The sequence below is a fragment of the Heteronotia binoei genome, chromosome 1 (assembly GCF_032191835.1).
Source record: "Heteronotia binoei isolate CCM8104 ecotype False Entrance Well chromosome 1, APGP_CSIRO_Hbin_v1, whole genome shotgun sequence".
NCBI classification, from domain to species: Eukaryota; Metazoa; Chordata; class Lepidosauria; order Squamata; family Gekkonidae; genus Heteronotia; species Heteronotia binoei.
In genome coordinates, this window is record NC_083223.1 from 88811284 (window position 1) to 88883372 (window position 72089).

General features: G+C 43.1%; 1 protein-coding gene across 1 annotated transcript; it reads right to left on the reverse strand.

Moving 5' to 3' along the window:
• Positions 1-16298: 16298 nt before the first annotated feature.
• GPR63 (G protein-coupled receptor 63) lies at positions 16299-47759 on the reverse strand. The gene is made up of 2 exons (XM_060237373.1): positions 47521-47759; positions 16299-18069 (listed from the first exon to the last, which is right to left on the reverse strand). The coding sequence occupies exon 2, from the start codon at positions 17913-17915 to the stop codon at positions 16653-16655; it is 1263 nt and encodes a 420-aa protein (XP_060093356.1). The 5' UTR covers positions 17916-18069; positions 47521-47759; the 3' UTR covers positions 16299-16652.
• Positions 47760-72089: the final 24330 nt, after the last annotated feature.

Below are 72089 nucleotides of genomic sequence, written 5' to 3' on the forward strand. Positions count from 1 at the left end.
TTTCCACACTTCAAAAAACAAGACCAAATAGGTATGGAGCTTTTCCAGAAATCAGACTTAAAGCATTTAAAATACAAGATTAAATAATGTTAAATTAATGAATAAAATATTACACATGCACAGATGATCCAATCATTCCAGGCTGAGCAAAGGAACAAAGAAAAAGCAAATGAAAAATTCGCATTCCTCTTTTCCTACACTAGGCACTTCCTAAAAGATGTTTATGTAGGACAGGCTAGTTTTACTTGAAGTTGAAGCAGTTTAAAGTTCAACATTACTAAATTATCTTGTTGGATCTTCTCTTCCTTGTCCCTTGCCATATGGACAAGATCTAGGTAAAAGCTTAGTCTACCAAGGTTCACGCTCCCAGGATGTAAGAAGAGAACTTCTTCCTGGTGTACTGAGTTTAAATAACCTGTCTTTCTCACTCCACCTTTAGAGATTATCTCATTGCCTTTTCCTGTCCCAAAGGAAGAGTTAACTTCCTATTCCAGAGATTTTGAACTCATTTGTTATGAGGGCTGGATCTGACATAAACGAGACCTTCAAGCCGGACTATTTGGGTCATAAAATGCAATGTCAGGTAGCAGAGATATAACGGGCGCAGACAAACACAATTTAATATTTAACAAAATTTAAAATATGCTTAAAAGAGTAGCACACTTGCAATTTTTTGTATATTTAACAGTCTCTGGTAACTGACACATCTTGCTCTGAATTTTTGCATCAAAATCTGGAGACAATGTCTGTGCTGTAGCAATCCTGTATACTGTTCAGGTGTTGTTCAGGTGTGTATCCGTAAAGCGCAAACCTACTTTTCATTCGTCGACATTTGTTACAGAAATCTCATGGTCACTGCTTTGAGCCTAAGACCCAGAGGAAAACATGACATGGCTGGGCATTGTGAGCTTTTGTATATAAGCTGCTTCATGTGCTGGTCAGCCGATGGAGAAAACAGAAGCTTTGCTCTGTAGCTCCCGTGCAATTGAGCAGGCCTGGCAAAGCAAGCTGTGACACACAAGGAAGCAAGAGAGAGGGAGAAGGAAGCAGATGACAGCCTGATAAGAGCTCCAAGGGCTTGATATGGCCCTCAGGCCACACATTTGACACCCCTGTTCTAGCCATTTGTTGCTAAGCGGTCTCTGTCTCATTTGGGTATGAGCAGGCAGCAGGGTGTGAGCCATGAAGCCATTGTTCTGCTTTGGCCAGACACATTCTCATAACCAAAAGCTTGAGTGTTCTGTGCTAGGACCTTGATGGCTCTCTATATCCCCTTTTTTCTGCCACCTACTAGTCTGCAGATGAACAGACAACAGTCGCAATAACTGAAACCTTAGACTGAATTCTTGGATGGAGGGCATTTCTCTGCATCCAGCACCATGCAACCTGATTTAGATTGTGCTGGGTTTGCTATCATGCTTCAAAAATCAGTGCTGCGTTGAGTGATCCTGAATTCTTGTGCCTCATAGGGAGGCCCTCATATACAGGCAAGTTTTCTTATACACAACACTGGGAAGGAAGAGCATGTACTCTTATGAGGAAGGAAGGAAGCAAGTAGATAAGGGCTGCAGATAATAATATGGAATGTTAAATGGACATAGGTTGCTAGAGCTGTTTCTATATGAAGATTTTTCTTGAAACAGCACACAGCATGTGTATTTTGGAGGGAACTTCTACACAATAGTCTTGGACTCTTGGGGCTTTCCTTTTAATCCAGAGCAAAGAAAAACATCCTTTGCCCTGATTTAAAGGGGAAATAGTGTGATGGTAGGCTGAGCCTCCATAGGACAACTCAAAGCCATTCTGAAGGATGTTGGAGATGCTGAACAATACACTTTTGAAGCCATTTTCAATGTACTTCATTGATTGTATGCAAGTGGATTTTGTTGTTTCACGTTGCAAAGTGCACTGGAAGTGCATTATTCAGCATGTATAAAAGCACCCTTAGAGCCACCTTTAAAATGATGACATTCAGCTCCAATATTCCCTCCCTCTCTTTAGCCCTTTAACATGGCCTTTTTAAAGCAACTGAGTCATAGCTAAGCTGTTGAGGGAGGGGAATTGCAGGGCAATGGGTAGGAGTTTCATCCAGTTGGTACGTCTGAGCAGAAAACATGTGGGAGAGAGGTCCTGCCAGCCACAAACACACACAGAAATGATATGGGTGCTGGTTTCATGTGCCTGCATCCTGCGCACTACTCTTTACACAGGAGTAGCTTTTCTTGCCCTTGTGTGGATGCATCTGCACTGATCTTTTAAGCTCTGAAAAGAAAATTCTGCCTGTTGTGGCTTCTACTTTTACTGTTGTGGCTTCTACTTTTACTACCTAAAGGGGTCAGAACAGACAAAAATGTGTTTAGGGGCTAAATTTCACTCATAATGGATTTAAAGTGATGGTATCACTCTTAGTGCTGATAAAATTATGTAGTGCTGCATCATGGTCCAAACACTGTATTTCAAGAAGAGTCTTGCCAAATGGCATGGATTTTTGCCTCCTTTAGATGTGGAAGGTAGAGTGTACCATTTCAGATTGCTGTGGGAGGGTTTATATTTTTCAGAGTTTCTGTATATTAATTATTCCCTTTAAGTGGAAAAAAAGCACAATATGCAAAGAGGTAGCTAGCTAATGTGCTATTTTTTATTTGCAGAGAGTTTTTACATGAGGGAACACTGAAAATAATCTGATTAAAATCTATAATGGTACAACCCATTGAACCACCCATTCTGTGCCATACCCAGACCAAAGATAGAAGATATGAGAGTTCTTCAGAATGAAAAGGCACTAGAAGAAGTGCCTTTTAATCAATATCAGATTTTTTTATGCTTTATTCTTTTAAAAATCCATTCCATTACAAGGAATCTCTCCCCATTAAATTCTAAGAAGCCCATTCACTTAATGTGGTTTGTTGGCCTTCATCATCACCACACATGAACCCAGAACATGTCCAATGTAATCAACAGCAGCTGGGCACTTCATGGAAAATGAATTATTGAAACCATATGAATTGGCTGTCCATTAGAGCAGGGGTCTCCAACCACTGGGCTGCGGATCACTACCAGTCTGTGGCCTGCTAGCAACTGGGCCATGGAGCGAGGCAGAGCAGCCCCACCACCCCTTTCACCTGCCTGGGACCCAGGCAGCCAAAAGAGGCAGCATAACCTCGCTCTGAGGCAGGGAGGCAGCCTCAGAATGAGGCAGAACAGCCTTGCCTCCCATTCTGCCTGCCTGGGACCCAGGCAGATGAAAGAGGCAGTATGGCCTCACTCCAAAGTATGGCCTCACTGCAGGGGAGGCAGCCTTGGAACGAGACCACATTGCCTCTTTTGTCCACCTGGGTCCTGGGCCGGTGGAAGGGGCAGTGCTGCTGCGACCTTAGCTTATCCATCATTTATAGATCCCCACCCATCAGCTGATCGGTGGGGATCTTTAAATAGGACGGGGAGGCAGATTGGCCTTCTGCTTCCTGGCCACCTAATGGAGGGGGCAGAAACAGCCTCAGTCTTCCCCCCATTTAAAGACCCCCATGGGGGCAGGGACAGGGGGCATCCTGGGTCTACAAAAACCCCAGCACCGCTCCCCTACTGGTCCGTGGAAAAATTGCCTTTCATGAAACCAGTCCCTGGTGCCAAAAAGGTTGGGGGCCACTGATTTAGAAAATGCCAGTCTTTATCTTCTCATTAAGTAATCCAATACGTTTTCAAGGATCCTGATGGTTCACTAGAACAAAATTGGAAAATGTGACCCTAGATAAAAAGATTGCTTACAATGTCAAGAAAGGGAAGTAAATTTTCATTATGTATTCTGAAAATTAAAAATATTATTTACATTATCAGACCTATTTCACATTAGGAAAGAATTTCTAAGATATACAATCAGCAGTGGATTAAGTTGCCTAGGAGTTTATAGATGGTTGTCCCTCCAGGCTTTTCATGAAGGAGATAGGCAAGTGTCTGTCACTCTTACATTAGGGCCAATTCTGCACTAGATCTTTAATTCTGGTTCAGTCCTGTCCCCAAACTGACATTTTATACTTGAATCATGGAATCATAGAAACCAACTCTATGACTTTATTATTCTAGTGTAGAAAATCAGTTTGGGGACAGGGCTGAACCAGGATTAAAGGTCTAGTGCGGAATTTGCCTAGGTATTTTGTGCTATGCATGAATTTGTTACAGATGACCTTCCCTGCTCAAGTAGCTTGTTTAATGCTGATTGGCTGAAAGAATGTGTGACAGGGAGCTCTTAAAGAAATGTTTACCTGTTAAAAATTGACTGTAAATTCAACCTAACTGATGATCCAATTCGATAAACGTTCCCCATCTCATAGATCTCTTAAGGTTAAGACATGAGACTCTGGATACCAGTTGATGGTCTTGTGCTAATGGTTCAACTACTATGAGCAAGGCAAAGATCAGATACTGGATGGTCCCACTATGCAGCGTTACTACTGACTGTCAGTAAGAACCAAATATTGTATGTTGGATTTGGGGGCAGATTGCAATGGTAGAAGAAAATTTTGATAATTAAGGGAATAATTGTGTTTAAAAACAAATTAAAGTCCTAAAAGACATGTTGATATGAAAACCTTAATTGAATGTATTATCATTGTTAAGTTTGAGCTGCTTTGAAATTGTAGATGAGGTGGACTTTTATGTATCTATGTCTTTTATTGTTTCTTAATTTATTCTTCCCTCCTTTTCATTTCTGTATCCTATAAAACAAATAAAAATATTTGACAAAGTAACATCAACAAAAAAGGCACATGGAACTAAATATAAAAGAACTGGAGTTGGTGATTTCCTAACTCTCATTGATCCATATACGATTTCCTATTTCATGAGTAGGCATGACTGTTTTGACTGCCATAACTAATGTTGATAATATATGATTAAGTTATGTATCTTCTTAAACCTGCTTTACTGGAACTTAACCAACTTTCAGTGGGTTGTAGTTTCAGGTGACTCTGCAGTAAAAGAACTAGATGTCCAGTAGCATCTTAGAGACCAACAAGATTTCCATGATATAAGCTTTCAAGAAAGTCTGAGTTCACTTTATCAAGGCTTATACCCTGGAAATCCTGATGGTTTACAAGGTGCTACTGGACTCAAATCTAGCTTTTCAGTGGGGCATGAAATCTCCTTGATAGGGATGGGCACAAACCAGGAAAACAGTGGTTCATTTCATGTTTCATTTGATTTCACAAACCAAACGAGCAACGAACCAACAAAACCACAATTTTCCAGAACAATTTGTGGTTTGGGGATTTGTGATTCATTATGGTTCGGGGAGGGAAGGGATTTAAATGCCACCTCCTCCCTTCTCCGGCCCAAGAACTGTCAATTGTATCCTATGGGCCCATGGGATACAATTGAGAGATCTCTCCCTGATCTTCTGAAGAAAGATTGGAGTGAACTCTCCCTATGGGTTTAACTTGGGCTCTGCTGGGCTGGTTGGTTTCTACAAGGCAGCGCAGCAGAGCTTGTAGAACACTCGGTTCTGTGGGGAGAGGTCTCCCTGCAGGATTGGCTGTTTTTTAGGCTCTGCTGGGGAACCCAGTTGAAACCAGGCAGCCCAGCAGAGCCTGTAGAACAGCTGAGCCTGTGGGGAGAGATTTCCCTGCAGGATTGGCTGTTTTGCTACCTGGTTGAAATCAGCTGCCCAGTTGAAATTGAGCAGTGTAGCAGAGCCTGTAGAACAGCTGGTCCTGCAGTGAGAGATCTCTGTCCACAAGGTCAGCTGTTTTTAGGCTCCGCTGGGGTGCCTGGTTGAAACCAGACAGTGCAGCAGAGCCTTAGAACAGCTGATCCTGTGGGAAGACCTCTCCCCACAGGATCAGCTGCTTTGCCAGCTCTTCCGGGGTGAGTTGTTAAAACTGGGCAGTTCAGCAGAGCTGGCAAAACAGCTGATCCTGTGGAGAGACTCTCCCCACAGGCTCAGTTGGAGCTTGCAGGGAAGGCAGTTTAACCTGTATGCACTCGGCTTCCTTAGGCACCCTGCAGCCGTTTGGTGCCTGGGGAACCCAAGAGGGCAGCAACTGTCCCAAACCATCTGAACCTCCCATGGGAGGTTCAAGAATGGGGGCAGTTCATGCAAAGCATAATTCCAAACTGAACCAGAAACTGGCCTGATTTGTGCAAGAATTGTGGTTTGTGGTACTCCTTGATTCTGTAAGGGACTGTGGTGCAGTTTAGCTTTGACTGATTTTGAAATTGGCACAGAATACCTGGAGGAGGTGGTAGATAAAGAAACGTTCAGAGCCTTTCCAATGTCCACATCCATTTATTTTGATTTATAATCCAGGGCTAATCGGATTGTTGAGTGTTCAAGCTCCAATAAATCAGGCTGTTGAGACTGTCAATTAATGCCAGTTGTGATGACAGCTTGTTACATTTTCTAAAGGTCACCTAGACATTCATCTTTCATGGCACCCTGTAGGAATCAGTTAGATATAAATAATACTTCACAGAGATTTGTCAGTATTGCTTCCACCTTATTTAGCACAGTGCTAGGTACAAATAGCTCTGATTTCAGAATATTTCAGGCTCACGGTGTTCTGAAGCATAGACTATATTTAGCATCCTTATACACAATGGCTGACTGCAGAAGGTTCATTCATCCGGTCAACAAACTGCATGAACAATTCTCTACATGACTGATTTCAGAGTTAAAAAGAAACCATCAAGAGGAAATTACTAGTGATCATAATCTGAAACATGAAAACAAACATGGTTGGTGTTTCAGTATAGCTATTTGATTTTCTGAAGCAATATGCATTTGCTAAGGACTTTTTCTATGTCTTAGAGATGTAAAGTATGTGGACTATACCAGGAATATTCTGTAAGATGAACCAGTGATTCATTTGCCCAATGCTTAAGCATGGAAGTACCATGGCTGCTCCATGCAGGTTAGGGTTTGGATACAGAGTGTTGGGATGAGTGCAACACCATTATATTTATTTATTTCCTGTGTGCTTCGGTAAGTCACAACAAAGATTAAAACAATGCAAACAAGATTAAAATTACAGCAAAAACAAGATTAAGATTACAATACAGACAGTTAAAATACCAATTTAAAACTCTGCTCTAGTAACTACAGTAATATGCCATTTCCAGTTGGATTTTGCAAATCCGTTGATGTCTCATCCAACTCTCTTCTTGGTGGAATGGGTAGGTTCTGCTCCTAGAAGCGGGGGGCGGAGGGATGGCACAATATGGTGGGTGGTAATACATGTGTTTGATGGTGCATGCTGTAAACTTAGTAGTGCATGCTTAATTAATGATATGTCTATGGCAATAGGTGAAGGCTTTCTGGGCACTGTATTCATGCAAGGTAATGACATTTATTCTGCATGTATTACCCCTTTGTCAAATCCGTCTTGTTACCATGCACAAAAACATTTCATACATGGTACAGCATATCTGTGTATAAAAACCCAGAACATAGTAACTGTATGTTTTATTGTGTGTTCTTAGTGCAATTTCATTTTGCTAATTAAGCTTTGGAAATTTTTTTTAACTTCTTTGTCTTTCTTTTAACGTTTTACAACCTCCGTTCGCCCTAGTCACAAGTTCATGTTATCACCATACAGTGGGCTGGCCAAGTACATTCTGGATTGATGCCTCCATTGGTTCCTATAGACTAGAAACAGTATAGAAATTTGGTTCTGGACTTTGTTCTGGGCTTTTTGGCCAAAACCCCACCAGTGGAAAACAGGCTAAAACAAATAAAATGAATTTTAACAGGGATAAATGTAAAGTTCTGTATTTAGATAGAAAAAGTCAAATTCATCATTATAGCATTGCGGAAACATGCCTTGGCAGTAGTAAGTACAAAAAGGATCTAGGGGTCATAATGGACCATACACTGCACATGAGTCAGTGGTGTGATGTGGTAGCTAAAAAGGCAAATTCAATTTTGGGCTGCATCAACAGAAGTGTAGTGTTCAGATCACACACACTAATGGTATTGCTTTACTCTGCTCTGGTTAGACCTCACCTAGAGTAGTGTTCAGTTTGGGGCACCACAATTTAAGAAGGATATAGACAAACTGGAACATGTCCAGAGGAGGTCAACAAAGATAGTGAGGGGTCTGGAGACCAAGTCCTATGAGAAAAGGTCGAAGGAGCTGTGTATGTATAGCCTGGAGAGAAGATGACTGAGAGGTGATCTGATAACCATCTTCAAGTACTTGAAGGGCTGTGATGCAGAGAATGGTGCAGAATTGTTTTCTGTTGTCTCAGAAGGCTGGACCAGAACCAACGGGTTGAAATTAAATCAAGAGTTTCCACCAAAACATTTCTGGCAGAGTGGTTCCTCAGTAGAACAGGCTTACTTCTGAGGTGGTGTGCTCTCCTGCTTTGGAGGATTTTAAACAGAGGCCATCTGACAAAAATGCTGATTCTGTGAATTAGGTAGATTGTGAGAAGGCAGGCAGGAAGGGTTGCATCAGTGCTTAGTTCTTTTGGCCCTTTCTCATTTGCCCAGGGAAATGTTGATTGCCACTTTGGGGTCAGTCAGCATTTTTTTCCAGGCTACTTTGGCAAGGAATCCTGGAGGTTTTTGCCATCTTCTGGGCATGAAGCGGGGGTCACTGAGGTTGTATATGGGGAAGGTATCTGTGAAGTTCCTGCATTCTGCAGGGGGTTGGACTAGATCATCCTGGAGGTCCCTTCCAACTCTTATGATTCTATGAGTGTGTGTAAGGGTCTTGGTCCTGCAGTCCAGGAACATTCCTTGTGCTTTCTAAGAGCGTACACTCTATCAGGTATTGAGACTTTTACATGGTATTATTACTTGTGAATGGTTTTAAAGAGTTAATAAACAGTTTGAGTTTTGAGCTATCGTTCTCGCTGGTCCTTTTCCTCTGGAGGCCTGAGTCCCCTAGCCTGTCTCCATCTATCCATTGAAAAGAACCCCATGGGGTTTGGAATATTCCTCAACAGTACTCATGCAAGGTAATATCACTTATTCCTCATGTATTACCCCTTTGTCAAATCTGTCTTGTTGCCATGCACAAAAACATTTCATACATCGTACAGTATATCTGCATATAAAAACCCAGAACATATGAACTGCATGCTTTATTGTGTGTTCTTAGTGCAATTTCATTGCTAATTAAACTTTGGAAATTTCTCTAACTTGTTCGTCTTTCTTTTAACTTTTTGCAACCTCCACTGCTCCTTCCTTCAGGTTCTTTCTTCTCACTCTTACTATTTGGCTCTTATTCAGTTCTTTGCCTGCAGGTTGTCTTTTCAGGTTCCTGTGGCTCACAGACCCAGTTTTTTTCAGTATTCTATTACCTACTTCCTTTTTTTCAACGGTATCCAGCTCCACTTGCCCCTTGGCTCATTGTGGACTTGTCCTCAGCCAAACCAAATTCACAAAATTTGTACTTCACAGAAACTGTATTTCTATTGCAATAATTTTGCTTATTGTGCCCACTCAATCAATAGCTAGGTTATTTGTGAATAGTCCATGGTACCACAGCTGCTACACCAGGGGCAATTTCATACCCAAGACAACTCTATAGTGTGAATCTCTCTTTTGTGTTAGTGACAGTTTCATAAGCAAGAAGAGATCTGTTTTTTAAGCTGTGACATGGTAGCAAACTCATAGCAAACTTTTGCTGATAATGAAGAAAGAAGTAAAACATCTGACAGTAGCATGCTTTCAAGGAAAGATATCTTTCATAACTTTCTCCTTAGCTGTGTTTCATATTAGGTAGGTATTTTAGCCTTTGCCCTCCAGAGACACCAAACAGTATCTGTTGCTTAGTGATGATGGTCTTCATGGAAATCAGTTGGAAGTTCAAAAGCACAAAACATCTCTTATTAGGCACGGGTTTCAAAATAATGAATTCCTCAGAGGGTGCTTATTGGAATCAGTGTAGCATCAACCTTCCATAACCAACAGCAACAACAGTGGCCTCCGCCTCTGTGATGCAAAGTAAATGAATATGGTTGTCTCCATTTACGACAATGCAAAGATTGTAGTTTTTTTAAAAAAAAAATAAAAGATTGTAGCTATTTTAACTTGTGCTGAGACAAAAACTAGGGGTTAAAGGCCTGGATGTAGTCCAGATGTTACACATCAGTAAATCTTAAGGCAACTTGCCACACAGCAGCTGCCCAAACTATTGGTCCTGGCATAACCAGTGCTTTAGCAAAGAAGCGACTGTATGGAATTCAGACAAAGAAATTGGGGCGGGGGGGGGAGTGGAGTGCAGTGGTTGGTTTAGCACAGGCTATAAAGTTGTGTGAGAGAGCGAGAGGCACTGTGAGCAGAAGACAGACCAGACTTTCCAAGCCTAATCTGACGTTTTTACCACTATATCACATGGGTGACATGCATCTATGAGGAAAGTCTAATATCTATAGAAGTGTCTACAGAAGAACATGGAGGGAGAAATGTATGAAGGATTACTGGGATTCAATTTTTCTGTAGAAAGGTTTGGAAGAAAAACTTACTAAAATATTGTTTTTAAGAGCATAAGAAGAGCCCTGCTGGATCAGACCAATGGTGCATCTAGCCCACCATCATGTCTGACACAGTGGCCAACTAGTTCCTCTGAATGGGCAACAAGGCACAGAGGCCAGGTTCTTCCCCTGGTGTTGCCTTCTGGCTCTGGGATTCAGATGATAAGATACTACAGCTAGTGTGTATTCAAAATCCTAGGGGGACCTAGAAGAATCAAGCAATTAACAATCCCAATTATTCTATAAAGAAATCAAGGATTCAATTTAAAGTTTCTCCATATCACTTGTTCTCTGACAAAAAATGTGAGTGATTAGCCTCTTTGACATTCAGTGAACGATGAGTGGTACATTACTTACTATATCACTTACACTATAAAGCATGTGAAGCTCTATGGCTTACTCACTTGTTATATTTTGTAGATTTACCCTAAGGTAGCATTTATCCTTTTTCCAATCAAGCTGGCTTATCCCCCAGTGTAATCTTTCTTATCTCTAGCAAATTATTTCAAGCCGAACCATGATAACATCATTTTTTTCTTTCATCTCCATCCTCCCCCCTTCCCCCAGTACTAAGGAGAAAAGTGTATCACTTATAAAGTTGAGTGAATCATAAAGGTCAGTGTCTTGTGGGAAAATGAATCATTCCACATGTACCAGTGCTTCTGGCGTATGTTCTGTTTACTTCAAACTCCTCTATAGAAACACATCTATTTTAGTTGAAAAGTTTTTTCTACTTTGAGCACAGTCCAAAGGTCTATGAAACATAATGGTGGTTTAGTGTGGCACAGCTCAGTAGATGCAGCAGTTTGTTCTAAGTAATATATAAAGCATTATGGCCATGCTGTAAGATTACCAATTTCTGAACACCCAGCTCACTCAGCTTTTTAAAAGTGCCCTCCCCACTTCAACCAAGTATCTGATGGCAAGCTACCTGTAACATTAGGGATCCACAACTGGTTCTCTAGATGTGAAGCTGGATCCACACTAAACTTTCCATCAGTGGAATTCAAGTGTCCTGCCTTCACACTCCAACTGCCGTTCACTGATCACTTCTGGAGGCTAGGGGACTCCCTGAGGAATAGCATGACAGCGTCTGCAATGGGAAAGCGAAATTGGTCAAAATCACCAGTTTAAAACTGATCAAGCCTCTGTAGTTAAACTGCAAAATGTAGCTGGAGGGACATTCAGATCACAATTCCACAGAAGGGGTTTAATGTTTTGGCTCCAAACCCTTTTCGTGACTTAGGCTGAACAGTAAACCATGCTGGTGGGTGGGGGGGAATACAGACACAAAAGATGTACCTGAGACCTACTGCAGTGATCAGTGTCTGACTAGGACTGGGGAATTCCATGAAGTTCAACAGTTCACCTTAGAATGATCATTCACTGTCTCAGCCTAACCTACCTGTCAAGATTTTTGTGAAGATACAGTAATGGAGGAGTGAACCATGGACACCACCCAGAGCTCTTTGGAGTAAGAGCATAGATAAACTGGTCTTTTTTCCTCTTGAGAGCTTGAAGCCTGAGAGATTAACATGTAAGACTGCTGAGAAGTGGTGCTTGCCAATGAGATGTCCTTGTTTGTAAATTGGTTCTTCCACTAATTAACAAGACTGTATAGAATAGTTTTAAGTGTGTGTGAAATGGTCCATAATGCTGTGAACAACTGACTCCATTCTAAACATCTGGGGAACACCAAATGGATACTGTCATGACATCCCCACAACCATAGCACTTCCTGTAAAAAAGAGGCATTTGTCTTTCTTCTCTTGAAGTTATATGTAAACTTCCTCTTTTGCACCCCATTCACCAAATAAGTCTAAAGCATTTAATTGCTAAATTTAAAGATTGATTTTGCACACACTACACAACTGAAATTATTATGAAAACATTTTAATAGATCAGGTTTTCAAGTATAGACATAATTTGTTAACGGTAGCAGACTTCTTCTGGACTGCTAAATAGTTTTCTCCCCATTGTTTCCTCAGTTTCCCCCCCATTGAAATGATATCTACATCGCAAACCATTCAACTTGGTTAAAACTATACAATTGAGATGTTTCCATGTACTGTTCTTATGTAAAAAAGAAAAGCAAAAACATTTCCTATCAGCAAATATTAGTTCTAAAATACATTGGAAATTGTGAGCATTTCACCTGCAACAAATGCTGGTGTTTTATTTTCATATAACAAAAATAAACACACACATTTTTATGAATGGGCGGCAGGGTATGAACTGCTGTTGGCAAGCATCAGCAACAGAAAGGATACACAACTCTGCCCGTTACTTAAGCATAAACCAAGGGGTTTTTTTAGTTGGAGGAAAGCTCAATATAAACAAAAATGTACAAAAAATAGTAAACCCCCTCAAGGCATGTACAATGTCCCTCAAGAATTCCCAGTGAAAACTGCTTCTAGCAACATATTTGTAGAACCATCATTGCCTAACCTGTTTCAGTAACCTCAGATATAAAAACACACATTCAATTTGATCTTCCATACAGCAAAGCTTTTTGTTTCTCCCAAAAGTAAAGAGGTAACACACATCATACAATTTCAAGCAAAATATATGTGAAAAAGAAACAAATTCAGCTAGTCAACTAATAGATTGATTTACTTTCAGCTTTTAAATCTCAAAGTGATCATTATCTTCAGAGGTACATACAATTTATTTCTGTAAAAATGGATGCAAACTTTATTGAGGAGTATATGTTTGCCTGTGTGTGGGGCACAACCAAGTGAAGAACTCCCTGGTCCAATAGGATATAGATGTTCATCCCAAAACAAGGCACAGTCCTAAAATGACATATTAAAAAGCAACACAGATAATGTACATGGGTTAAAATTGTCTAAAATATAAAAGTAAACATGCCCACTTTTCTGTAGCTCACAGCCTTCTGTTAATTGCTTTGCTGATGCACAAGCAGTGCAATCCTAAAGAGATTTAGGCCTATGGATTTAAAAGGATATACCTCTGCATAGGGCTGCACTGAAAGGGTATCTACATTTACCTCTTCCAAAATCAACATAATGTAGGAAAACTATAGTTAGGGAATAATTAACTATGAAGAGCAGACCAAACATCTGACTACCAGAAGCTCTGTCTAGCTCTCTTCCCCAACCACTCCTTCACCAGATTCTATCATGCCTTCCAAGCCCTTAACTGGGGATGGAGTGGGGGACTGAACTTTTGAAATTGTCACCTTTTGCACCATATACCAGATTCTTCCTCTTGCCACACAAATGCAACCCCGCATTGGGCAAGGAAATGCTCACTGAATACAGACTGCTTTGTTCCCAATATATTAAGAGTACTCTAGGCATATGCAGTCTATCTAAACACTGTATGCTTAAAAAAAAAACTTTCTGAGGGAAGTAGTTTCATTCAAAAATAATGCAGGAAGTTTAGGAAGAGATCTACTGCTCTTAGAAATGATGCCAAGGCCCATGCCTTCAAGTTCCTTAGGCTCAACTTGGTAACAGGATTTAAACTCAGTGGCATATGGTATATTAAACCATTATTTGGTCAAATACCTTTTCAAAATTATTTTCATTTTTTCCACGAACCAAGGGAATGGACAGTCTTTGGGCCCAAAGCCCCAAGCCAACATTATGTATCTTTTTGTTTTCCTACTCAGAATATTATACGTTATTGCATCCATGCGGTATTCCTCTGGAAGACAGAACAATAATATTGTTGCTGGCAGCAATGGCAGATTACTCAGCCTGAAACTGATATCTGTTAATAGCATCCACCTATTTGTCAGAAAGAAAAACAAACCCTATTTCCCCCCAAGAAATGGACTTCTGCGAGGATAAATAATTTATCATGATTTAAAACAAACAAAAAAACCCAAAACATATCCTGCTCTTCTGACCACACAATAGTTCTTTATGTTATTATGGTTCTACTGAAGAACTCAAAAGAATATTTTAAAAGAAATTATTATCTAGCCCTATTATGAACTGAAACACACTTACTACAAGCCTTTATTATGGCTTGTTTTTTGCCACATTGCTATAATTCATTTATCAGAATGAAGGTACACATTTCAAAACATTTCTGAATTCCCTCAGATAGGAACAGATGTTTTCAGGGCAATCATCAAACCAAACAAAGCAGGTGAGTCATGTACCCCGCCCCCCCCCCCCGGCAGTGTCTTTGAAGAAAGGGGTAAAAGTCAATCTGGTCCATGACAGAAGTGAAATACCAATTAATCTCTTGGGAATATAAAAATAGGTGGAAACTTCTATTTATTCTCACTGTACAAAACTTCTCAGCCCAATGCCTTCTTCCAAAAAAAAATTCTTATAGAAGAAATTTACACATTAATCAATTTATTATAAATTCCAACAAGTTTATACTTGTGCTTTGTAGGAATGTGACCGCTTTGTAAATAAAAATTAATCATACTTCTCTCCTCTTAGATCCAAAATACCACGATTAGTTCCACAAAAGCTAGATTTAAGTTATTTAAAATAACTGACATTTCCTGGCCACAAAGAAACCTCTCTTGAATGTGGGAGAGTGTTTCAAAAAGAGATTGAGACCAGTGTTCCCTCTAAGCTGATTTAGTGTGAGCTAGCTCACAGTTTTTTAGCCTCCAGCTCACACTTTTTTTTGTTTTGACTCAGGAAGTATGCCCCCAGAGCAGACTACTCATGCAGTAGCCGAATCGCTCACTCACAACTTTAATGCCAGTAGCTCACAAAGTAGAATTTTTGCTCACAAGACTCCACAGCTTAGAGGAACATTGGCTGAGACAGGAAAGAAGGTCTGGGATTAAGGGGGAAAGTAAATTTAAAAAAAAATCCACTGGGTGTGGCCAGGCCTTGGATGCACCTTAAATAGATCTTTGGACCCTGGTTTGTATACTTAAAAATAAATCTAGCATCAATTCTCATTGGCCTATGTCCTAGAATAGGTACAATTCACAGAAATTTAAGCCATGCTTATGTCTCATTTAAAGTATCAAGACACAAATCAAAGTGTGAAACACTTAAATCTAATGGAAATTCATAGCATTTACCTATGAGCTAACCCTTGGAATTTCCATAGGATCTGCACATTCTTGATATACTGCCGATTGCACAGAATGTCCATATATAAACCCTCATGTACAGCGACATGCACAAGATACACCTGAAATTCAAGTAAACTCCATAGCCCCAACAGAGATTATAAATCTGCTCTCCTGAAAATAACATTTGTTATCAGGTCTAAACACAAAAACATTACAAAAGTTGAAAACAAACTCACCCTCTAAATCCTTACCCCACCCCCAAATATTTAATTTAAAGTGCACAAATATAGTTAAATCTATTTTAACATGACTAAAACTTTTGAAAACAATGTTAAAATTAAACAGTTTTTGGCTCTACTACATTGGCATAAAGCAGTGAAGTTAATTTTTAAGAACCCAAATGTTCAGCGAAATGTACCGTAAAATAGCAGCATTAAAAACTTTTACAATTAAATGGATCTGCAGTCTATAGCATAAACCTGACAAATATTCAAAATGGGTTTTTCCTGCCCCAGCACAAAACCCTGGAGGTAGTGGCCACAATCTACAGAAAGCTTCACATGACTGCACAGGGGAGAATTATATAGGGTTGTATCCAAACCAAATGTTCTGCTAATGGAAGGCACTTCCATCAATAGCAGAGAACTCTGCCCCCCCCCCTCCTGCTGCAGCCTGCTTATCTCCCTGAAATGATGCTCCTAGAAGGACAGGGGACCCTCAGGAATGGCAATAAGGGGAAATGGGGGAGGGGAATTGTCTGCAGCAGTAAGAATTGGTGGAAATGGCACTTCCGTTTCACTAGCAATTTATTTGAGGATTTCACTGTAGCAGGTACAACAGAGGAAGAGGCAAGCTTTTTTTTTTTTAACTAAACTGTAGCTTGCTTCTTCAGCAGCAGGAACTGCTACAACAAACTCTTCAAAAGAAAGTAAGATCTTGCTGCATACATATTCTTCCCCAGGCACATGTAGTTTCTTTGGCTTGTGGCCAACAACTGTTTAGTTACACTCCGGTAGCAACTGTGATCACTTTCTTGAAATTGCACATGAAACTGGAATACATAGTAAGGTTATTAATATGGCAGCTGACAATGCCATATATATATTTTTAAAACCATATATTAGAAAACAACAATGTCTAATTGCTGTAAATTCTATACTACAGACCGGTGCTCCCCGCACACATAGATGGCACTTGGCCGTATGCGTCTTCTGGTGTGACCAGGTAGCTGCGGCAAAAATTTAAAGTACTTAGGCATCAAATCCAAGCATGCATCGTGAAATTTTTTAATCCTCCAGTAGTAAATCAGTGGATTCAGGGCAGACTTGAGGTAGCAGAGCCAAAGGAGCCAAGTGCTTATCTCAAAAAAGTTGTGCTTGTGATAGAAGTGGCTGTTGAATGTGGCAATAAGGCTGTAGGTGGTGAAGGGTGCCCAGCAGATTATGAAGACAACGAACAAAATCAATATGGTTGTGAAGGCACGAGTTTTAAAGCTCATATCAATGTTCATCTGAAAGGGTCTCTGGAGGCTCATGAGGCCAAGTTTGCTGGCTTGACTGAGGCATATGCTATCCGGGTGGCTATGGATACGAACTGCGTTGTGCCGTAAAGTGTTGAGGATGCCCATAAAAGAATACAACATCACCAAAAATGGAATGAAAAAGGAAATCAATACTACTAATATCACATAGGCACGATAGCTAGGGTTTGTGGAATAGCCAAAAACGCACTGTGGAGCCTTAGAAGGTATCTGCAGGTTGGGGTTTCCCACAGAGAGTGGGAAAGCCACTACAAAGGCTGTAGCCCATGAGACAGCAATGAGGATCTTTGCGCGGTATGGATTCAGCTTATCCTGCCTCTGAACTATTATAAGGAACCTGTCAATACTAATAATGAGCAGAATGCCTACTCCTTCTATGACGAATAGCCAGAAGAACATGGCAGAGACTCTGCAGAAAATGTCCCCAAAAATCCACTGAGTGGTGATGATGGTTATCAGAGCAAAAGGCATGTTTAGCACAGCAAGCAGCATGTCTGCACAAGCTAAGCTTGCTAGGAGAATGTTAATAGCAGATCGCATTGCAGTCTTTTGATAGACCATGAGGCAGACAACAAAGTTACCAAGGAAAGAAAGCAAGAGTATAAATATCATGGCAGCAGAGAGAATGATCTGAAGTGGCAGGCTCAAGCTCTTGAAGTCTGGTTGTTGTACTGTAGGGGCAGCTGTACCATTGACTGTCAAAGTAGTTACCTCAGTGGTAACCATGGCACCCAGAAGGTATTTCAGTGGCTGTGTCGTGCCACTGCGAACCAAGAAAAAAGGAGTGGTGATATTTATGTGGGCATTTTCGTAGACAATAAAAGTTGCATTTAACGTCCCCGAATGAGCTGACCTCAGCATTGCAGAAAAAACCATTGTTTCAGCAGGAGTGAACACAAAGAGATAAATAGGTTTCAAGGCATTTTAGTATTTAAGGGCAGTGTCACAGTTCATGGCTGTGGACCAAACTTCAGTTTACACATCTGTGAGGGGGAAAGGAAGTCTTCAGCCTTCATGGTAGTGCTTTGGTCTGAAAAAGAAAACAGGAATAAAAAAACTTAAATTAAGCAGATCACCACAGGGATTGTTGATATTGGAAAGGGATATTCCTACTAAGTGAGGAAGGGGAAAAAATCCTGTACACCTAGTGAATTCAGAACAGTGCCAAATAAAAGTACACCCTCATCAGGCAGATCAAGGAACAAAGAGGAATCTCATGATGATAACACTGGCACAGAAGTACACAACAGAGGAGAGTACAATGCAACATGTTGCCAGGAGATAATCAGCAATATTCCAATACAGGAAGACACACCTCTGTGTACCTGGCAATCATTCTCATCATATCATGTTCTGAGAACTCTGTGGCCAGCTTTCCAGTCACTAGGATTTCATATTTAGCAGTGAGACCTTCCACACCACCCAGCAGTTTTCTCTTGAAAGAGTTATGTCCAGGCCCTTAGCCAGAAAATTTTGGTGGGGGGGCCGTGGGGCCAGATGGCCCTGTTTCATGGAGGGCTTCCCTTGAGGCGCCCTTCACGCAAACTCCACAAGTTTCCCTGCCTCCTCTGCCTACCTGCCGTCAAACCCGCCTTTCCCTTCTCTTAAGAACATAAGAACATAAGCGAAGCCATGTTAGATCAGGCCAATGGCCCATCCAGTCCAACACTCTGTGTCACACAGTGGCAAAAAAAAAAATTATATATATATATACACACACATACACACACACACATACTAATAGCCACTGATGGACCTCTGCTCCATATTTTTATCTAAACCCCTCTTGAAGGTGGCTATGCTTGTGGCCGCCACCACCTCCTGTGGCAGTGAATTCCACATGTTAATCACCCTTCGGGTGAAGAAGTACTTCCTTTTATCCGTTTTAACCTGTCTGCTCAGCAATTTCATCGAATGCCCACAAGTTCTTGTATTGTGAGAAAGGGAGAAAAGTACTTCTTTCTCTACTTTCTCCATCCCATGCACTATCTTGTAAACATCTATCATGTCACCCCGCAGTCGACGTTTCTCCAAATTAAAGAGCCCCAAGCGTTTCAACCTTTCTTCAAGGGAAAGTGTTCCAGCCCTTTAATCATTCTAGTTGCCCTTTTCTGGACTTTCTCCAATGCTATAATATCCTTTTTGAGGTGCGGCGACCAGAACTACACACAGTACTCCAAATGAGACCGCACTATCGATTTATACAGGGGCATTATGATACTGGCTGATTTGTTTTCAATTCCCTTCCTAATAATTTCCAGCATGGCGTTGGCCTTTTTTATTGCAAACGCACACTGTCTTGACATTTTCAGTGAGTTATCTACCATGACCCCAAGATCTCTCTCTTGGTCAGTCTCTGCCAGTTCACACCCCATCAACTTGTATTTGTAGCTGGGATTCTTGGCCCCAATGTGCATTACTTTGCACTTGGCCACACTGAACCGCATCTGCCACATTGACGCCCATTCACCCAGCCTCAATAGATCCCTTTGGAGTTCCTCACAATCCTCTTTGGTTCTCACCACCCTGAACAATTTAGTGTCATCCGCAAACTTGGCCACTTCACTGCTCACTCCCAACTCTAAATCATTTATGAACAAGTTAAAGAGCATGGGACCCAGTACTGAGCTCTGCGGCACCCCACTGCTTACCGTCCTCCACTGCGAAGACTGCCCATTTATACTCACTCTCTGCTTCCTATTACTCAGCCAGTTTTTGATCCACAAGAGGACCTGTCCTTTTACTCCATGACTCTCAAGCTAAGGAGCCTTTGATGAGGAACTTTATCAAAAGCTTTCTGGAAGTCAAGGTAAACAACATCTATCGGGTCTCCTTTGTCCACATGTTTGTTCACCCCCTCAAAGAAATGTAACAGGTTAGTGAGGCAAGATCTTCCCCTACAGAACCCATGCTGAGTCTTCCTCAATAACCCATGTTCATCAATGTGCCTACTCATTCTGTCCTTGATAATGGTTTCTACCAACTTTCCCGGTATTGAAGTCAGACTGACTGGCCTGTAATTTCCCGGATCTCCTCTGGAACCCTTTTTAAAGATGGGGGTGACATTTGCTACCTTCCAGTCCTCAGGAACAGAGGCAGATTTCAATGAAAGATTACAGATTTTTGTCAGAAGATCCACAAGTTCAACTTTGAGTTCTTTCACAACTCTCAGATGTATGCCATCCGGAACTGGTGACTTCATGAATGAGATCATGAATGAGATCATTCATGAATGAGATCATTCATGAATGAGATCATCTGTAGCTTCAGAAATGAGCATCGACAGTACTAAGAATTCCCGGTCATATACTTTTACGAAGAAGCTACCAGAGGTGGCAATCATTTGCTACCTACCAGTCCTCAGGAACGGAGGCAGACTTCAGTGAAAGATTACAGATTTTTGTTAGAAGATCCACAAGTTCAACTTTGAGTTATTTCAGAACTCTCTGATGTATGCCATCCGGACCCGGTGACTTATTAGTTTTTAATTCGTCCATCAGTTGTAGGACCTCCTCTTTTGTCACCTCAATCTGACTCAGGTCTTTCAACACCCCTTCCAAAATTAGTGGTTCTGGAGCGGGCAAAAAGTTCTCATCTTCCACAGTGAAGACGGAGGCAAAAAATGCATTCAGCTTCTCAGCCATTTTCCTATCCTCCTTCAGTAATCCTTTTACCCCATGGTCATCCAAGGGCCCCACTGCCTCTCTGGCTGGTTTCCTGCTTGTAATATATTTGAAGAAATTTTTATTGTTGGTCTTTATGTTTTTTGCAATATGCTCCTCATAGTCCCTTTTAGCCTGCCTGATCACAGTCTTGCATTTGATTTGCCACAGCCTGTGTTCCCTTTTAGTAATCTCTCTTGGACTGGTTTTCAACCGCTTAAAGGTGTCCTTCTTACCTTTTACAGCTTCCACTACTTTGTTTGTTAACCATGCAGGCCTTTTCTTATACCTGTTTGTGCCTTTCCTAACTTGTGGTATGTATTTTATCTGAGCTTCTAGGATTATAGTTTTAAATAGTCTCCAAGCTTCCCCAAGGGTTTTGACCGTATTTACCTTTCCTTTCAGTTTCCTCCTCACATGCCTCCTCATCTCAGAGAATTTACCCCTTTTAAAGTTAAACGTGGTTGTGGCGGTCTTTTTGGACAACTCCCTATTTATACAAACAGTGAAATCAATAACATTATGGTCACTGCTCCCAAGTGGCGCAATCACTTTTACATCTCTCACCAAGTCTTGGGCATTACTTAGGACCAAATCCAGGATCGCCCCACCCCTGGTAGGTTCTGAGACCATCTGCTCCACAGCACAGTCATTGAGAGCATCAAGAAACTCAATCTCTTTCTCTCGACCAGAACACATATTGACCCAATCAATCAATCATATTGATCCAATCCCTTCCCCCCTCCGCACCACCCGCTCGCCTGCCGCCAGTGCCTCCTCTGCTGGTCCACCACCACCCACACCTTCCCTTTCCATTGCAAACTGCCCCCATCGCATCACCTGCTGTGGCAGCCTGTGCCTCCTCTGGCAGCCCACCACCGCCCACCCCTTCCCTTTGCACCCCCCCATCATGCTGCCTGCCCTCCTGCTCCGGCAGCCTGTGCCTCCTTCGCCGGCTCGCCATGGCCACTATTGCCGCCCGCCCCATCCTTTCCCATTGCCTCCTGTCCCCCCCCCACACGATCACATGGCCCTGATCATGTGGGGGGGAGGCAACAGGAAGGGATGGGAAAGGAGGGACGAGCAGCAGTAGTGGCCACAGCGAGCTGGCAAAGGAGGCACAGGCCGCTGCAGCGGGCAAGTGGGCGGCACGATAGGAGGGGGGTTGTGAAGGGAAGGGGTGGGCGGTATCAGTGGGCCAGCAGAGAAGGAACAGGCCACTGCAGCGGACGACACAATGGGGGGGTTGCAATGGGAAGGGAAGAGGTGGGCAGTGGCGGGGCGGTGATGGAGGCACTGGATGGAGGGGCCCTACAGGGGGGAGAGAGAGTTAATGGAGGGGCTGTGCCCGCCCCCCCCCCGTGCCCAAGGGCCTGGTTATGTCCTCTCCTCATTTCAACAACATTGCTCAGCTTTTAAAATTGGCCATATGCTGCAACTGTAGGCATCTCCAAACAGAAAGAGGGACACAAATTCCAGGGGAAAACATAAAGTAAACCTCACCATGAACAAATAACCCAAAAGCTACAGATCCAGGGTTACCAGAATTTCACACTCCTTGGCCAAGTGCCAGAACATTCTGCTGCACACTGTTGGCTGTGTGTACTCTCACAAAACAATACATCACATGGTGTGGTAGTCATATCTAGGAAGGTGCTTCTGGCAAAAGAAACAAATGCCGGACTCCTGGTAAACCTAGAGAAGAGCCCAAGCATCCCCTTCTCGGTTGAACAACTCATCTGTCATCTCATCCCCAGACCATTTTCAGGCAGCACTGCATCTGGTGGACAGGCTGAAAGAAAGACATTGGACCAGATTCCTTAACCTACAGACAGGTGAGAAAGGAAACACTTCCTTTTAAAACAATATCACTCACTATGTGCCTCAGAGGCACTCAGACCTACATGCCAGAATATTTGTAAACACAAAGTCACAAGCGTTCAGGAGGAAGGACTGCCACTGAGACAACAATGTGTGGTAGGGAAAAATGGATCTTCTGTATGACTGGGGATGTTGCTGTAAAGAAGACATTAGACAACAGTTCCTACAATCATCACAGTTCTCTGGGGGTTTTTTGGAGGGGGGGGGAAATAATTAAACATATTGTTTTAAAGATCAATATTTTGATCATTGGACAATACCTGACCAAATTGTTATTGCTCAGGTTTTTTGACCATTCAAATGCAAATCTTAAATTCAAATCTCCCTCGTATCAAACTACACGTCTCAAAGAGACACTCTTCAGAACTGGACAATTGTAGAGCTAGTACAATAAACTTACTTACAAAGTTATTTAATTATAAACATTTTGCATTGCTTCTCTGGAGATTTCCTACATGTAAGCATGTTGGCAAAGTAGGGAAACACATGCCTGGCTCCATGACTCCTCAAATATGCACAAAGGGCTACCAGTGTAGAAACTTGAATCTGTGTGCACATTCACTCATGCAGCTTCCTGTACTCTCAAGTGTACTTGTATTGAAATGAAATGTTAATAGCAGTGATAGTCCTACAGGGTGCATACAAATAACACATATTAAATGCCTTCAACAGTCTGTGGACACCTTTTCATTAGTCATATTCAGGCTGTGATCAGACATGCAGTTTGATTCAGTGTGGCCCCACTTTTAATTGATCCCAGGGCTTTTTCTGAAACAGAGAGGTCTGATCAGACTTACCCTCTTAACCTGCTTCAATGCGCTTTCACCTTCATTGATCAGACGCAGGAGCCAGGGAGTGGGGCAGTGGGCTTTCCCCCCTCATTTGTCTTTTGTGCATGTGCATAAGTACTTATGGGAAGCAGCATTTCCAACTCCTGACAGAATGGTGGTAGCTGGTGATCAATGGAGTTGCTGGAGGCGGCTGCTGGGATCTGTTGTCCACGGTGAGGGAAGTGTTTTTTTTTAAACTATGTGTTTGAAAACTTTAATGTTTTAAACATTCCAAAGCCAAGGCAAGAGAATAGAGAAGCCTCATCCTGTTCCTGTGTGTTGATGTTGTTTTTATTTTAAAACTTGGAGCAAAGCCAGAGTCACAGGCATCATCCTCAGACTGCCCCCTCTCTCCCTCTCAGGAAAAAAAAAACTTATCTATTTTCAAGTACCCCCCCCTTCCCACCCTTTGTGTTGCAAAGCACAGGAAAAAGCTGTAATACACAGATATCTTTCTTTGGAAATTTTTTAAAAAAGAAAACAAGCTTGTGTGTGTGAGAGGGAGAAAAAGAATGGTGTGCAACTATGCAGTTATATGCACATTGCTAACTAGTAACAAAAAATGGTGGGTGTTAAGTGGAAGCTACAGGCCAAAGTGGAAGCTAAAGCAGCTTTCAGACCAGGAACGAGTTCAGACTGCAAACTGGCTTGACATTGTGGCAGGACAGTTGACAGCAAAAGCTGTGGGGTGAAACCAGATGACTGGGAAAACACCAGAATGGATCAGGTTTCAAAATAACCCATCTTGAAGAGGGATTATAGAGGGACCACAACGACTCGGGAATGGGAGGCAGATGTTGCTGTCTGATTGTGCACTTTAAATCTGGTAGTGAACAGCAATGACAACCAACTAAACTGCACATCTGATCACCACCACAGGGTACCTTTTTCCACCCTTCCAATATATACTTATGTGTGAAATGAAAACTGTAACTCACAGTGGTGGCTATGAAAAGTAGCTAGATTTGCTATGTTTGCTGACCACAAGGATTTGATCTTGAACACGTGGACCTAGAATATATAATGCAGTTTCGTTATCGCTGCTGACACTACAGACAATCAATCTGACTACCTAATGATTGTTTTTTTATTTACAAGGAGTGTGCTATTCTATGGATGAAAAGACAAGAAGTACAGTTGGTTTTAGTGAAACTCATTTCCAGTTTAAGTGACTGGCAACTCTGATTAATCTGTTTAACACACACACCACTTTTCTCCACTTCATTTTAATTTTATATTAGTGCTATTTCAGAAGGCACTGATGTTAATAATTAACTGGGGTACAAACAGTAGGCCAACAGCAAGGAAATGGTTCAAAACATATGAGAACAAAGCTACCAGTTTTAGATATATTTCAATCAAAATCTCACCCCCTCAAAAAAAATGGTAATATGCAATCCATGCCCTGCAAAGTAAATGAATTTTTATCAGCTCTTTCAGTTGTAACAAGGAATAATTGAGCCTCAAAATGCCTGACAGGGAGACCAACAAAGGCTATGACAAATAATGCAGAGAGAGTAGCAGCATTAGCCCACAAGGGAGCAATGTGAAAGAAAGCATTTCAGGAACAAATAATTCAAGGTGAAGAATGGCAGGTAACAGAAAACAAGGGAGAGCCTGACATTCACACACTTCAACTCTCTGTGCAGTATATATGGGCAATAAATCAGTCAATACATCAAAATAACTAAATTACTGACATATTACAAAACAACCTCTCTCTCTCTCTCTCAAGTTGCAGCTGAGTTGCAGCAACCCCACAGGGGTTTTTTTAAGGCAAGAGCTGAACAGAGGTAGTTTCCCACTGATTGCCTCTGTAGAAAGTTTGGACTTCCTTGGTGGTTTCCCACCCAGTAGTAGCCAGGGCTGATCTTGCTTAGTTTCTGAGATTTGATGAGATTCGGCTACCCTGGGCTACCTTTAGTACAGCTTAATTTTAAATTATAGGTTCAACTCAGTTTGTTCAGTTGAAAACAGGAATAAAACTAGACACCAGGGAGGTGAGGGTGTCTAGAAATGTGTCTTAAAATCAAGAGTTCTGAGTCTTTGAAGGAAAATGTTTTGGTAGTTTGATAACTTTTTCTACCAGTGGATAGAGATTGTTGTCTCCATTAATTATTCATTTTGCACAGGGTGGGCAGCAAGGACAGTTTTCGCCTACCAGATGCACATCCCACTGTGGCATTCATCTTCTGGCAAACTGTACTGCATATGTGAGGGAAGGAATAGGACAAACTTTAGGATTAGCATGCAAATCCTGTCCCTGTAACCAAAAGAAAGGATTCAAGAATCTGGCTTTCATGGAAGGAATTTCCTGTGCTACTGCACTGAAAGCTGTAGTGTACAAACATGACCTTAAAAAACAGGACCCCTCTCGGCAAAGTACAGAACATGAACCTTCAGTAAATTATTAGCCCTTCCAAAGATGAAACAAGAGGTGAAAGTGCACCAATGTTTTTAACGCTTGATGATGGAAGTCTGTAATCATAGTGCCATAGCTAATTTCACTAAGGGGAGTGAATAATTCAAACTTGTTTTAACCGAGTTTGTTCAGTCACCAGATTACAACTTGTTTACAAACTGGGACCAGGACCCTTTGACCTTAAAAAAAAAATAGGATTGCTGGGTCCTACCTTGCTCTTGGGAAGATCCTGGAGCCTCTCCTGGAGTCTTCTACCACATGCGAGGTGCGATGACATCACCCAGAAGTGATGTCATTGCATTGCCAACATTATGTGCTCTAGGTTTTTTAGCTACAAAACCAGAGTTTGCCCAAAAACCAGACTGCCGTTGCATGACATCCCCAGCATGATAACATCACTTCCAAGTGACATCATCACATCAGGGGTGTCATACAACAATGTCCCTGTTGGGCCAGGGTTTCCCCCACCAGCCAGTTTTGGGGCAGTGTATTGGAGCTCCGCAGACCAGGAAATTCCCTGGCTGGACTGGGCCTGGCAACCCCCGCCCCCCTCCAATAGTCTGTTACTTTTTTGCTTTGGATGTTTTAATATGGATCAAACTGCTCTTACCATTGCTCATCATTCACTTTTGTTACATGTTCAAAAATTCAATTTACAAAGAAAAACATTCCAATCTGGAGCAGTACAGCAACAGTCTTCCCTTTCTTCTGGCCTACAGTTTTCACTGGACCTGAATCATAAATACTTTGCACATATGTACTGGCTAATGTCATTTTCAACAGGTCCATACACTGTCATGATTGCCCCCCTCCGTTTCACTGAGATATTTGTCCAACACAACAGATTTATTTAAAAATAAATCTTATTTTTCCTTTGTGCCCCTCCTTTGTTGTCTCAATTCTGCATTAGGAAAACTGCATGGCACACTTCTCCAGAGTTCCCGCCTTGCCTCCTCGCCCATTTCACAAAGCAGAATGCAGTTGTTTGTATCAAACAGATGTACATGTTCTAGCAATGCCAAACTGAATTTCAAACCAGTCATTTCTGATTATGCTCCTGCATGATAAATGCAGCCAACTATGGAGGCACAAATCAACTGAGGTATATAATTTTAAATGGTGCACAAGGTGTAAGTAAGCCTGTGAACAGTAAAAATGCAGCAGCTCTGCCAGCCACTATCCTGAATTCAGCCAAATGCAAGCCAGTTAATGAGAAAACCAAGTGAACTATTTTACACACAAAACAGGCACTGGAATAAGGTAAATCTGAATGGCGATTGCGTGTTCTGTGAGCTTCTCATCATCCCTTGCTTCAACTCACTTTCCATAACTTTTACATGGTCTGCTTCAGCCAGTTTACAGAATATTTTTCACCTAATTCAAAAATGAGTCTGTTGCTTTGGTGTGGTGGTTAAGTGTGCGGACTCTGATCTGGGAGAACCAAGTTTGATTCCCCACTCCTCCACATGCAGCCACTGAGTCAGCCACAAGTTCTCAGCAGAGCTGTTCTCTCAAGAACAGCTCTCTGAGAGCTCTCTCAGTCCTACCTATCTCACAGGGTGTCTGCTGTGGGGAGAGGAAGGGAAAGGAGATTGTAAACCACATTGAGACTCTTAATGAAGGGCAGGATATAAATCCAATCTCCTCCTCCTTCTCGAAAAATTACATTAAAGGATTGTCATAGCATTCCACACCAATTCTTCCATTGTCATTATTTTTTTCACCATTAAACTTAGGATATCTGAATGCTCAGGAAGCCTGTTATTTTGACTCCAGTATTAACCATCTTAGTGCTTAGTGCTTCCATCCAGTTCCTACTGATCTCAGTAAATTTCTTACAGACAGAAGCACAAATGCATACCAATACACGTACAATTTAACAAAAACAATGAACCACAACAATTTAATGGAGGGAGGAAATATTTTGATTCTTAAGGAATATAATCACTACTTGACTACCTCCCCCCCCACCCCAAGAACTTATTGTTATAGACAGCTGTTTCAGGGAAATTCATTTCTTTGACATTAAGAGCAATAAAAGCAACAGATTTAATTAATTAAAATTTCTAGGCAGGCAGACTGATCACTTCTTTGATCTAAAATGAATGTATTACAGGCTGGTTGATAATTTCTCTCATCAGTATAATAAATTTCTTATTCTCTTGTACCAGAAACAAACAAAAAAAGCTGTATAATAATGTCTATTTATCACTACATGAATTTTATTTTAGAACTGATCTGTGGAGCAACATGGCTACTTGAAATCTAAAACCAAAAACAATACCATAACCATTAGAACTCCTAATCTTCACTGCCTAATATACGCCATCTGTAATAAACAGGATTTCCAGGAAGCATTCAGTTCTGAAAGAAACCTGGGAGAATCTACTGCTTATGCAACCTTCCTGAGGTTCCAAACTTCTCAATCAATTCATCCTCAGTAACTTTTAATATCATTTTCTTCTTCCTTCTCTCATAGTAGCTTCTCAATATCACTATCCTCTACCTAAGGTCCAGGCCCATTGGTTAGTATATCCTTTATAATAAAACCCCTTTTGTCTTGGCAAATCCAAGTTCCCTCATTGGTTGGGACTAGATGGGACTGTGGTGCATCAACCTTTGGCATATCAAACTATTAATCAAGAGTACTTGTGCGCATGCCACTGGTTGAATTCACTCCTCTTTCCCACTTGAGTGGCAATACTTTAGTTCTGGTAGTTACTGGCTCTCCCTACTCTCCCACTGGCTGAGCCACCTGTCAAACAGATTCACAGAGGAGAGACAGAAACCCTTCCCTCAGTTAGCTGAGGGAGAGAGGAGGAGGGAAACAGCCAGATAAAGGCTTCCCTTGATTGACTGAGAACTCCTCCCTGTCCTCCTCTGAAAAGTGGAAAAATGGTGTTCATTGGCAACAGACCAGATACAGAGAGAGATAGAAGGAGGGAAAGTGAGACAAACAGAGAGACTGAAGTTCTGTGTTTGGAACCTTTATTGTGAACATATTTATAATAATAAATGGTATTGGCCTAATAAGAGCTCTCCCATTGACCTGCGCTCCATAAACCATTGGTCCATCATGTGTCAGTCACCACTTCTGGGTTCCCACTGGCTGGCTTCCCTGTCCCCGCCCCTACTTCAGGCCCAGGAATGCTGAACAAACCACCAAAACAGTCTTACCTCAGAGACAGACATATCTCCAATGCTTCTCTGGGACCTCTCCATCAACTGGCCTCAGAAAGAGCTGCCATTCTACTGTGGCCTCACAAAGCATTTCCTCAGAGGTCAAGGCAGCCACCTCTTTCCTGTCACTCCCTCTCTCCCTTCTCCCCTCAGCCTCACCCCAGAACTGACAAGGATTGAGCCATTGGGGAAGCTGCTAGCCAAAGGTTGCTGCTAGGCAGTAAAGGGAGAGCCCTCAGCTGAAAATAACGCCACAGAGTCCACCCTCCAAAGCAGTTATTTTCTCCAAGGGGAGAGAGCTCTGTTATCTGGAATTCAGTTGTGATCACAGGAGATCTTCTGGCTCTACACAGGTCTGGCAGCACCCTCTGGATAACTTGATGTTACCTGAGTGGCATGACTTAACTAGGCCTGGGTGCTTGCTCCTGTTCAGCAGAAGCTCCCCTATAACAGCCAATGTGACACAGCAGTGGCCAACTCCAGGTTGGCAAATCCCTGGAGATTTGAGGGGTGGAGTCTGGAGAGGTTAGGGTCTGAGGAGGGGTGGGACCTCAGAAAGGTACAATGCCATAGACTCTACTCTCCAAATCAACCATCTCCTCTTGGGGAACCACTGTTACCAATTTCCAAACAAGGACTGGAGAGCACTGAGAATTACAACTGCTCTCCAGATGGCAGAAATCATCTCCCCTTTAGGTGGGAGGGGAGTAAATGGGGGGGGGGCAGGCAGGGGGAAAAGACCTCAAGAGTGGGAGGGGGGCATTTGCCAGAGCTTGCTTCTAGAGCTCATTGCATTTTTCTCCACAATGGGACCTATTCCCAGTAGTAAAATACTACTCAAGCTACAATCCAATGCTTTATTTTCCTCCAGCTCAAATAACATTGCTTATAATGATCCAAGTCCAATCCCACTATAGCCAAATACTGTGGCTGCACAAGCATGGTGGTTTGCATTCATAACTTTTCTGATTGAGGATGATATTCTTCTAACTTCCTCGGGAGAAAGCCTGATTGCACTCAGTGGGACTCAGTTCTGAATAGACATGCATAGGACTGAGCAGTAATCAGATGAAATACATTTTGCATTAATTCACCATGTACAAGATCTGGCAGGAATATATAGCCCATATGCTCCAGAGCAGTCCTATCAGATTCAAGTGGTCTTTAGCTTCAGCCTCTATGCTTATATTGAGCCTTATTACTGATATAACTCTCAGTGTGAACCAAAGAGTTACGTCCACACACAGCAACCCTGCAGGAGGGTAGGCAAAGTACATAGCTATTTATTATCAATATGCAATTAGAAAAAGCCAAAAAAGAACACCCAAAATTGTTTTCACTTTGAGTTAATGCAGGGACTTTTGATCAATGTCATTTTTTAAAATTTGCATTACACTAAAAAGGGTCTTTTGACCAAAGTTCAGTCTCAAAGGAAGAACAGCATAAGGCTGGCCAGTTGACAGACCAAAATTGTTAAAGACTGCTCAAGTATGTTTAAAGCATTAATTAATTTTAAAGGCATAGATTAAAACAAAACTGATAGTCATCAGTAGGTCTAATGCTAATACTAATTACAAAAACAAATTAGTTAACCAATCTTAATTCAAACAATACAATAACTTTTTTTTTAAAATGCAATGACTAATATATTTAAGAATGTTCAGTGAGATTAATTTAATTCAGTGAATGATTAATTTAACATTTCTTCTTTGCTTTTCCCCATGGAATATCAAGTTTCTTTTTTAATTACAGTATTTAAAAACAAGTCAGTTTTTAAAGTAGTAGTAAGGAATGAGACCATTATGAAGTAAAAAGACAAGATGCCACCTACATAGTAATAATTTTGGCTTTATAGAATATTTGAATCAAGATCAAGTAATGGGTTGCCAATTGACAACATTTATCCACCATGTTATTAACTATCCAGCTTGGTTGACCAAACAAGCTATTGGCTCCAAAATACATACAAGAAATGCAGAAGACTATAATGGACATATCCCTTAACCTCCAGTTCAGTGCATACCAAGAAGCCATAGGAATAAAAATTCAATCCTCATGGAAATGAATTCCACTAAATAATGGGGCTTGCGGTTTGGTAAGCATGCTCACTTTATGACAAAATTAAATACATTATAGAAAAAATACTCAGATCCCCCTCTTTAATGTTTCCTTCAATGTCTTTTGTCTTGTTCAATATCGCTAACTTTATTAGTTATTTTATTAGTTATGTTCGTGACACTACAGATTTTCTGAGGAAAATACAATCTTTGAACAACCTTCCAGAGAATACTATCTTAGCCACCATGGATGTGGAATCTTTGTATACTAACAGCCCACACCGAGATAGATTACAAGCTGTAAGTAATATAATCTCTGATAAAAAACATAGCTGACTTTGCTACCAAACTGTGCCATTTTGTTCTCACCCGTAACTACTTCAGATTTGGCAATGAACTTTTCCTACAGATCAATGGTACAGCCATGGGCACCCACATGGCCCCACAATATGCTAGCATCTTTATGGCTGACTTGGAACAGCGCTTCCTAGACTCCCACCCACTCATACCTACCTTATACCTTCGTTACAATGACGACATCTTTATGGTCTGGACACATGGTAAAGAAGCCCTGGATGCATTTCATCAGGCTTTCAATGACTTTCACCCTACCATCAACATGACAATGAACCAGTCTATGCAAGAAATACATTTTCTGGACACCACTGTAAAACTAAACAATGGACGCATTGACACCACTTTATACCGGAAACCTACTGACCGACAAACATACCTGCATGCCTCCAGCTACCACCCCAAACACACCAAACAATCCATTGTATACAGCCAGGCTCTACGCTACAGCCGCATTTGCTCCATTCCTACTGACAGAGATTCTCACCTGAGAGATCTACAACAAACCTTTTTGGAACTAAAGTACCCACCTGATGAAGTCAGGACACAGTCAGAAGGATACCCAGAGAAAACCTGTTACAAGACACTAGTGGTCACACACAACTCTCAACTTAAAACAGTTCAACAACTTACAACCTCTTTTGGACAGTGACAGCTCTCTTTCAAAAGCACTGGGGGGTAAACCTTTTCTTGCACACAGACAGCCCCCCAACCTCAAACAACTCCGCACCCACAACAATATAGCATCTCATCTGAGCATGGACACCGGTACCAGAGCTTGCAATAACTTTGCTGCCACATACACCCCGATAACACAATCATTGGCCTAACAACATTAACTATACCATCTCAGGCTCATTCACTTGTTCATCTTCCAACATTATATATACCATTAAATGCCAACAATGCCCTTCAGTTCCCTACATAGGGCAAACAGGACAAACACTACACCAAAAGATAAATGGACACAAATCTGACATTAGGAATCCCAGAACTGAGAAATCTGTGGGAGAACACTTTAACCTTCCAAAGCATTCAGTGGGTGACCTCAAGATAGCTGTTTTCATGAAAAGGAACTTCAAGAACAGACTGGAGAGAGAAACTGCTGAATTACAAATTATTATTAAACTTGGAACAAACACATCCCCAGGACTGAACACAGATATTGTTTTTTTATCTCATTACAGATGCTAAACCCACTCTCAGTGAGTATAGCTATACATCCACAGTATAGCTATACATCCACAGTATGTGTTTTTCTTTTAGAATTGTGTATCAGTATAATTATTTGTATTGACATACTCAAAATAGGGAAATTGGCTGTATATCTCATTACATATGCTTTACCCATTTTCACTATATTTTATTGTATTCCTTTTTCCGATGGCAAACTAGAATTATGTTTACATGTTAAAAAGTAAATTAGGTGGACAAGAACATTACTATCCAATGTATTTCTAGAACTTTTAGCTGTATTGACACACTCAAACAGGGACTTTGGTTGCTTATCCCATTACATATATTGAACTCATCTCCCATTGTCATTAACAGGCAATCTCACATTTTGACATACTACTGTTTTGTTGCTTTCGCATGCTCATGCTACTCAGATCAAAGGTTTGCTCAATTTGTTAATTTTACTATTCTGCCATTGTACCATTTTACATTCTAAACCACTGCCTACCAGATAATTTTACTTCACTGTCATTGGTTCTTAAATCTGTACCATGTTGCATTCTGGGCCACTGCCTACCAGCTATGTATGGCTTTGCTCATTGTGCTGGATTTCTCATCTGATGAAGTGTGCTTAAGAGCACACAAAAGCTTACGTTCTAAATAAAAACTGGTTGGTCCTAAAGGTGCAACTTGACTCCTGCTTTGTTCAACTGCTTCAGACCAACACGGCTGCCTGCTTGGATTTATTAGTTCAGTTATACAGCACCAAAGACTAAAGATCTGCAATATATAATAATGAGCAATAAAATTAACAAGATATTTAAAAACATGAAAAAATTAATATTTCACACTTTGATCTGTCTGCATTGGCTTAAAATATCAGCTCCAATCAGCATGATGTTCTGTGGACACTCTGCTGCCACCTCATTTCCAAGTCTGTTTCCCTAGCAACACTTTAATCCATCTGGCTGCAGGCTTCTAAATTTTACTACCATATCCCTATCTTTACCAGAAATAGACTATGAAGGAATTTACACTATCAGGCATGCAGTTTCACTCACATAATTAATCAGGCTAATAAAAGAAATAGTGAGGTAAAGTATAAATAATTAGCAAAAGAGCCTGACGTGATATAAAATGCTTATTATCAGCACACAACTGAAACATCTAACAGTTCTGAAGTTTACCTGAAAGATTTTTACATTCTTCTACTTGTCACATATAGACAAATAAGTAAAATAATTCAAGATGACTATCCTCTAGCTTGAGTGGAAGAGACGTTATGCTAACGTACTAGAAGCAAAGTTTTGATGCTAGTCACAGCCTGAACAAAAATTCTAGTTTACTAATAGGGGAAGGGGTGTCAACAGACCCAACGTAAGTCACGGGGGGGGGGGGTTCAAACCTCAGGGGTTGCACTGAGCATGCTACTACTAGCAGCCATTGCAAGAAATCAGTCCTTTAATAAAGTACACACTTTGCCATTATAAGAACAGAACAGCCGCAAAAGTTGGGGAGAAAACACAAGAAGGCTGACAAAATGCTCTATTTTCTTTATTTTATTTTAAATGGGCAACTCCAACACCCTTAGATTTTACAAACACATTACAAGTGAGGGAGGCATGAAACACTACCAGGCAACTCACTAAGCTCAAGGAATACATATAGATGTAAACAGACTTGAAAACAAAGCCAAGTTTCAGATGGGTAGCCTAGCCATGTTGGTATTAATGGAGCAAGATTACAGCCCAGTAGAATCTTAGACACCATCACCTTAGAGAAACCCTGGAAATCTGGTTGATCTCTAAGGTGCTACTGGGTATTTATGGGGTAGGGCCCTGCAGGGTTCTATCCAGTTCTCCATGCTGTTTAATATCAAATTGCTGGCCAGTGGTTACATTTTTATGTGACTGGCCAGTTTGAAAAGGCTGGGGGGTTGCTGCTGGGGGGTTGGCTCCGTGGTATTTATGGGATAGGGCCCTGCAGGGTTCTATCCAGTTCTCCATGCTGTTTAATATCAAATTGCTGGGAGATACCTCTCCAAAAAATTATATTGTCCAGCCTGTCAGTTAAGAGCTGACAGAAGCAATGTTCTCTGTTCCCCAGCCTTCAGAGGTATGGTGGACAGCAACCAAAAATAGGGCCTTTTCAGTAGTGGCATTTTGCTTATGGAATACCGTTCCTCCTGAAGCTCACTTAGTGTCTGATTTGCTCTCTTCTTTGTGTCAAGCCAGAATGTTTCTCTTTTCCCAGGATTTTAAAGGGTTCATTTTAAATACTATTTTAGTCTAGGAGTTGTTATTTTAAGCTGCTGTGGTCTACTTGTATGATTTTATGTTAGGCTGGGTTTTTTAATGCTGGATTTTAATTAATATCCTTTAATGATTTGTTATATTTATTCTGTATGCCATCTCAAGTAGGTTCCTAGAGAGACAGCATAAAAACTTCTAAATAAATAAATACAAAGGTAGGACATAAATAAAAGTTTTCCACAAAAGTACTCACCTACATGTCAAGGGCAATAGCATCCCCCAGGACTATGCAATTTTTTTGTGTGATGTATAGTCCATCGCACGCAGAGTTAAAAAGCTAAAGGTAGTCCCCTGTGCAAGCACGAAGTCGTTACTGACCCATGGGGCAAACTAAAATCTACTGATTTCATTGGACTGAGACATGTTTAGTTCTGCTATGATACTACTGCGAGTTTATTACCAATCCATACATATGCTGGGTCTGATGAGAGAGAGGTTTCACCATGCTTAGTCCAATCCAGGAATCAAACCAGCAGGAAACACAGACATGTAGGTAGGAAGATGACTGCTTCACAGAACTCACAGCATTGGAGAGGAGCCATCTCCGCTATGCTTGTAGCACAAGAGAAAATCTCAAAAGGAGGCATTTTTTCCTGCATTAGGGATTGCATTGTGTAGTATGTGCAGGATGCCATGACAAAGGAAAATGGTGACAAGGGGTTTAAAACCTAGGCAGCTCACTTATTGTTGGGAGAGGAACTGGAATTGGGAGGAGGATCATGCAATTTAGAGAGATGTAAAAAAAAAAATCTCCAATAAGATGCAACATATATCCTTCTGTGCAGGTCCATCACTTCCTTCACAAGTCCACCCCCACAGTATACAGCCTTTGCATTTGACAAAGAGAGAAGAAAAAAAAACAAAAGGTTGTCAAGGAACTTGCACAGCATGTCTCTTAATTACTGCTCCTCTCATTGTCCCTGACAACATAATCCAATGTTTGTAAATCAGAAGCAGCATCACTCAGTTGGACTCTTATTTTGGAGGATGCCCCAGTGAACTCATGGGATTATTTAAGTACAAATTTTAATTATTTATAACATTTCTTTGTTGCCTTTCCACCCAAATAAGAGTCCCCAAGGCAACACACATACAAACATTTAAAATACAAACACACATAACCAGATAGGAAGGCCGGTAACAGTTACTGGGGTATGCCAGATGAAGCAAGAAAGTTAATGGAAAACAACTCTATAGAGAGACTGACAGACCAATCTCCATGGGGAGGAAATTCCAAAGTTTTGGCATTATGACCATGAAAGCCCTTTTTGGGGTTGAAACCCATCTAGCTTCAGATGTCAGGGGCACCCAAAGTAGGGCCTGCAAAGATGACAGGAGTAGATGGGTAGGTTCATATGCGAGAAGATGGCCTGTAATGTATGCTGGCTCTAAGCTGTAGAGGGCTTTAAAAGTGAACACCAGAACCTTGAAATGGGCCTGGAAACAAGTAGGGAGCAAATGTAGATGGGAAAAGGCTGGAGTGATGTGATCAGTTTGACCCACTCCAGTCAACATTCTGGCTGCAGCATTCTGTACCAAATGTTGCTTCCATACAGTCTCCAAGGACAACCCCATGTAGATGGCACTGCAGTAATCTAATCTAGATGTTAGCAGGGCATGTACCACAGTTGCAAGATCTTTTTCCCTGGGAAAGGCTGCAGCTGGCTCATCAGCCAAAGTTAGTGAAAGGCATCCAAGTCAACTGTTTATTGAACAGGAAGCCTGGCTCCAAGAGCACCCCCCGAGCTACAAGCCTACCTGTTTGGGGGAAGAGAATTACCAGTTCTCAGAAATCTTTTCATTCCTATTCATTTGTGAAATAAATTATTTTGGATGTAAATTATTGTTTTCATTTAACAACAAGCACACTCTGTTAACAAATCAATATGCAATACAATTCTTTATTATACAAATTCTCAATATAATAAAGAGATACTGACTGCCTCAAATTCCTTAAATTTTTTTTAAAAGTTTCTTCACCAGAAAGTGTATACCTTGTACTGTATTTGAGCTTACTGAAAATTAACTGCAACATCTGAAAGAACAAAGCTGTCAAAATCAGAAATGAATACCTCCACCCAGTTACCTTCTGCCACTTCATGCTCACCCTTTACAATTTCTCCTCAGTGGCTCTTTCACTTCAGTACTGGCAGACAACAATTTGGGTCTTCTTCATGCATGTCTTTGTAGGACAGATTTTGCTCATGAGCACAGAGGTTTCCTTCCTTCTAAATGCAAGATCTGAGGTGATTTTGAAACCCATGCTCACTTTTGCTCCTCTCAGGGCACCTGGAAATTTCACCCCAAGACTAAACAAAGCCACCCCACAAACCTTATTTACAAGCTGTTTTAAGAATTATCTGAAACTATAAAAACCCAAAAAACCCTCATCTTTTCTGCCAAGACATTTAAGCCTTTTTACTGAATCCTTTCAGTTACAGCAGTGGCAGCATATATTTCCACTTCCTCAATATGAAGAGAGCTGAGGGGTGGGTTTTTTTTTTCCAGACACTGCTTCATGCTGATCTCTGCTAAGCTGATCTTCCATTCATTGAATTTTTTTCTTTTAAACCCCCCCTGTTTTTCTAATGCAGCCAAGCAAATCCCTTCTCACACTGACATTCCTTTCTGAATTAGATCCTGTCTTAATGCTTTATCTCATGATAAAAACAGAAAATGGAAAACAGATCAGAATACACATATAAGCACCAGCACTCTTTGCTACCGCTACTGCTACCATCTTCCCCTCATTCTTTGGCTCATTCACTTGCTCTCTTATCATGGCATGAGGGGGGGGAAGCAGCCTGTATGCCATCCTCCCTGCCTCCCCACTCTCCAACTGTGTCTAATTAGAAGAAGATGAAGAGTTAGTCTTTATACCCTGCTTTTCGTTTCCCTAAGCAGTCTCAAAACATCTTACAATTGCATTCCCTTCCCCTCCCCACAACAGTCACCTTGTCAGACAGTGGGACTGAGAGAATTCTGAGAGAACTGTGACTGCATGTGGAGAAGTGGGGAATCCAGATTAGAGTCCGCACTCTTAGCCACTATGCCATGCTGGCTCTCAGATGGCCATGCTAATGCCATGGTACCTGTAACTACATTTTGAACATATAACATCTATTTAGGTTCTCAGGGACTACAGGAGGGGGAATCCTGCATGTCAGGAACTTCTAACCCACTCCTTGCAAGGATGGCTCTTAAAGGAGTCTTGCTACAGGCAAGGCCAGAGGAGATGCTACAAAAAAAACCCCACAATCAAACACAAGGATGGTGCATGAGTAGTTGAGCATAGAGGAAAAGAAAAGAAACAGTAATAAGAATGTATATGTGCCAAGGATGAGGTAAACACATTTAAGTCATTTGATGGGTTTATGAAAGAACAACTCCCATACAGCTCAGGAGGATGAAGCACTTGACCTACAAGTCTGACATTTTTGGGGTGGCTCCTAGATTCTAAGAAAAGTTGCCAAAGCCTGCATCACTGTTCATAATAAACCTACCACACAAGTTTGTTCTTTTCACCCCTTCTGTTTAATTTAAATATGCAATTCATGAATGAGATCATCTGTAGCTTCAGAAATGAGCATCAACAGTACTAAGGATTCCCGGTCATATACTTTTACGAAGAAGCTACCAGAGGTGGCAATCTTTGTGCTGGTCCAGAAGCTGTGGTCAAGTGGCTGATGAAGAACAGGTTAAAGCTGAATCCAGGTAAGATGAAAGTGATGATGCTAACCAGTAAGGGGGGGGGGGGGAATCGCAAGGATTATTTAAATATCTGCACAGTCAATCAAATTTCCAATAGTCAACCAGAAGACCTGCTGACCCAGAACCCACTTACTTCCTAAAAACACTTATTGAATGTCGGCACCACAGTGCCCATGGGCTCAATGTTGAGGACTGCTGGGCTAGAATATTGCCGCATGCCATATGTAAGATAGCTATCCAGAACTATCAAAAAATTACCCACAGGTACAGAAAAATGTGGCTTGCTGTTTACGTTCCCACGAGTGAACTCTATTACTCCCTCTGGGAACATACACTGGCTACCAATATGCTTGAAGGCCAAATTCAAGGTTTCTCCCTCTAAACCCCACACAGTTGGAGACCAGTGTATGTGAAGTACTGTCTCTCCTGTTATATACCTTTTCATCAACCCAGATTCTACCAGCACCTTTTCCTGGTTGAGCACTCCCTTCAAGCTATTCAGTGGTCCACAGTATGCACTTTTAAAATGGTGTCTCCAGCATTATGGAATGCCCTTCCCACATGCTGTCTTCTACATGAAATGTATGACTGTTCTTTTTAGGTAGACATTTGGCAGTTAGTTCTGTCATAAAGGGTATTATTTTGAGGACAAGTTGTGCAGCTGCTGTTTCTTTTCTCATTTGGTTTTTAATTGTTTGTGCCTCTAGAGCAAGCCCCCTGTAACCTGCCGAGCTGCCATACTTGGCAGAAAAGGCAGCACGTAAGTATTTTACTGAATAAATAAATGTTCATTTATAAATGAATGAGAAATTCTATGGACGCTGGTACTGGAGGCTGCAGATTCAGACTGCAGATGGAAAAATGAACAATCAAATATTTTGCCTTTTAAAAAATTATACATGTGCATTGGCGGGAAGGGGAGGAAGCTGACAATATCCCTCCTAGCATTCAGTCTTCTATCTACAGGATTCTGCTGCTATTGCTGTTTTTAAATATAAAGAACAATTATGAAAGTGCCCCATGAATCCTCTGTTGGTATAGTCCAGGGACACATTTACCATTTAATGAAGTGTTTGTATTATTAATTTATAGGTATTCAAAAGCACTATAAACAAAAGTAGATTTAGTCACAATATCAAACCATGATTTGGCACTACACGAGCAAACTCTGTGTTTGCACATTCCCTCTTTTAAATCGTGGTTTCTAATCCGCGTTTGAAGTTCTTGTCCATAGTTCGCCAGCTTGGCCAAAAAGCAAAACCAGAGCTTGCATGAAAAAAGAAGTAACTAATTGATGTGCAGTGTGAGAAGGGAAGAGGGAGTGTGGTTGTCCACAAAATTACAATTAGAGGCACTATAAATGTATAACTTTTAAAAAAAAAAAAAAAGATTTGAAATATACTCTAAAATGTGTCTAACCTGGCCAAATTTAATCATTTTCATTGAGAAGTTGGTGCTGCAGTCACTTATATTTGTTGAAAACCTATCCATTTAAATCTCAAGCAGAGAAGAATGCTACCACATAACCAACAATCCAATTATATCTCACCACACTCTTGTGGTTTAGCTCCAGTGCTAAAATCAGTATAAGTGATTCTAACAACCTGAGACCTACACAGCACTACACAGCTCTACCTCTATTTCTATGACCATGAAGAATCCGGAAATCCTTTCCCACCAAGTTACAGAGTCATCATAAATCAGAAGCAACGACAGCACTTAACACACACACACACACACACACACACACACGTAAGAAAGTGGGCTGCAATTCTTCTGTGAGGTAAGTAACAGTAGACTGAAAAGCTTCCCCCATCCCATCCCACAGCCTTTATTCAAGGCAAAAGTCTTTTTCTCTCAATGGTTAAAAACATTTAAAGTTAACACCAGATATGGAATTGGTAACTGCAAGAAGAGATACAGCACTCAAGTACGGCACACTTTTGCAGTTGGAATGCCCTGCAAAACAGAGAAAAGTGGTACAACTATTCTTCTGCAGTGCATTTTTGCCAAGGTAACCTCAACAGGACATAGCAGATTTTCTGGGAAGGAAGGAAGGAAGGAAGGAAGGAAGGAAGGAAGGAAGGAAGGAAGGAAGGAAGGAAGGAAGGAAGGAAGGAAGGAAGGAAGGAAGGAAGGAAGGAAGGAAGGAAGGAAGGAAGGAAGGAAGGAAGGAAGGAAGGAAGGAAGGAAGGAAGGAAGGAAGAAAGAAAGAAAGAAAGAAAGAAAGAAAGAAAGAAAGAAAGAAAGAAAGAAAGAAAGAAAGAAAGAAAGAAAGAAAGAAAGAAAGAAAGAAAGAAAGAAAGAAAGAAAGAAAGAACTTAGCATTCACTGAGATTTTCTTGTAGGAGCACTCTCTTTTAATTTCAACATGGGTGAGGGAGGCAGGAAGCACTAACACATCAACAGTTTTCATAAACCAGCAAGGGACAATTTCTGATCAAAGATTCCAATCAATTTAAGTGTATCCTTGTACATGGGTGTGCTGTATATGGAGAACCCTTCATAATAAAGCTATTTACTGAATGTGTTTAGGTATCAAGACTTGACAGCATTTCAAGACCAAGCACCATGCCAAATACAAATGTGTTCTGCTGAATCATGTGATCTTGGGTTTTGTTCTAAAACCCACAAACATCAATGTGAAAGCCCTAGGGAGACAGAAAGATCACCAGGAGCGTTTCTTTGTAGCGAATCAAGACTTCCTACAAATTTTAGTCCTCCTCTCTCCGAGTTTTAATGGGAATGACACAAAATAATCATGAAATCTATGGACTCCTGAGAAGTTTTTATTGCTAAAAAATAGCTGTGTGCTTCACCAACAGATTCAGATTGGGCCTGTTAACATGGTTAACACCCACCCACCCCCAGCCAAATCTCACATTGCTAACTCAAATTGCTTCTTGGAGCTACAATTTTTTTCAGTAGGCGTAAACATACAGGCAACATGCAGATAACGTGTAAATCCCAATAGGAAAAACAGTATGTCCAGGTTATCATTTGAGGCCACACTGTTGTATGGTGCAAGAAGGATTCTTGCAGGTCTCTGAAGATAAAGCATACAAATTTTCTAAATAATGATGGATTAACTTGCTATAGTGTAGATCCCTACCTGGATTAGGCTTTCTATAGCACTTTACCAGTTTCTTTTAAAAATCAGGGAGACCCATTTATGGATTTCATTGTGTCTCCTCTAATTTGGCCATCAGATGCTACTGCAATAATATATTCTTAAGGATAACTCAGTAGCTACCAGATAACTGCACAATTTCTAATTTGACTTTTTCATATAAACTATGTATGGATGAAAAGAAGCATAAATTAATGTAGAAGAAGCCCCATTGCATTCCACACCACCTTTTCCAAGAAGCAAATCAAACTCTGCTACAACAGACCTGACAGGACATCCATGGGAGTTTTTCAGCCAAATCCTATGCAGATTTACTATGAAGCAGTTCAGTGGGAGTTAAACTAACTTAAAAATACACAGGACTGCAGCCTTTCTAGCTACAAACTTTACACAATTCTTTCTTATCATTCCAGTCTCACACTCCTCAATGAGGTCCATAAATTGGGGTCACCAGCTTTCAGCTATTCCCTCCCTCTAAAAATCCTGGAGCTTACAGTAGGCCCTGAACTAAGAGCCGTGTAAGCTTTTGAAGGATTGGCTACATCAGGGGTGTGTGGCCTAATATGCAAAGCAGTTCCTGCTACAAAAACAGCCCTGGATATCACAAGCATTTTCCACATCACATACATGGACTTGTAATGAAGGTTCCAAGACTCTGGAGATTTTGTGGCTCTAGGGACTTAGCAAACTTTTCAGCAGAAGACAAGCAAGGCAGGCATGGTTTTTCATAAATCCAAATACATACAGTATGGCCTGTTCTTCCACAAGATGCACAGGACAGATAAGAAAATTATCCTGGAGGTACAAAATATAAAGAAAGGATGTAAAAAGGAAATAAACACAATTCAATTCCATCCCATCTGAAAGAATTCTATCCCCCTTCAGATGGGTTCATTCTACCATAAGTTGTTTAAACTGATTAATTTTAGGAATGGGGTTTTAGAATTTTGTCTGTTTTAACTATAAATAATATCTCAACCTGTCTTGAAATCTGAACTTAAATGCATATACAACTTCTAAAGCTTATGAATTTATGATGCTCTTATGCATTTATGAAAGACTGCTTTTCTTAGTTAAGAAAGAAGTATGCAGAAAACATCTCTGTATGTTTTGAACTGACTGCTGGAGTTCTGTGTCCATATGCATAAACCACTACTAACTTCATTGGAATATAATATACACATTACTAGATACAGGCTTGTAATTCATTTTCTATTTGCACAAATCACCTAATTGGCCAATGACTGTACCCACATTTCACAAACCAAGATCCCAGCTATACAGATCATAACTGGAAGTCTGATAAATATATAAATTCCATTCACTAAAAGGCCTCAGAGTTTTAAGCTATTGAGAGTTTTGCTTTGACTCCACGGGGCTTAAATGAGAGATATCTAGTCAATTATGAAAATATACTTATCAGCAAATAGATACAGAAATTTGACTAACATAATTAAAAGCAAGCCAATTTTTTGTTTAATTATTTTCAGTTCTGAATGTTTAGGAATGGATGCCTACATTCTTATAAACATACATTAGATACAGATGATACAGTACAGACCCAGAACTCAATCGATCAGGAATTTCTCCTGTACAAGTTTCACAATAACAAGTGCCATCTAAAACATGGCTTTTAAAGTATTGTGACAATATCATTTATTTCTTGCCTGTGCATATAAGTAACTATTATAAGCAGCAATTGCAGGAAACATATGTTAAAAGCTGGGCAGATGGAAATTCAAGTACTTTATAAAACGTACACATTATGGTTTAACACTGGCCAGATTAGTATTTGTCATATTCCTTTCCATAACAATTCAGTTTATGCACTAATCTGTGCATTTCTTTGTTAGCACTGAGGATTCAGGTTTTTAATAATAATTTAAAAATCCCCCTCTGCAGCCAAACAAAAAATGGGGGAGTTTGTAATGGGATTCTGAAGTGCCAGATACATCCCCAAACTTTCTCCTCCCCTCCTCATAGTGAACTGCAGTGAAAGGTAACTTTAAAAAAATACAACTGAGTCTAATCTTGTATGAAATGGAGTAGTAGGACAAGGAAGTATTATGTTATAAAACTCCTGGTCAAGCCTCTTCATTTAAAGAGATACAAACTCTTTAGGAACATAAACCTAGAAAGTATAGCAGTGATTCATTACCCTTATCCTACTCTTCTCAAAACAGCTTAGTCTGGGACTTCTTCAGTATTCAGTCTACTCAGGCACTGACTAGGCTGAGACCTTTAACTTTAACAGTTACATGTGAACTCTAACCATCCTCTAGGCCTAATTGGCAACATAATACAAGACAACATTTGGGATGCACAATCCACATTTTTTTATAGCAGATCATCTGAAAAACCACCATTCTGGACATGATAAGCACACATACTGCTGCTGCAGCCAGCAAATTCATCATTGACACAACCTTTTAGGTTGTACCACATTTGAAGCAACAGAGAGGCTGAATCAAAGCATCAAGAAGATATGGGAAAGTATGCCATTTATTACAATTATTCTTACTTGGCAACATCATTTTACCAGAATTTACATGGCAATTCCCCCTCCTACAGCAACTCAAAACACCCCTGAAAATGCTGTTCCTAGTGGATGAGAAACCCCCATGAATAGCTTGGTGGGGAAATCGAGATGTTTTCAGGGGGAGGGTAGAGGCAAGAAAATCACACATACCCCTCTGCACTTACAGAGATTCTAGGTGGAATCCCAACCACTGTATTTAAAGACATGCCACAATCCTAATAGCTCCGGAGTTACCATATGGAAGTAGTGGGATTATACCATGTTGCTCTCCTCCTACAACAGTTAAAATGAATAGTACATCAATTATAAATTATTTTAAAGGCAGTTAAATTAAACACATGCAATAGAACCATAGCTGTGTGGCATAAGTAGTCACTGAAGTGAATCTTCATCCCCCATCCTGATTACCTGTAAGGTTCTAATGAGATTAATCACAATTCAGAATCAGATTTCTAGAAACAGACTCTACACTAAAATTTCAGAGCCAGGTCTGCATGATTAAAAAACCTAAGCTGACAAACATTTATATCTATCTCATTGCTAGGAAATTTTACATTTGTTAATTAATTATAACAGATGTTTGTTTATATGTACAACAGTGAAAGTATATGAAACAGATGGCAGAGCTTGAGTCTTCAAAATAACACTTATACAGAGATCCAAACTCAGCCCATTCAATATGTGAATGATTTTTGGCTGCAATCCTGAAGCTACTTGCAAGAGACACTCCCAAGGAAGTGATTTTAACACTGTGGTCTAGCCTATATTACATCAGCGCCTTATTCTGTCTTTGCTACACAATTTTCCATGTACTGTGTAGCCTTCAAACTTAATATAAGAAAATATATTGTATAAAAAGGAGTGAAGTGAATTCCTCCAGAGAACACTATCATGTTTGGTTTGTGATATATTCTCCCAGTTTTTTTATTGGATAGATGTGGAGGGGCGGGAAACAAACACAAAGCAGTCATGAACTGTTCTCACACATCTACATAACTTGTGACCCACAAAGCTATATACAGCCAAATACAGCATCCATCAGGGACTTAATAAACATCATATTTCTAATACCTAAGACTGTAAAAACTGAGTGGGGATGTTGTTAAGTACATGGAAGATACTTGACTGATAGGCTGTGTTTGACTTAGCTGGTCACAAGCAGTGAAGGCATACTTTAAAATACAGTTCTGTCATGGTTTTCTCCATTGTTTTTCCAAGCTGCTTTTTATTATTTAACTCTGTGAAGTATTCCACTGGCACTGGTTATAAAAAGCTGCCCAAATAAAATATTCTCCAAGCAGGAAGGAAGATATCAATTCTTTCCCTGGAAGTAATTACCTCTTCAAACAAAAACATTAAAAGATACGTCCGTGCGAGTGTGTGTACACATATGCATATCAATTTGTCTAACCAAGAGCATATATATTTAATGTAGTCATACATTGTATGGAAAATTCTGCAACAGCTTGCAGCAGTATTACTGTAACCCCTCCAAGGAGGAATCTGGAAAGTAATAACTAAGAAATAACTTGCAGTTAGCTATTTGAAAGTAGTTTATATTTCAGTTGTACTAATTTTGACATAATACATGTCTTCAAAAATACATTAAAAATGTTTGGAGAATGAAGTCAGTGGAAGGTTCTCTCTCAAGATTATCTCAAATTCATATATCTTTCATACTCAGAGATCCTAAGCATATTCATGATCTCAGTGGGAATATCAAATGAACATGCATAGGATCAGGAAGTAACTGGAGTAAGGATGTAGCTGATTTAATTCCAGTGGGAAGAACAGAAAATAGGAGCAATACAGAAAATAAATTCATAGCAAAAAAAAATTTTCTGTATAAGAAACCTGCACCAGCTGCATCAAAATGCCCTTCACCTCATAAGCAACTGTCAGGTATTTCTACCTATACAGACATGCTATCATAAAAACTTGATAAAAGTGTTATGTTTTATTAATCGACTTGTCTGGCTATAATCTTGAATTTTAAATTTGAAAGTCAGAACTGAGAGGGGGGAAAGGAAACTCTAATGATTTTTGGCAACTATTACGCAAGCAGCTTAAAACAGTCTGTTGACAAAACCATCTTAACAGTTTTGAGTCTGATAAGGGAATCCATTTGTCTCAGTGGGCAGCTTTTCCCCATTTTAACTACAAGGGAACTTTTTGGCATTTCACAAGAGACAAATAGTTGTAGTTTATAAGTCCTCATATACAATGCATGCACATTCATATGGACACCATACTTCCAGATGCAATGCCCTGGATTTAATATACTCAAGACAAATAGGGAGTGCAAGCTGAATTAATTTGGGGAGGGAGAGCCTTTCTACCACCCCAATATTATGAGTGAATACCAATGGCCGTTGGCCCAGTGACACAGTACACAGTCTATACTGGCCTATTATCAAGTATTAAGAAAAACCTGACTACCCTTCTGCACCTGACCAGAGATCCAGGGGAGGACCTAAAGATTCCCACTTGACAAATAGGTACAGACATCCAGCAATTCAAGTGGGTATACATGCACTATGGTTTCCTTTTGTATTCACATTTCAAAATGATAATCTAAGAGTGCTAACATGTAGGAATAAAGTTTTTAAAAGTCTCTTATTGCTCATCCATTGCCATTATTTCCAAGTTGTTGGTAGCATTCAAGTGTCGCTAAATTTGGGGTTGGTTTACCAACCTGTTGTGAATGCCAAGTCTTAGACCTGGGCAACATCAAATCATAACATGCCTTATGCTCACTACAGTGCAGACAGAAGCATCTCTCACACATTTGAGAGAGGCAGGCAAGCTTCAGTCGCAGCAGTCCTTCAAAAAAAATGATACAGTTTTCGAGAAGAACCATTAGTTTGAAGGACAAGACACCTATTGATGTACAAGATCACACATCACTACTCCTGGATGCCAAGGTAAATCCAGACTATGTGAGCACAGCCAGGTTCAAGAGCATTAGGGCTCCACGACCTTAAGTCCACGTTAGTTCACCTTAAGGGCTCCAAACCTTAAAATAGGAAGTCATGAGTAAACCAAATGCTCCCTGCCATTCCATCTCTCAGCTCCGTAATCGATGGTTTACCCTGAGGTTCCTGACTGAAGAGCCAACCTCGGCCATTTCACATCCCTCTCCCCAATTTCCACATCGGTCTGGCTTCCCACACGAACATCCAACTTCCCCTCCCGTTTACACCCATTACCTGGGTTATGAGCCTCACCTCCGAGCACACAAAACGCCTTGCCGATCCCAGAAGGGTGCGTGAGCCGATTTCCTCCTGGAACTTTCCTGACATAGAGGCGGCTGCAGCACTTCGCTTCGACCCCAAACCGGAGAGAACAAAAGGTTCAAAGCCGGGAGGAGCAGGAGACAACCCAGGCAGTGAGTGAGGAGCATTGCCTGTAAGCTGCGGGGGTCTCCTTGACTGCTCACCCCTCAGCGCAGCCCGCTTTTTCCTCCCCCTCCTCCCGGCAGCCTCCCAAGAGCACCTATCCAAGAGGTGCGAGCCTCTCCAAGCAGACCGCACGAGAGAGGAAGCCGAAATGCGCCTTCCTTCCTCCCCCTCAAGCTCGCCGCTTTCCTCGCTGAACTCTCCCCAGCCTCCGGGGCTTCTGCGGTCGCCAGCTTTCGGGGCGGAGTCCCAGGCCGAGAGGGGCGGAGGCACGGGGGGGAGGGGGTCTCCGGCGTGCGCGCGAGCCAATTAGCGCTCTCTCTTAGAGAGCATCTTTCCCGATGCCAAAGGCTCCGGCTGACCGATCCGATTCCGAAGGTTTTCCAGCCGGGGCCGCGCAAGGATTTTTCTACCGGAGCGCGGCTTGGGGCTGGATCAGCGAGCATAGGGAAGGGGAGCGGAGTGTGGGACTTGTGCGTGCGCAGCGGTGTAGGGAAAGCGCGGGACTGTCTGCGGTTTTTTTCGTTGAAGAAAAAGGAACCTCGTTTGCCAAAGGAGTCGCCCGGTTTTGGACATTATCAGCTCTGGATGTCGTTTTTATATTTTCGTTCTCCAGCACATCGTGTGTGCTGTGTTTATGAAATTATCGTGTGTTTAAGAAATTAACAATTTTCTGGCTATCCAGGCTTTGTCCAGCCACTCTCCAAGAAGCTCAGGGCGGCATGTATTTTATGGTCAACAGTCTTCTGGTAATACAGAAGATCTGACTGTCAGGACCGGATCTAAGAGCATAACAGAAGCCATGTTGGATCAAGCCAATGGCCCATCCAGTCCAACACTGTGTCACACAGTGGCCAAAAAACCCCAAGGGCCATCAGGAGGGCCATCAGTGGGGCCAGGACACTAGAAGTCTTCACACCGTTGCCCCTCACAAGCACCAAGAATACAGAGCATCACTTGCCCCAGACAGAGAGCTCCATCAATACACTGTGGCTAATAGCCACTGATGGATCTGTGCTCCATATGTTTATCCAATCCCCTCTTAAAGCTATCTATGCTTGTAGCTGCCACCACCTCCTGTGGCAGTGAATTCCACGTGTTAATCACGCTTTGGGTGAAGAAGTACTTCCTTTTATCTGTTCTAACCAGACTGCTCAGAAATTTCATTGAGTGCCCACGAGTTCACATACTGTGAGAAAGGGAGAAAAGTACTTTTTTCTCTACCGTCTCTATCCCATGCAAAATCTTGTAAACCTCTATGTCATCCCTCAGTGGACATTTCTCCAATGTTTTTTGGGGCAGGCAGGCAAAATTAAAAAAAGGATGCCCCCTTATAGGCCCATTCTATCATATGGTCTCATAGAACAGAATGGACTCCACACCCAATTTGGCACCCCCCGCCTCCAGTAGTACCCAGGGCAAGCGCCCCCTCTGCTCACCCCTAGATCTGGCCTTGCCGACTGTTCCCAAGGATATTTGAACCTGGAACTCCTCAGTTCTAGTCAAACTACGCTATGTCTTACTGGCTCTTTTTGCTAGAATTATGTACACTTCTCATAAAATGCAAAGGCATTCCTTTCTCCTATGCATAACACCATTCATTAGTCCAGTTCTGGAGTAGTCCTACTATGTTTTGGAGTGGAAGGGGGTGAAAGATGGATAGCAAAGAGAGAAGAGAGTTCATTTGTTCTCTTGACTCATCCCCTTTTGTGCAGACTATTCAACAATTGTCTTGACAGTTATTAAAATAATTCGTGTCCACAAGTTGGTAAATGAGAATCTTGCTTGGACTCTTGGTGAGGACCAGTGACACTGCTGGAATTTCTCATCGACCTAGGGCAGGGGTGTCAAACATGCTGCCTGGAGGCTGAATCAGGCCCCCAGAGGGCTCCTAACAGGCTCCCAAGCAACTGGCTATCATATGCTTCCTTCTCCCTCTCTCTTGCTCCCTTCTGCATCACCGTTTGCTTTGCCAGGCTTGCTTGATCACACAGCAGCTACAGAGCAAAACCGTTATTTTCTCCATTGGCTGATACTCCTCCCTTGGGGAGGAAGGGAAGTGAGAGAGAGCTTGCTATACCAGGCTCTCTCAATCACACAGCAGAGCTACTGAACCAAGCCTCTCTTCCTTCTATTGGCTGAAGCTCCTCTCCCTCCTGGTCCCCTGGGGAGGGAAAGAAAGAGGCAGAGCTTCCTTTGCCCAGTTCCCTGGATCACATGGGAGAGATACAAAGAAAGCACCTTTAAGATCAATGAGTGCTAATGTTTTAATCATGTTTTATTTTTATTTATTTTTTAAATCTTTAATTGTGTTTGTCTGTGTCCTTTATAAAGTTTATATCTCTGTTACCTAATCATAAATAGGTACACACATGGCCCGGCCCAACATGGCCTGGCCCAACAAGTTCTCATTTATGTCAGATCGGGCCCTCATAACAAATGAGCTCAACACCTCTGGCCTAGGGTCTTCAGCCAAACACTGTTAAAGCATTTCTGGTTACCCAGTAACGGAAGAAGAAAGAGAAATCACTTGCTATTTGACTGCAGGTGACAGTAGGATTCTTTGAACAGCTTCTAAGTAGGCACGGTCTGAGCACCAAGAACTTAGAATTACCCTTAAGATTCAGAACCGTTCTTAACTCACCGAGAGCATGGGAGTCATACAGTGCAATCCTAAGAACACTTTTCTCTGTGTAATGGAACTTACTTCCAAGTAAACCTGCCCAGGATACTTCCTTTATTTTCTAGTAGCTAAACATCTGGACCATTCAAAAGAAGTTCATGTATTAGTCTTAAAGGTGAAATAACATTCTCGGTTATTTTGGATTTTATTTTCTGTGAAGTCACAGCCAACTTGCAGCAACCTCATAGGGTTTTCAAGGTGAGAGACATTCAGAGGTGGTTTGCCATTGCCTCCGTCTGCGTAGTGACCCTGGACTTCTTTGGTGGTCTTCCATCCAAATATTGACCAGGGTCAACCCTGCCTAGCTTCTGAAGTTTGGGCTAGCCTGGGCTATCCAAGTCAGAAGTATTTTAGCTACATCCAGAGAACTGCACTGCCTTCAAAGAATTACCAGTATATTGCTTTAAATTAATACAATGGAGCACAATGAGGGCAGGGATGGTTCACTCTTAAGTTCTCCTTCCTTGTGTCCTTAATTTCTGAAAAAATAGAACTTGTCCCTTGCTTTCCAGGGAGAGGCCAAAGATGAAAGATGTTTATGTAGATGCCTGCATGTAGATTTTTAGTGAACATACTCTTAGTGAGATTGTGTGAATGAAAACCTGACATTGATCTGTTTGACCCTTCTTTTGTACAACATGTTGTGTTTAGCTCTAGAAATTCTTCCTGTCTACAAGCTAAAAAGAAATTTAATGCAATTTGGATAAATGCCCTCATTGCAGCCTCTGATTGCCTTAGGAATTCTTGTTACACTCCATCTTCTCAAGAGGTAATCAACAAATGATTTCATGGACTTGTTTCCAGTTCTAATATGATCCTAACAATGGATGCCAGTTCAGTTTATAACCTATGCCAAACATAGAGTCAAGAGTATGAAGGAATGATCTATCCTGATAATGTACTCCTTCCATTTTATTAAAAGTATATTTTCAGAGATGTTGTCATCAACAGTCAGATGTATATTTAGGGTCTGATTCAGCCAAAATTCTGCACTGTCCCCAGTGATTTCAATGGATATTTAAGATTAACTCTACCACTGAAAGTGCTTAACATGGTCATGTTTGTACCTGTGTTACACAAGATGACACTATTATCGCCAATTTAGTTACTACAAATGTGACTGGTTGCTCATCCAAATCTGGGAAGCAACTGCTGTTCTTACTACTAATGCATCTGTCTGACTGAACCATAAGCTTTGTGTTTCTATCTGAAATAGAATCCCAAATCTAGCATGAACTTTAGATGCTGCAGATTCTAGCAATGTCTGTACCACTAACCTGTGTGGTATAGTATTGTAATACAGATATCAATATGCTTCCACACCCTCTGTCCTAAGCCACTGCTTATGTATAACAGCCTGTTGCATATGGCTATCTTTGGATCAAAGTCATTCATGCCAAGCCATTTTTCAGATTGCACTTTGTAGTGTATGGAGCATACCTCAGTGTATGGAAACTGTACCCTTTATACCAGGGGTGGGGAAACTTTTTCTGCCAAGGGCCATATGGATATTTATAACATCATTCGCAGGCCATACAAAATTATCAACTTAAAAAAGTGCTCCGCCAAGGGAGAACAATTCAAGCCAGCAAAATTAATGCAAATAATTGCTTTTTCTATTTGAAATATTGAAGTGGTACAACACCACGGAATGGTTTTAACTGTAACTGTATTTTACTTATTTTAAATTGTAAATATAAATGCCTGTTAGCCGCCCTGAGTCTGCTTGTGGAGAGGGCGGGATAGAAATTTAAGGAAATAAATAAATAAATGTGGGGGGAGCCTGATCTGGCACACACATATATAGGCACATGGCCCACCACCTTAGGCAAATGCATAGGTCCAGGGCTTGTTTTGTAGAAAAAGCCCAGCAGGAACTTATTAGCATATTGTCACAAACTCATTAGCATATTAAGCTACACCATCTGAGATAATCAAGTGCAAATTGAATTGGTGGTAGCTGGCTCCCTCCCCCACCCTTCATGGTGAAACTGCAGCTGTTCCCAGCAGACCTTTAAAGGCACCCACATACCCCAGCAGCAGTCCTTCACACTGCCCACCGCACAGGCTCCACAGAGAGAGAGAGAGGGAGGGAGGAAGGGATAAAGGGGGTTGAAATGGAAATAAAGAAATGGGGGGAAGAAAGGGAAATGAAACGGAGGGAAGAAAGGGTAATAAAGGAAAATAAAGAAATGGGGGAAGAAAGAGGAATAAAGGGAAATTAAATGGGAGGAAGAAATGGAAAGAAAGGGAAAGAAAGAAATGGGAATAAAGGAGAATAAATGGGAATAAAGAAATATGGGGAAGAAAGGGAAAGAAAGGGAAATAAAGAAGTGAGGGGGAAACTTACCTGAACTGTGACAGTAACTTTTCCAGGCCTTGCAGCAATCCTGGCCAGCCAGCCAGACTCCAGGGAGGCTGCCACACAGTGCAGCTGGGCCCCATGATCCCTGCCCTCAGTAATCCCCAAGGGCCGCACCAAGTGATCTCAAGGGCCGTAAACGGCCTTCAGGATGGACGTTCCCCACCCCTGCTTTATACTATGGTATGAAATTACTGCATTAAATAATTACCTGTGCAAAATATTACTGTATCACATAACTTGGAAGTGCCTTGCTGGCAAATATGTAAAATATAGGGTGAAAGATGTTTGGGCTCAGTCTCCTGATAAGAGCTCGTGCAGATGTATGGGGAAAGTCACAGTTAAGAAGAGTTGGTTTATATACCATGTTTTTCTATACATTAAGCAATTTACAATCTCCATTCCTTCCTCTCCGCACAACAGATACCTTGTAGGTGGGGCTGAGAGAGCTGTGAGAGAACTGTGACTGGCCCAAGGTCACCCATCAGACTTTGTGTGGAAGAGTGGGGAATCCAACCCAGTTTTACAGATTAAAATCCACTGCTCAACCACCATAACTCACTGGCCAATGTGTAACCTTGGCTCAAAATGAACTCTCCCCTGCCTTGCTTTTTATTTACAGTGCTAAAAAAAAAAAGACAGCAGTGTGCACAAGTAGCTAGGTGTTTTCTCAAGTGTTGGTATAACACTCACAACTAAAAAGAGGTAGATAAGAGGCAGTCCTAACACTGGCATTGTTAGGATACTTGCACACAGAGGATCAAGTTTGCTTTGTTGATTCTCAGAGTGCTGACTTCATTGAAACTACTTACAAGACTAAGAGGAATAGCGTTAAGAACATTTCCATTCATTCTTAAGTGCTGCCGGCCTGTAATTCAGCCCCCAAGTAGATTTATACCTTCCTAAATCCATTGAGGTAAATGGGCATAAAAGGGTATAACTCTGTAAGGAGTGCACTGTCAGTTTCAGAAATGTCAAATATAATGTTCTCAATATTAAAAAAAAATTTTTTTGCTAAAATATATTTCAAAAATTGGGCCTTAAGTAGGGTTGCCAAGTCCAATTCAAGAAATATCTGGGGACTTTGGGGGTGGAGCCAGGAGACATTAGGGGCGGAGCCAGGAGCAAGGGTGTGACAAGCATAACTGAACTCCTGGCTCCACCCCCAAAGTCCCCAGATATTTGAATTGGACTTGGCAACCCTAGCTTGGAGCCCAGCCCGGCCCAGACGCCCCCTCCTCCCCGCAGGAGCCGCCGAAGGGAAGGAAGCAGCACAAGCAATGCCGAGCCTTCCCGGTCCTCTCACCAGTTCGAAGAGGTTGGCGACGCAACTTGCCGCCTCTTGCTGGGGCTTCCTCCGCCTGCCGCTCACTCCAGACCACACCTGCCCAGACCGCGCCGGGAGCTGCTGCTGCTCCTCCTCCTCCTCTTCTTCCTCCTCCTCGGTCTCCGGCAGCGCCTGCCTGCACAGCTCCTCCCGCAACTGCCTCAAGGCCCGCCGCGACATTCCCAGGCCGTGGACCTGAAGCCAAGCCGGAAGAGGACACCGCGGACCGGAAGTCAAGCCGGAAGAGGACCCAAAGGAGACAACTGGTTCTCCTTCACCCAGGGAGCAAGGCCAAAAGCAGCCAGAGGGCGGTCAGCCCAGGACAAACGCCGCTGGAGCGTGGCCCCTGCCACTCACCGGGCCACGCTCCTTGGCGCCGTTTCCCTCTCCCCCCGCTTCCGTTTTTTTCGGGGAGTGGGGGAAGAGGCTGGAATTCCTGGGGTCCCCTGCCAGGGCGGGAGGGTTGGGAAGCCTAGCCTTAAGCTGGTTGGCTATGAAGTAATTTGTATACTGAAATACACAACATAAATACCCCAACACGAATGGGTTTCGTAGTATATTGTCAAGTTCTGCCTTTGCTTTCTTTGGATGGGAAAAATGGAATCTTAACTGCTTTAAAAATGTTACAGAATTTTATCTATAACTAGGAGTAAGCCCTGTTGTGAAGAAAAATACAGTGGACTCTAGAAGGGGGCTCTGGGTGAGTGTCCCACCCACCCTTGCTGTCTTCCCACCACCCAGGTGAAGGCATTCACTCCCCACACACACACACCTCAAGAAGAGTAGATCTCTGCCATCTAGAGAGCAGCTGTAATTCTGAATGCTCTCCAGCTGTCACCTTGAGATTGGCAACAGTGGTTCCCCAGGAGGAAAGGCCTCTTTCTCAGAGACCATCTGGAGAGCAGTTGTAATTCTGAGTGGTCTCCAGCCATCACCTGGAGATTGTGCAAATCAGACCTTGTAAACTGAAACTTGTGTACAAAGAGTTGTGGAATCTTGCCATGCTCTGATAATTGTGGAAAAGCTGCTGGTTAAAGGTCTTATCAAAATGGGGGAAGATAAAAATACAACCTCGTCGCTGTGTTTTGCTGTGCTTTGAGAAAATTATACACAAGAAGATTTAAACACTGTGGACAGAATATCATCACTTGGTTTCCTCAAGTACCGGGGATCCCATTGGAGTGGAAGTGGAAGGACTTTTGGAAACATTCTGGGATTTGATTTCCTTTTCATTTTGCTATGTCCTTCTAATGCACTAAGATTGTGGTGTTTGTTTGTCAGGGTATGTAATTTGTAAATTTAGTATGAGAGTGTGTAAGAAAAAAATTGTAATATTTCTAAGTATTGGTTATTTCTTTTCTTGCTGAGGCTGGTTAGCGCAGAACCTTTTGTGGGGGTTTTTCCTGCCATCACCTGGAGATTCAAAAACAAAACCTATTGTGTCAAAAAACAATTGACAACTTACAAAAATTAATACATTATATTATAGAAAACATCCAGACTAAATACCAACATTTAGACATTAAAGAACAAAGAGCAATCCCATATAAACGATATCAAAGGATGACTCCGATATTGTTTATATGGGATTGTCCTTTGATATTGTTTATATGGGATTGTTCTTTAATGTCTGAATGTTGGTATTTAGTCTGGATGTTTTCTATAATATAATGTATTAATTTTTGTAAGTTGTCAATTGTTTTTTGACACAATAGGTTTTGTTTTTGCATCTTTGCTTATATTGTGTTGCCATTGTTTAATCACCTGGAGATTGGCAACAGTGGTTCCCCAGGAAGAAATGGCATTGTACCTATCTGAGGTCCCATCCCTCCTCAAACGTCACCTTCTCCAGGCCCCACCCCTTAAATCCTAACCTGGAGTTGGCAACCCTATCTCTTTCCCTTTATCTGCCCCTCTGACTTCAGCTTTCCATCACCTTCCCCCTCCCTGCAGCTTTTGTATAGGAAAAGGACAGTCTTTCTCCACAGTGGCCGGTGGGGGAGGAATCAAGGCAGCTTACATCATTATCCTCTCCCCCCCCCCCCCCGCTCCCCTCTGATAAGAACAACAACCCTGTGAGGCAGGTTAGTCTGGAATTCTGTGACTGGTCCAAAATCCCCCAGTCAGCTTCCACAGCAAGAACCTGGGTCTGAAGCTGTAACTTGTATGCACTCCTCAAAGTCCACCACAAAATTATTATTATTATTATTATTATTATTATTATTATTATTATTATAATCTCCAAGAATTTCCCACCAACCTGGGAAGGCATCACTAAAGGCCTCTGGGTGAGTGAGCTCCCAGTCTTGTTGTCTTCCCACCGAAGTGAAGGCATTCACTCCCCCCCACACACACACACCTCAAGGGGAGCTGATCTCTGCCATTCTGAGTGATCTCCAGTCCTCACCTGGAGATTGGCAAAAATGGCTCCTTAGGAGGAAATGGCTGGTTTGGAGGGTGGCCTTGTCTGAGGCCCCACCCTTCCTCACACCCAATCCTGTCCAGTCTCCACCCTTCAAATCTCCAGAAATTTCCCAACCTGGAGTTGGCAACCGTATCTCCTTCCCAGCCAACCATCCTGGGATGAGGCTGAAGGGAGGAGGGAGACAGGGAATGAGGAAAGAGGCAGGAAAGACAGGAAATAAGCTTCCTGGCTTATTTCGGCGGACTTTGGAGGCTGTCTGTATTGGCAGGCTAGATGTCCTTGAGGAAACCAAGTGATGATATTCTGTCCACAGTGTTTAAATCTTCTTGTGTATAATTTTCTCAAAGCACAGCAAAACACATCTGACAGCAATGAAGATCCTGTGAATTTAGGGGGAGGTGTTTGTGAGTTCCCTGCATTGTGCAGAGGGTTGGACTAGATGACCCTAGAGGTCCCTTCCAATTCTATGATTCTATGCAACTGCCAAAATACTTTTATCAGTTGACAATCCCAAATCTAAGAAGAGCTTATACAGCTCGAGAGTCATGGAGTAAAAGGACAGGTCCTCTTGTGGATCAAAAACTGGCTGATTAATAGGAAGCAGAGAGTGAGTATAAATGGGCAGTCTTCACAGTGGAGGACGGTAAGCAGTGGGGTGCCGCAGGGCTCAGTACTGGGTCCCATACTCTTTAACTTGTTCATAAATGATTTGGAGTTGGGAGTGAGCAGTGAAGTGGCCAAGTTTGCAGATGACACTAAATTGTTCAGGGTGGTGAGAACCAGAGAGGATTGTGAGGCACTCCAAAGGGATCTGTGAGGCTGGGTGAGTGGGCGTCAACGTGGCAGATGAGGTTCAATGTGGCCAAGTGCAAAGTAATGCACATTGGGGCCAAGAATCCCAGCTACAAATACAAGTTGATGGGGTGTGAACTGGCAGAGACTAACCAAGAGAGAGATCTTGGGGTCATGGTAGATAACTCACAGAAAATGTCAAGACAGTGTGCGATTGCAATAAAAAAGGCCAACGCCATGCTGGGAATTATTAAGAAGGGAATTGATAACAACTCAGCCAGTATCATAATGCCCCTGTATAAATCGATGGTGCGGTCTCATTTGGAGTACTGTGTGCAGTTCTGGTTGCCACACCTCAAAAAGGATATTATAGCACTGGAGAAAGTGCAGAAAAGGGCAAGTAGAATGATTAAAGGGTTGGAACACTTTCCCTATGAAGAAAGGCTGATACGCTTGGGGCTCTTTAGCTTGGAGAAACGTCGACTGAGGGGTGACATGATAGAGGTTTACAAGATAATGCATGGGATGGAGAAAGTAGAGAAAGAAGTCTTTTTCTCCCTTTCTCACAATACAAGAACTCGTGGGAATTCGATGAAATTGCTGAGTAGTCACGTTAAAACGGATAGAAGGAAGTACTTCTTCACCCAAAGGGTGATTAACATGTGGAATTCACTGCCACAGGAAGTGGTGGCGGCTACAGGCATAGCCAGCTTCAAGAGGGGATTGGATAAAAATATGCAGAGGTCCATCAGTGGCTATTAGCCACAGTGTGTATATATATAGATAGATGTAGATATATATATTTTGGGCCACTGTGTGACACGGACTGGATGGGCCATTGGCCTGATCCAACATGGCTTCTCTTATGTTCTTAAGAATGAACGCTCTTCCTTCAGTAATTTTTGAGGGCGGATGCAATAGAGTATCATACTCTAATAGAACATGCAGATGCTTATATGACAAAATCGAAACTATTGGGCTTATTTTTATGGGGTGCCCTATATTCAATGATTTGAGGACTAATTTAGTCATCCCTTTACTTAAAAATATGGAATTGCCAAATGTGCAAGTCAGGTGTTATGGCTACTATTGGATACAGATGATCATGCCACCTTTTCAATGGCAAAATTAATAGGCTCAATAATCAACTATAAGAGAAATAATACTGAGTAAGATCTTTTAAAATAATTGGTTCTAACTGCTGCTTAAGGCAATCGCTGTATGAGCAGTACTAGATAGATAGACCTTTTGTGTATTTAGCAAATGATGGTACCCCAAGTAAATTTATGTCAGTCCAGTATAAGCCCACTTAATATAATGCAAATATAACCTACTTTTAAAACTCATATCAGTGCTGTTACTTACTTGCTTGACTGAAATATTATGCTTGAATATCAGTCTGCTTGACTGAAATATTAAAGATATTTATAGCAAAAGGCACAATTTTGTCCCCTTCATCTAGAGTTTTATCCCTTTTTAGTGGGTGATAAGTACCTAACATACTGCAAATTATTATTTTTTGAAAGTCTTGACACCTTTCATTTTGACTTTGGTGCTTAATCTTCAGCAAGTTGCTCAAAATACCAGTTGACATAGATCACATATTAATAAGTTCTGAATGAAAAGCTGTCATTCCAGATACTCTAAAAAACCTTCTGCGCTCTGCCCATGATTCCTTACCTGCAGCATCTGAATCTGATGGAAATGTTCACTTCTCTACCTTCAAAGTATAATTGCAACAAGCTGCCACTTCTTTCATATACACTTAGGCTGCAATCAGATGGATGGTTTGGTGCAGTCTGGCCATTTCTTTAATTTGATCTGGATTTCTTTGTACTGGGAGAGTCGTGATCAGAAATCATGCTGATCACCGCCATCTGCAGCTCCTCCATGGCATCAAGCCCACTACCATCGCCGTCCTGCCCACCCCACCAGCAGTCCAAAGCAGGACTGGCTGCTTCACCTACCAGGTCCCACTGGGCCTGGCACTCAGCCTTTCTCTAGCAACATTATCACTGGGTGCAGCCTCAGCTTGCTGCCAGCAGCTGTGCCTCCTCATCTGCCATTCTGTCCATCTTTGCCCACACACTTGTATGGGCTTGTATATGTGATTTTAAACAAGCCTTGGGTGTATAACCAGTTATGCTCTCATTGCTAAAAGGTTAAAAAGAAATGCCAGCAAAACAAGGAGTGAAAGTTCAGATGTCGCAAAAAAGATTCATCCCACAAGAGAATGATCAGACACCCACAGAAGCACTGTGAAACTGGTAGGATCCCAAAATATTGGACTTTCTACAGTGAGCATGGGAGGCTGATGGCTGTAAGATGGGAGCCAGATGTTGCTATCTGATTGAGCACTTTAAATCCATTCAGGAGAAGCAATGACAACAGATCAAAGTGCTCGTGTGATCGCACCCTTACAGTCTTTTCCCTTGTGGGAATGGGAGAAAGAAGCTACAGAGGGCCAGCAGAACCCTACTGAGCAAATTTCCCCAATGGCAGATGCCCCTTTGCTACTGCAAGGGCACATCATGGATCTTTGCTACAGTCATGCTGACCAGAGCAGCAGCAGAAGCAACCCTCCACTGAATGGCACAGCCACGGCACAGCACAGACATTCCACTAGAGTGAAGTCAATTCAATGTTCCTCCCTTTGATGATCCCTGTGGAGAAACCAAAGGAACTGTTCCTACGTGCTAATCACACACCATTCACTATGACTATTAGACTTCATTCATATCATATAGATTACATTTCCACTTGAACTGTTACCATACAGTAATCATTATACTAATTACATCAAAAAAGAGGTTTACAAATCATAATTGTACATCATACATTATAGAATGTTCCAAAACTCTTTGTGGATCTCAATGTTGTCTAAAAAATTCTTGAAGTCCAACAAAGACCCCGGAATTTATCTTCTTTGTTTCGATGATAATCTTTTATCAATGGACTGTATGCAACTCTTATAAATTAGAAATTAATTCAAGGGCTGCCATATGAAGCACTATCAACGCAGTGTATAATCTGCTGTATTATTTCCATGTTCTCTGTTTCACATCACAGTCCTCTCTCACTGATCTGAAATCAATCCTAATGAAAGCTAAGATATTCTACAAAGCTTTAAATAACATCGTTCACCATGGTATGGGGAAGACTATAGAAGTTGCAACAGTTCAGGGCTTTTTTTGTAGAAAAAGCCCAGCAGGAATTCATTTGCATATCAGGCTACTCCTTCTGATGTCACCATTGTTTCACACAGGACCTTTTTGTAGGAAAAAATCTTTTTGCATATTAGGCCACACTCCCTGATGCCAAGCCAGTCAGAACTGCATTCCTGTGTGTTCCTGCTTTTAAAAAGCCCTGCAACCGTTCATAGATGTTCATAGCAGAATGGGAAAATGTTTTCTTTTAACAGTACAACAATTAAGAAGGGAAGCAATTTGCAATCAATAAAATTTCAGTTCATCTTTCTGTGAATCAGAACACTGGCATTGAGAATCATAATGTTTCTTCCCCGTGCTGGTCAAAAGAATGGTCCGAAAAACAGCACATGTTGGAACCAATCCTCAAATTAGATAAATTTAGCAGGGATATGTGAATTAAATGGAATTGCTATGCTAGAATCCAACATGGTATCATGGGAATTAGGCACTTGCTTTCATTAGGATCACAGAGAGTTGGAGCACAAATGCTTTGCAGTGTCCTCACAGAAAAGATCTATTAATCAACTTCTGAGAATGCAGTTTCTTTTTCCAAGGAAGTTTTGGCAGTTTCTACACTTTAAAAGTTAAGCACCATAGCAACAGCTGAGGTGATGCTTTTCTGAAGAAATTGAACCAAGAGTATATTGATGTAAATATAGCTAGTGAGAAAGAGAACTGTGGATAGGAAAGCAACAAAGAGAATGAGTGTTCTTTCAGCAATACCACACTGCCTGCTATCCACCATCATATCCTATTTGAAGCTTCAATATGTAAAAATAGGATTGTCAGGTTGACAGCATCCCAGGTCCTGAAACTCATCAGGTGGTGCTTAGTGATGTCAATAATCATCATAGGCATTGGGTCCAGTCATGGTGTTTTTGTGCTAAAGAAAGGAGTAGTGTTTTTTTTTCCAGGTTCCCTCCTGCAGCCCCCCAATTCATCTTTCATGCTGCTCCTGATAGTTCCCAACAGAACCTGCATTTTGGGGAGCCCAGTGGGCAGCAGCAGGAGGGGCAAGTAAGGAAATATACTATAACCTCACTATTGCTCACCCCATGATTAGCCATTTTGGGTCCCCATTGGGTAGAAAAGTGGGATACACATGAAGTAAATAAAATAAAGCAGAGGGAAATGGGGAGGGGCTAGGAACTGAAACTGAGAATGGTGCTGTTCAGTTTATTCATCCAGTATCTAGAATCAGGGGTGAGTCACCTCTGCAGGTGACAGCAAATTACTTCAAATAGTGGCACTAATATGGATAGTATTCTGCGGTCATGATGGACAGCTCAATGAAACTGCTGACTCAGCATGCAGCCACAAGAAAGAAAACAAATTCTGAGCCAGGGATCAGAATGATCATTTATTGTAAAGCCCCCTGTGAGAAACCGGTCAGGGTCAGTTTGGCGCACATACAGAAATCCTGTCAGACCTCTAAAAAATAGGCACCAGACAGTTTTAAAGTAAAAAAAACAAATAAATACTTATTGGATAACAAAAGGAAAGGAAGAGGGACAAAACAATATTGATTAGATCTAATCAATAACAATGAATCAGTTGGCAGGCAGATGGTTGGCAAAATCAATTACTAATTACTAGAGATTTATCGGGCTGGGGTAAAATTAAGTTTATCACCCCGACAGAAGATTTTTAAACTACCAAACAGGCAGGCTTTAGAATTCTACAGAACTCTGGCTGGCAGGCAGTACCTTCTGGGCACTAGGAATGCTTTGCAGTTCAGATGATATAGCCCTATGCTCTAGCTACTCAAAGCATAAAAAAACGAACTGACAGTCACTCTTTTCCACTCACACTGAAAACTCCTGACTGGTGCCAGATTAATTCTCCCTCACAGACATTCACACTAGCTTCCAGGACCCACATCTATGAAAGCTTATACCAGCCTCTCACTCCTGTGTGTCTCAGCCCCAGCTAGATTCCTTGTCTAAGTCTTGGGATTCCCTTCTAGCCTCCAGAATCCAGTCCTCCCTCCTGTTTGTATGATCTCAGTTTGTACAAGGAGTCTGCCTAGATGTGCTTCCACAGAGTTTCCCTCACAGAACGTGCCTGGTTTTGACCCCTTCTGACTTCAAACTCTCTCTCAGACAGAAGCTCAGCTCAACTCTGTCTCCACAAGGAACTCAGCCCCACTGGCTGTTCTCAGCTCCTTGTCCAGTTGTTTCCACAACTGACCAGCCTAAGTCCCAGTCTTCACACTCCAGACTCTAACTGAAGACTCCCTCCTGAAGACTTCCAAACTTAAACAGAAAACCCTGAGGCGTTCTTACTGCTGCCTCTTCATTTCACTACATTTCAGTAACCATGGCTGTATCTCAGTCAATTGCTGCAAGCCTGTTCTCAGCTTCTCAGGCTACGTTCCTGAGTCTGTCACACCCCCACTTGTGAATTTCCTGCCTTGTGGGGATTGGACTAGATGACTCTTGAGGTATCTGCTAGCTCTGCTTCTATTTTATTTTCTCTGCTTGGCAGAGAAAGGAGCAGAATACAAATCTAATAAATTGAACTGTTCTCCGTCAACAGCAAAGCCTGGAGTAAAGGGTCACATGACACACTATAACCTCATTATTGCTCACCCTGTGATTAGCTAGCTTCCTCCACCACCACCACCCCCCGGTGCAGCATGCCCCACCTTAAACCCAAGTGTCTCCAGGTCTTACTTGGCTCGGACTAAGTGGGTTTGTGCTAATTACAGTCTGGTTTATCCCTGGACTGATCTTAAGCTTATTTAGAAAATTTGGTCATTTTTCTAGGGAGTTATGGCTGATAAAAAAAACAGCCATCTGAAGCTCAGTTCTGCAAATGAAAGGCAGAAAGAGCTAAGGAGCAAGCAAAGCAAAGAAACCTGAGAATTGGTTAGTAGCGCAGGGAGGCACAAATAGTTAGCCTTTGCCTAGGGTGCAAAAAACCTGGCACCAGCCCTGTGTCCTACGCATCAGAAGTTTTCATACATGTATTCACAGATAGCATCCGGTGTATGGAAATACTAGGTTGGATCCAGCAGTAATTTTACATGAATGGAAGGCAATTTCATTGGCAATATGTCAACTCATGTCATGGACTATTATTAAAAGAAGATTCTGGACTTTAACTACTATAAAGAAAGTCTTCAATCCATATATGGCACACATATCAATGTTTACTCTAGTTGTATATGAGAGCATTCATGAATGTGCCATTTGTATCTGATTGTTATAAGCAACAATCTTGTGTGAGGTGATATATAAAGACTTTTTAAAATAGTTTTGAGATATTTTGAGGCTTATAGTTTAGTGAAGAGTAACTGTGTCAGCCTTTTGGGCAAAAAAAAATGTAGCAGACCTTTTAGTAATGATTATTGCTCTCCCTCTTCACTCTATATGTGCAGTAATTACTACAGGCCAGCAGCACACAGAAGTATTGAAAGAAGCCATCAAGAGTGTTGGCCTTGAAATTTCAGCCTGTCCCCCCCTCCACAAAAACAAACAAACATTGCCCAGCCCAAACCCTGATAATTCTGTGTAATGCTCAAGCATTTCATCATATTGATTGCTTACTGATGTTAATGAGTAAAAGTTACCATTAAGTCCTTCTTGAGGGCTGGTGGTTCTAAGTTTAGGAAGCCTTATGCTAACTATGCAGTTTCAAGCCATTGGGTGATGAAAAAAAATGCCTCTCTGAGACTTCATGCTCATGAAAAAATACTCGTGGGCAGCTTCTCCATTTTACAGTGGATTGAACTACATGGCAGGCACTGTTTGTGAATACTCCCCTTGTAAAAAGCTCATTCATCAGATGAAAGAGTGATTTCCAGCTGTGTTACTTTTACTATACAAAAAGAAGGCCTGCAGACTGAAGTGAACAGTCCAGAATTCTACCATTTCAGTTTACTGCTTTATTTTTCTCTGTAATATGAGGCTGCCAGCCGGAGGAACTTCCTTTACCTGGGATATGAAGACTCAGGAACCTGTGACAACAGTTCATACTTGACTAAAGAAGATTTCAGAAGCTAAGCAGGGGTCAGCCCTGGCTAGTGTTGTGATGTAGGGGCAGGCACTAGTAAACCACCTTTGAATGTCTCTTGCCTTAAAAACCCTACGGAATCACCACAGCTGTGACTTGATGGCACTTTCCGCCACAAAAGAAGGTACTCCTAGCTTTAAAAAAAACAGAAGAAGAAGAATTATTCATTGCGGGAAAACACTGTGCTTGAATCCAGCACAGTGTTTGAGGGCAGAAGGTATTCCGCCCGGGGAGTATGACTTTCTCCCCTCTCTCTGCAGAACAGCATTTGGGAGGATATTGTGATATGTGGCAGAAGGCAAGCTCCACAGGTGGAGATGCCACATTGGATCCATTCAAGCATAGAGCATTAATATTCAGACTGCCTCTACTACCATGGTAGTAGAAAAGGGAAGGGTTTTCTTATGGTTAAGAACATACAGATGTTGTTGTTTTTATTATGCTGAAACAGACTGTCTATGGTAATTAAACCAGCAATCATTTCATCTGCATCTGGGGAAATTTCCAAATGCAATATTGCTGTCAGGGCTTTTTTCTTTTTTTGTAGCAGGAACTCATTTGTACATTAGGGCACACCCCTCAGATGTAGCCAATCCTCCAAGAGCTTACAGGGCCTACATGGGGGGGGAGGGGGTGTTAATGGCCTAGTATGCAAATAAGTTCCTGCTACAAAAAAAAAAGCCACGATTGCTGTTAATCCGCGGCAGCAAAAACTCTTTGATTGTAACCTTCTTCAAAACAGACCCTAGAGTAAAAGTGACAAAACACAGTACTTCTTGTTACCTACAGCTCCCAGATGAAACCAGTCCAACGTATCACCTGTGATCTTCAGCTCTTCTGGGAAGGCTTACTTTTACCAGAGAGAGAGAGAGAGAGGAAACAAGGTAACAAAGCTTAACAATACAGCCCTGGATGAAGTAGTGGCTGCCCTGCCTATGTCTGCATTCTCTCAATATCGCACAGTTCCTCCAGCTAGTTCTGGGCAGTGTGAAGTTCCCTTTTGCTTGCAGAGCAGGAACAGGGTACTCATGTAGGTTTTCTGCTCTTAAATTCACATAGAATATGGATGTGTTCAAAACATCCATTTATCAGCAAGGCAATACAGGGCTGGGGGCAACTGGTTTCAGGACAAGGGAGCTCAAGCCCTCATCAGTTGTAACAACTGTCGAGATGTCACGAGCTGGGGCCGGGCCAGGCCAGGTGAAGTCCAGGAGCAGTCCAAGGTCTGTAGCTGGTGAGCAAAGAGGGTTCAAAGCGCCAAAACCAAATCACAGTCCAGGTATCGCAGGTCAGAGGTTCAGAAGCCAAAGTCAGGGGGTCCAGAAGTCAAAGCAAACATCAAGGGGTCAAGGAGCCAAAGTCAGACACCGGAGTGGATGCTAGAACATCAGGTAAGTGACTAGTTGCTTCCACAAAGCCTTCTCCCAAAGCCCACAGCTATATAGCCCTCTGCTGTCTGTTGCCCATTTGAACTAATTGCTGACTCAGAGGGCGGCCAGGATCCTGCTGAGACTCAAGCATCCTCACTCCTAGAGGGGCCAGGATCCTTTTAGAACTCAGGGCTCAGGGAGCGTCTTGCTCGTGAGTGTGCCACCCTCCTCCGATCCCTGAGGTCCTGACGAAGGCGGTCACGCACACGAGCCACCCGAGAGGGCGAGGCAGGGGGGCTTGGATCTTCTCCAGTAGGAGGCAGGGGCACTGGTGCAGGTGGCAGGGCCACAGTTTCTTCTGCAGGCTCAGCTTCTTCTGCAGGGTCCCCAGCACCCATGACACGAGAATGGTCTCCACCTCATCAGACTAAACCTACACACGAATATCAAGATTGGGACAGGACTGTTCCATAGTAATGTATACAATAAATACACCACATGAAGTATACATGTGTTGTAGAATTGAATGCAAACCACTCGTGGTATGTAAAATGTATGTATTTGTATAGGCTGCCTGTAGTTAGCTCAAGTTAGCCTGAATTAGTAAATGCTCATTGAATTTGCTTAACAATTTCAAACGCATTTTTTCCCATTCCCATTGTTCTGGTGCACATTTAGCACCCTTGAAAAGATTCTTCAGCAGAAATGCACCAGGCCTGATAGCTTGCCTTATATAGTCATTGGTCTGTAGTTTGAATCCCAGGAAACAGAATGCTGACACTGCAAGGAGCAACCTATACTTAGCCTTCATGGTTTACTTTGAATTGTATATTCAGAAGAATGTCATGAAATGGATAATTCAGCTGGAAACATGCTTTTTTTTCATGCACGTGCTCCATAAAAACTCTTGGTTTCTTGTGAAATGTGCATTTCTCAGATCCAGGTTCACTGAGAGTGCCTTTCATGCCTATGGTTTTGATAAGAGACTTAGACCTTTGATTCATTATTTGTTATTTAACATCTATATGCGACCTCTTAAATAACATGTTATTTAACATCTATATGCGACCTCTTGCCCAGATTGCCTGAAGGTATCGGCTGGGGTGTCACCAGTATGCTGATGACACCCAGCTCTATCTACTTATGGACGGCCAACCGGTCTGCGCCCCAGAAAATCTAGACCGGGCATTACAGGCCGTGGCTGAGTGGCTCAGACTGAGTGGACTGAGACTGAATCCTGAAGACAGAGGTCCTTTGTTTGGGCCGTCGAGGACCAGGGGGGGAAATCCCCCTGCCAGCTTTTGACGGTGCGCCGCTGATGGCGGCGGACAGGGTCAAGAGCCTGGGGGTGCTACTAGAGCCATCCCTAAAGATGGAGGCTCAGATAGCGACCACTGCCAAGTCCGTGTTTTTTCATCTTAGATGGGCAAGGCAGTTGGCCCCCTTCCTGGACCGCGACGACCTAGCAACAGTGATCCACGCTACGGTCACCTCGAGGTTGGATTACTGTAATGCCCTCTACATGGGGCTGCCCCTGTGCCGGACCCGGAAATTGCAGCTGGTGCAGAATGCCGCGGCCTGGCTGTTATTGGGCCTCCCAAGGTGGGGGCACATTCGGCCGGGTCTTCGGGCTTTGCACTGGCTCCCAATAACATACCGAGTCCGGTACAAGGTGCTGGTCATTACCTTTAAAGCCCTATATGGCCTGGGACCTGCCTACCTGAGGGACCGTCTCTCCCCACATGTTCCCCAGAGAGTACTGAGGTCTGGGACTCAAAATCTTCTCACCATCCCCGGGCCTAAGGAAGTCTGTCTCAAGTCAACCAGAGACAGGGCCTTTTCTACAATGGCCCCTGTAGTGTATGGCGTTCGTAGAACGCCATCATTCAAGACAGCGCGACCATTTCGTTATAACGTACCATCGATAAAGCGTTAGTCCGCTAAAGCCGCGGAGGCAAAGGTGACAACCAGATGCCTCCGCGAAGAGCGCTGGTCATCCGCCAATCACAGTGAGTGGCGGGAAATACGGCTGGCCAGCATTGGACTGGCCAGCAGGGTGAATAGTTCCGGAGCTGTATATATGCGGGACCCGGCCCGCGTGTTCCCTCTCTTACCTCGTGTTTGTACCATGCAATAAACTATGTTGCCCGACTCGCGTCTCTCAGACTGGTACATAACAGTGGCGACGAGGATGGGATCTTAGCCCTTCGGCAAGGGCTACGAAGGAGACTCACGGGCAACCCGTCGTCCCGTCGCTTCATCGCTGAATCGCTACTTCGCAACGACCGCCGCCATGGCCAGTCCCAGCGGGAACACCGGTCACATCGAAGCTTTCGACCACACGAATCCCGAGGGATGGGAATCCTATTCGGAGAGGGTCGATTGCTACCTGAGGGCGAATCAAGTAACCGAGGACGGCATGAAGCGGGACGTGCTCCTGAGCGTCTACGGGGCCGCCACCTTCGAGATCGCAAAGGGTCTCTCGGCGCCCGCCCGCCTCACGGAGAAAACGTACACGGAGGTCGTCCGCCTCCTCACGGGCCATTTCCTGCCGCAGCCGTCGCGGGTGGCCCGACGGTTCCTCTTCCACAAGAGGGACCAGGCCCAGGGAGAATCCGCTGCAGACTACCTTGCCACCCTGCGCCAGATCGCCGGAAGCTGCAACTTCCCGAATTTGGAAGAGACCTTGGCCGACCGGTTCGCTTGGGGCCTCCGCGACGAGAGGCTCCAGCAAAAGCTCTTCGCAAAGGAAGAGCTCACGCTTCAGGGTGCCTTCAGCGAGGCCGTGGCCTTCGAGCGCGCCTCCCGGACGTTCCCCAGGGCCAAGTCGGAAGCCGTCCACCACGAGGAGCTGGACCCCCATCACCAGGACGAAGGAGAAGCGCTCCAGCTGCACCACTCTACAAGACCAGCCTCCCGAGCCCCACAGCGGCCCCGGGCGAACGTAAGATCGAACCAACGCAACAACGAAGGAGCGAACTGCGCCAGTTGCGGCGACCCCCACGACCGGCGGGACTGCAAGTACAGGACCTGGGACTGCAGGAGCTGCAGGAAGACCGGTCACATAGCGCGGGCTTGCCGAGCCAAGTCCCACCGCCCGCGGCCAACCACGCACCACGAGGCCGCCGAGTCCCACTCCACGGCCTCCACCACGCTACAGGTACTGAACCTGCCCCTGGCCACCCCCAACAAGATTAAGGTGTCGGTCCGCATAGAGGGGGCCCCCTGCCTCATGGAGGTGGACTCGGGCTCCTCCATCTCCATAATTGCGGAGGAGACCCTGAGGCAGTTACACCCCGGCTACAAAGGACAGCTGCGGCCGGCCGACTTTGTACTGCGGGACTTTCAGAAAAACCCGGTCCAGATCGCGGGGTGGGCGAGGGTGCACGTGGAGCGAGGGTCCTTCAGAGGCCCGCTAGATATCCTGGTAGTCAAGCGACCACTGGCGACCTTGTTGGGCCTCACATGGTTCGGCCCCTTAGGAATCAGAGTTGAGGTGTCACAAACGGCCATAGCCGGTGGGTTCGGGGAGGTGTGCCGAGAATTCCCAGAGGTTTTTGACGGGTCGTTGGGTAGCTACAAGGGCCCGGCCATCTCCCTGCCGCTCGACCCTACGGTCAGACCAACCCGGCTTAAGGCAAGGAGAGTCCCCTTCGCCCTAAAACCAAAAATCGAGGCTGAGCTGGACCGCCTAGTAGCACAAGGGGTCCTAGAGCCGGTCGATTACGCCATGTGGGAAACCCCCATAGTGACTCCGGTCAAACCGAATGGGGACGTGAGGATTTGTGCCGACTACAAGTGCACAATCAACAAGGCGCTCCAGGATAATCCCTACCCAGTGCCGGTTGTCAGCCACGTCCTGGCCGCCCTTGCGGGGTCCAAAATTTTCGGGAAGCTGGACTTGGCACAAGCCTACCAGCAGCTTCCGGTGGACACCAAAACGGCCGAGGCACAGACGATTGTGACCCATAGGGGGGCGTTCAAGGTGAACCGGCTACAGTTTGGGGTCAGCGTAGCTCCGGGGATCTTCCAGAGTATAATGGACGCTCTCCTCAAAGGGATCCCAGGAGTCCAGCCCTTTTTCGACGACGTTTTAATCGCCGCCCCGAACCCTGAGGAGTTCAGCAACCGTCTCAGGGAGGTGCTCCGTCGTTTCCAAACAGCTGGACTTAAGGTGAAGAGGGAGAAGTGTTTGCTGGGGGTACCGCGGGTGGAGTTCCTAGGATTCGCCGTGGACGCAGAGGGAATCCACCCGACCGAGGAGAAAACCAGGGCCATCGTACAAGCCCCGGCCCCCACGTGTAAAGCGGAGCTACAGAGCTTCCTGGGGGTGCTCAACTTTTATCACACGTTCATACCCCACAAAGCGGCCATCGCGGAACCCCTACACCGGTTACTGGACAAAAAAGCTCCTTGGGTGTGGGGGAAGAAGCAAGCCGCTGCGTTCCAGGCAGTGAAGGACGTCCTGGTCTCTAACGCGGTGCTTCACCACTTCGACGAGCGCCTTCCGGTCATTCTGGCATGCGATGCATCGCCGTACGGGGTGGGCGCTGTTCTGGGGCACCAACTATCGGACGGCCGGGAGGTACCGGTCGCCTACTATTCCCGCACCTTAACGTCAGCGGAGCGTAATTACGCTCAAATAGACAAGGAAGCCCTGGCGATCGTAGCAGGGGTTCACAAATTTAACGATTATTTGTATGGTCGCAAGTTCACGATAGCGACCGACCACAAGCCTCTCTTGGGTCTGCTAGCCCCAGACCGTCAAACCCCCCAAATCTTGTCCCAGAGGGTGTTGAGATGGAACCAATTCCTAAATTCATACACCTACACACTGGTACACAGGGCAGGCAAGGCGATGGGCCACGCCGATGCACTCAGTCGTTTACCGCTGCCAGACACGGGGCCCGACCCAGCACCAGCCCACCAGGTGATGTCCATAGAGGCACTCCCTGACCAGCCCATACACGCTGCCGAAGTGGCAAAGGCCACAGGGAAAGACAAAACCCTAGCGAGGGTGCTCGACTGGGTGGTGAGGGGGTGGCCAGAGAGGGACCTGGGGGGAGAGTTCAAACCATACAAAATGAGGCGGGAGGAACTCGCGGCCCACAAGGGATGCCTGCTATGGGGGAGCCGGGTGGTGGTTCCCCCTCCCCTTCAGAAAAGGGTCCTTGCATCACTACATGAAACGCACCCGGGCATTGTGAGGATGCGCCCGGGCATTGTGAGGCCCTAGCCAGGAGCTATGTGTGGTGGCCGGGGATGGACGGAGAAATAGAGGACTGGGTCCGGAGATGCAGTGCGTGCCAGGAATCGCGGCCGGACCCACCCAGCGCCCCGGCCACAAGGTGGGAAACCACAAGGAAACCCTGGTCCAGGCTCCACATAGACTTCGCGGGGCCGTTCCAGGGGCAGATATTCCTTATAATCGTGGACGCCTACACAAAATGGTTAGAGGTCCTCCCTGTAACATCCACCTCCTCAGCAGCCGCCATCCGAGCCCTGCGCCGGGTCCTGTGCACCCACGGCATCCCAGACACCCTGGTCTCGGACAACGGGGCCGCCTTCACCTCGGGAGAGTTCCAGGCCTTCCTACAGAGGTACCTCATAAGGCACATCAGGTCGGCCCCCTTTCACCCCGCCACCAACGGCCAAGCCGAGCGGATGGTCCGCACCACCAAAGAGGCCCTGGGCAGGATCGTGCAGGGCGACTGGGATCACAGGCTGGCCGCATTCCTATTCGACAACAGGGTCATCCCAAACCCTGTCACAGGGATCAGTCCAGCAGAGCTCCTCATGGGGCGCAAGCTCACCACAAGGCTAGACAGACTACACCCCGACCGAGCCTCTGACACACGAGGGTCCCCAGAGGTCCGCGAGGCAGCCAGGGGGTTCTTTGCCGGGGATCCAGTGTTCGCCCGCAACTACGCCTCGGGACCCGAGTGGGTGGCTGGGCGGGTGCTACGGGTCGTGGGCTCCCGTCACTATGAAGTATCCACTGAGGGGGGCCAGATCCTACGCCGGCACCTCGACCAGATGCGCCGCAGGACCCTACCCGAAGCACCCACAGAAGCAAGGGGGGCAGCCCAACCCGAGGAGCCTACCACAACCCCGCCGCCATCCATGACACTGCCCCCTCCCGCAGGGCCTAACCAAGCCCCCGAACTCGGCCAGCAACCCTCGGATGCTCAGGCTCCCGAGGAGACGCCGGGG

Bases quoted from the DNA above. Each gene is read 5' to 3' on its own strand.
- GPR63 (XM_060237373.1), bottom strand. From the start codon at position 17,915: ATGGTTTTTTCTGCAATGCTGAGGTCAGCTCATTCGGGGACGTTAAAT.